This window comes from Coptis chinensis, chromosome 2 (assembly GCF_015680905.1).
Source record: "Coptis chinensis isolate HL-2020 chromosome 2, ASM1568090v1, whole genome shotgun sequence".
Classification (NCBI taxonomy): domain Eukaryota; kingdom Viridiplantae; phylum Streptophyta; class Magnoliopsida; order Ranunculales; family Ranunculaceae; genus Coptis; species Coptis chinensis.
In genome coordinates this window covers 68,059,488-68,131,576 of record NC_141457.1, presented here as the reverse complement: position 1 = coordinate 68,131,576, position 72,089 = coordinate 68,059,488, and the positions used below count along the sequence as shown (strand labels likewise).

Sequence of the window (72,089 nt, the reverse complement as noted above, 5' to 3'; positions counted from 1 at the left end):
GTCTTAGCATTTTCTTCCAAGTGTATGCGATGGGCACACATTATGTTCAATGCCTTTAATGTCATCGAGGGACCATCCAATAGCAAAACGATGTTGTTGAATGACATTAATTAAACGAGCTTCCTGATCGTCAGTCAATTGTGAAGAAATAATAACTGGGTGACGACCATCGGCATCAAGCTGTACGTATTTTAATTCAAAAGGAAGAGGTTTTAATTTAGGGGTGGGCTGAGTGGGTATTAAAGATTCTTGAGGAAGGTCATCATCCATGTAGTAAACAGATTGATGATCATCCAAGTTACTTGACATCACTGTTGTAGGGTCAAATAATGGTACTAACTCTAATAACTCATTTACTTCTTGTGTATAATCATCGTCCTCAAACTCAGATTCGCTAAAGGAAAGAAATTGGTACACTTTATCTTCGTGAAAGAGTTTGTGAAATACTTCATGAATGTCGCCAACCCCGCTGACCTCACCATCAATGTCGCTCGAAGTTGTTTCATCAACTTGAACACATTCACCTCGACCGAAAGATTTCAAGGACATGGTCATGGAACCATCTCTACAGTTAATAAGAGCATTAGCAAAGTATGGCAGGAACGGACGTCCTAAGATGATAGGAATGGAATCACATGCAACTTTCAGATCCAAAATAACAAAGTCTACGGGATAGAAGAAATCTTGACTTTACAAGGACGTTTTCCACAATTCCTTTTGGATACTTTATGGAACGATCGGCTAACCGTAGAGTCATGGTGGTAGGTTTGAGCTCATGAAGACCTAGTTGTTTAAATAAATAATATGGAAGTAAGTTCACACTAGCTCCTATGTCTAGTAGTGCAAGATAGCCCGTGTATTTGTCACCTAAAGTGCATGGAACCGTTGGTCTACCGTGGTCCTTGTATTTTACTATACCATTGTGTTCGGTGATGGAGTGGAAACCCGTTCAGTTGAGGAACGCTTTGTTGAGGAACATTAGTTCTCCTTTTTGTGGTGCACATATCTTTCGAAATTTTGAATGTTTTGGTAATAGTTTTAAGGCATCGAGAAAAGGTAAGTTGATTGTTAAATTTTGAAAAGTCTCGAATTTCAAAGCAAAATTCTCATCGGGTTTATTCTTTGCCGCAGGTGAAAATGGTGCCTTAGGGCGGAATTTGGCAAACGGGTCTACTTGCTTGTTTCCTACATTCGTAGGTGTTGACTGTATTGAATCTGGGGAATCTTCCATAGGTTCATTATTAGAAATAGATTCCTTGGAACCCTCATTTTCCTTTGGTTGATCATCTGGCATACGTATTTGATTGTCTACAGTTTTTCCAGATCGTAGAGTAGTGATTGCATGCACCTCACCTTGGGGGGTGCTTGTACCAGGGCATTGGTGAGTTCAAAGGCGTGGGGTTTGGTTTAGGGTTTGAACCGCTTGGCAGAAACACGCCTTCGACTCTTTTCTTGCGCTATTCTTTGAAGTGATTGTTGGATAGGCGTTAAAATTTGAGGCTTGTTGGTTCATGTAAGCTAAGAAAGTCTCGTTTGTCCTATCTAAAACGGGTTCTTGGTTCAGGCAAAAACGGTAGTAGTTCACGATTATCGCTTTGAGAAGTTGTTGATTATAGTTGGGATATGGATTCATTTGGAACAAAGGCTGCGGTTGGTTTGATAGTTTGCATTGGAATTATTTTGAAATTGACCTTGTTGGTATTGTTGATTATTTCCTTGGCGGTATGGAATAAAATTGTTGGTAGGCCGAACAGGTGGATTAGCGAAACCTGGAGGAGCCCCCATTTGTTGGTTATTTTGGCGAGCGAAATTCGGATGTTGCCTCCATGGTGCATTGGGAATGTTGAATGCACATGCCTCCTCCGATTGTTGAGTAGGGGAAGCATATAACAAGGGACAATATGCATCAGGATGGTCAGGACTAAGACAAAGGACACAAGGAGCGGTGTCAACGTTCATGACTGGTTTTGGTAGTTGATCGTTTACTTGAACTGCAAGGGCATCTACTTTTTTCGTTAGGGATTCTATCAAATTTTTTATTTCGGGATCGGGTTTTACCTCAAAAATAGATGTGGCTTTTGTAACAGTATCCTTTGATGATCTAGACGACTCAGTGTTACCCCAGTGTGTACCTTTTTTCGCTTGTTTTTCAAGAAAAGTATAAGCTTCAGTGGCTCCTTTGTCCATGAAGCAACCTCCGTTCATTATATCAAGAGTTTCTTTTTGATGATCGAAAAACCATTAAAGAATGAACGAACAAGGGCCGACTTTGTCTAGTTGGTGGTGAGGACATTCTAACAGTAAGATCAAAAAACGACTCCATGCTTCCGTGAAAAAGGATTCATGAGGATTTTGACTAAAAAGAATTGAATTTTACGAAGCATTTAAGTTGTTTTTCTTGAGTGTAAAATTGAAGCATGAAAGCTTGAACTAGTTTATTCCATGTGTCTATGGACCGTGGCTGTTGTCCCCGCTAGCTGATTGACACTTTTTCCGCTAAAGTGAATGGAAACAGTCGAAGCAAGAGTTGTTCCTTAGAGACTGCTGGATGGTGAAATGTTGTTGCCACTTGTTGAAGCCTACGAAGATGATTGTAAAGTTTTTCGTGCTCCAAACCATGATATATAGGTAACAAACTGAAAACATTTGGTGGGATACGAAAATCACCGACAATGTCCTCTAGTTTGATGTAGGAAGAAGGTCCTTCCTGTAATGCAGTATAGAAGTCCGAGAGGGGCTTCCCTGCTGGTGGAGGATCGTCGGCCATAATGGCAAAAGTTGATGGCGACGAAGGATTGTGATGAAGGTAATTAGCAGAAGAAGAACAATTTTTAGGTGAGAGCTTACGCAATTGCTTATCGTATTTTTCGGCGATAGGTATGTTCAATTTCTTTAGTGGAACCGGACCTTAATCTCATGCAAGCATAAAATTAGATCTAACTTACGAAGGAATTTAGTAGGACTCGAATTTTATTATTATCTTAAGCATTAGGGTTTGAACAACATATGCCAAAGGCTGGCCGCTAACGTAGCGATGAAGCTAGGGAATACGTGTGCATAAACCAAGAGCCAGGTCACAAGAAAGATATGAGGGAGGCTTTCCGTGCAAGCACGGTTCTAATTAAGTAACCTCAATCTTTCAAGTTTCCTAGACACCATCGGAATATGATTAAGATTTATGGAATTAAAATTTATGCAAAATTTTAATTTTATTAATTTTAATTTAATTTAATTAATTTTTTTTTATTTTTTTATTTTTATTTATTTTTTATTTTTAAGATTTATGCAAGGGTGAAAATACAAACATGCAAATCTGATCTACTCATACAATACTAGGTGCAGTAGCATGTGAAGATACTCTACTCATATGTATAGCTATACCTAATAGGCAAGCTTGTGTCATCGATAAATATTTCCATAATGCATCGCACAAGCAAATATATAAGAATCGATATATATCGCTTAATTTGTAAATCGATATTACGTGGCGTATATCAACAAAGAATGGCAAATTTGAATCACTCATAACGATCTAAATACATAAGCATGCGGATATAGTATACATACGTGAGATAAAATCGACAAAACTAAACATGCAAAGTATTATACATAAAACTAAAATAATGACTCTTGTATTGCATAATAATTCGATTTCGACAATACTCATTGAGATTGCGAATGTCATATAGAGAACAACTTTACCCCGTAGGTTTAGAAACAACTTACCCAACTCAGATTTTAACCCCGTTGGAATGTTCTCCTCTTTCTTGACAAAATTGACTTATTAGACAATACCGCGGTAACGATGAGAGAAATATTAAACATGTAACAAGAAACATTTATACGTAGAAAGACATATACCCATGCAAAATAGTACCATTAATATGTAAATATACATTAATATGCAATTCATGTCCGTGTAATCGTATATAAATATTTACTGGTGTACGAACTTGATTCATGCATAATTCTAGGCTAAAACTTAAATAATAATCCATAAATTTTTCCTAATACTATATACATGGCATACATGCAGAAAAAACATAAAAAAAATTACAATAATCATGAAAATTTGGAACCTGTAGCTTCCCGCTTTTCCGCCCGTGAACTGAAACAAACGTTTCAATTCGTCGACGCGATTAATCCAAAAGGATTATCGAATTTTTTCGTCAAGAGGCCAGATATTTTAGCCCGGAAATGGATCAAGGTAGATCGAGGGAGATCCGGTGGTTGAACAGGACAACAAACAAGCAATTTGACTGTGAACGCGGTCACACTCGCAAGACGCCGGCGCACACCCACACACGCTTCCGTCGCGTGTCAAGTAATCCATGGTGAGTTCAAATTTTTATGGAAGTCTTATAATCTCCTGAATTTATGCGTTCCAGTCCTAACTTTTTGGTACCGAAGTGGAACGAAAAATTTCCGTGATTTTAACAGTTCATCTATTTAGAAGGCAAAAATCCGAAAATTTAACAAAAACGTAAGAACGAAAGAAAAGGAAAAAAAAAGAGAATGGGGTTCCCCCTTTTGCAACTTCGATTCGTAGGAACACGCTCTATGGCTTTAGAACAAATGGCGCCATTTGATATATACTTCTTTACTACTACTTAGAGGTTTGAACTCTCTAAATTGATGCAAAAAGCAACTCAAGGTCCTTACTCCGATCTTGATTTTCAGAAAGTTCGAATAAAGTTTCAAAACAACCTAAAGTCTAGGACAACTACAAATTGGTTGTTACAATAAAAGGGAACTAAGGAGTAAAGGTTATATCTTTAATGCTAGGTTTTCTTTCCTACACAACATTAAGAAAAACATTAAAGGTTGAATCATGCACTTAATACAAAAGACAATTTACTAAAGAAAGAAAAGTGGAGAGCTAATCCTCCTCATGTGATACTAACATTTAGTTGTTGATTTGAAAAGTTTATTTATTCTTCCTAGACTCATAGACAAGCCCCTAATGGAAGAAAACTTGATCCCTAGCATGTATGGCTCACTTAAGAGCTCATACATGCTAGCAAGTGGAACCAAGCAATGACTTATCTCTAAGCTCATTGCTTTGATTCCTAACTAGAATTTACACCAACTATCATTTTGGGATAGGATGTAGAGTTAGTTGTTCCCTAAAACCTACAAAACCAACAATAATTGTTTTTCCCTCACACGAGTTGGATTAGCTCCCCAAAAGGGAAGTTAGCTCCATGATCCTCGGGGACAAGGAAGTTAAACTAGAGAAACAAAGAAAGAGAGAGAAAAAGGAAGAAGATAAACAATCAAACTCACTTATTTTATTTTCTAGAAGAAAACAAGTATTTCCTCCATTAAAACTATTACAAGCTTTCTAAGAAAAACTAAAACTCCTTTTATGAATTTTTTAAGGAACTAAAATAATGCCATGTAAGGAAAATAAGTCAAGGGAGTAAAATAGTGTCCCCACCCTTGTCTAATTTTTTCTCCATTTGAGAGAAATCTCATTTCCTCTCACGTGAATCATCAAACCATATTAATTCATTTTTATCCACCACATTAAAACAAAGTGACACCTTGCCTTTTTTTTTTTTCACTATTAACACCTAATCTAATTTATTACATGCAAGGTGTTAACTTTGCACCAATAATTTGTTATTTTGTCTTGACATGCTCCATGATTGATGACTCATCCAATCTTGTGGCCCCGATAGTAGGTCCATGTCGCGGTCAAATGGGCGGTCCGGTATTTTGAAGGCGGTTTACAAGCTTCCTCGCCTATCGCGATAGAGTTCATACGTTCTAATCGAGCGAGCAACTCTCGTATTCTGAAATTCCTCCAGTTTGAGGAGGTAGTGAACTTTGGAAGTTTGATGCTTCCATGCGTTTGGGAGAATTCATATATCGCCCGTTCCTAAATTCTTTTATAGCAGGTTTAACCAATATTTCCATGTTTCTGCCGATACGCAAAAGTATGAAAACATATTTATTTCATGATTATTAAACACATAATTAACCAAATTTACTTAGCCATCTCAATGAGGTTTCAACTATATAACCACGGGACAAATGAGATAGCTCCTCCTGCCCTCGACTTCCTCAGCCATTTGTTAGCGAAAGGCTCTTCCCCTCCCGTTGTCTCCACTTGCCGGGCTTTCATGCCCCACGTGTGATTTGCTCCCCGGGAGGGCTCATCATCACACCGGGTTCCGTACTCTCATCCGTCTCTTGGGGCACTCCTCTTCCCCCTAGCTCCTCTTGAGCCAGACGTCAAGTGGCTCATCCCCTCATTTGTCTCTCTCCCTCTTTAGGCTCTATGCCCCACGTATGTCTCGGCCTACCTCTGATAAGCACCCAAAACTGTAATATTAAAACCCGAGGGAGACATAGCATTTTGGTCGATTATGTGTTTAATAATCATGTAATAATTATATTTTAATACTTTTGCAGGTTTACGCAATTAAAATGAATATAATGATAAAACACGATCAAGTATGGAAATCTTTGGAATATTTGAAGTTTCCGCTCAACCCAGGTGAAGCCCAACAAAGCGACTAGAGCGAAGTTTCCAAAATAACAAAACCGATTTAAGCGGGTCCACATATAAAAGAAGCGACAAACTTCAAGCTCAAATCGGATAAATCTAGATGCCGACGCGTTGGCTAGTGAAGCTCCCCGCAAATGACCGGGTGACGAACTTCTGCGCGAGGGTAAAGTCGTAAAAAATGCCAAAATCGGTGCGACCCACTTGGACACACTAAGTGGACCCACTCTGCGGGCCCAAAGGCATGACGAGTCAGCATATGCAGGTGGCAAGTGATGGGTTCAATTTGGTGCCACCTTGCAAGAGGAAAGACACGTACCAATTCAATGTTTGAATTGAATTGGGCTAAAAGACAAAAACAAAACATAAAAGGACGAAAACTTAATAAGTAAAAGACAAAAGTTATAACAGATGAAAACAAAACTTTGATTCTCAAAGTTTTGAACAATTCAATTAGCTAACGAACAAAACTCAATTAAGGCTTCACAAGACATCCGCCTATATATATGAGGGGGTCACCTTCATTATTTCCCCTTCAACATTTTCATGCTTTTAGCATCCGGCTTAGCTTTAGTTCGTTTTCTTTTCAAGACTTACATTCTGTCATTTTCATTCCAAAGAAACTTAAATAATGTAAGTTATTTTATCCTTAATAACAGTCATTTCTTTTCTAGTTTAATTCTGGCCCGGTGCATTTATTTACTTAATGTATACAACAAAGTTTTATTATTCCTTCTATGACCATGAGCTAATCCTCGGGGAGGGTTATGTTGCTCGCGTGTGAAAATCCGATTGACTCTTTAATATTCTAGAATCACTACTTAGGATTTAGGCATAGATTAGACATCCGGGTCCCAAAATGACGGAGACGTACCAATTTGGAGTGATGATGCTCCATAACGGTCGTGTGCGACCCAAAATATCCCGTCTGACATTCTCTCGGTGTCGGACCGGCTCTCCAATTTGTCCAAATTGATGTGAAATTGCCCGGGGAGCTGAAAATAATATACTAGAGATGAGATATTAGTTAAACTCCTTATGCTAGTGCAATGCGCCTAGAGATGTGGGCATACGCCTGTGGATCAATATCGACGCCGCGCTCCCAACACGCGACTAATTAGAGATGTAGTGATGTGGTAGTAAACTATTGAAAAACGATTCTTGCATAAGCATGATTAACTCTCTCCCGTTTCTCCATCTTTGTTTACCTACATCAAAATCACCGTAGTAATTTACATTAATTGCATTCTTGTAAAATTAATTAAACCAACTAAAAAAACCAAAAAATCCTATTCACCAAAAAGTTGTAATTCGGTTGTGAACCTTTCGAGCCCTAAGGTTTGGACGATCCCTTACTCGACCTATCCTACCAAATCACGTGAGTAAAGGTAACTTAACTAAAACGCATTTACTATAGACTTTTGACTTGGAACTTTGGTCTTTGGACTTCGGACGTGGACCTCGGACTTAATTAATCAAGAAAAACCAATAAACGGAAATAAAATGCATGTTAGCCAAATGATGCTGCATTTGCCGGGAAGGACTCTCTGGACTTAACATAATAACCGGAATACATCTATAAAAACCCCTCCCTACCTCCTCATCTTTTAATTTTCATTTCTGTTACAATACTAACGAAGTTACGTAACTCTTTTACCCTAACTTTTTCTACTAACAAATATATCGTGGAACCAAGTTTTGTTTATTTTCATTTAGCACAGTCTAAGTACTCCGTAGGAATTTGAAGTCTTGAGCAGGACAAAAGAGTCTCGGACAAGACTGAATTAGTAGCACGCGAGACTAACTCGGAGTATCAACACTCGGGTTTTCAGGTACAAGCCACTTTCCTTTCAATTACTCTTTTGGACTCTCGTCCTGTTTTTCTAGTAAGCATAAGCTCGAGTTAGTCGATCGCTATATCGAGGAATCGCTGGACGCCTGTGTTTCAAACTCTTAAACTCCTCAAACTTTGTCGAGGATATTATTTGCTATAACCTATTTTACCTGTGATATTTGTATGTTGGCATGAGAACTCCTTGCATGTAAAGGTGGTTCATCATTACATATTCACGTTAACACAATTAATATGATTCAATATATTTGGATATATGCGTAGTTTCAAACCACCTGCTTAGAATATTTTTGTATGTGTATGTTACATCAATTCACGTACGCAGTATTCAATTGCATGAGTTCGTTCTCGACATTCCCCTAGCTCACATATAACTTACATATAGTTGCACGTATAAGTAATATAGATTTGCATGTGTAGACTTTCTGCGTAAACTAGTATATGTTAGTTAGTTTCTATTTTGGCATCTATCATTTTTAATTGCATATTTCATAATCACGTCTCCATAATACATTAATTACGTAAACAAAAAAAAAAAAAATAGATATATATATATATATATATATATATATACATAGTAATTAAAATTTTCATCTTAATAATCTTAATAATACCCGCGATAAGACACCATCATAAATCATCATCCTATTTCATCGGTGTCTAGGAAACTTCGAAAGATCGAGGTTGTCTAATTAAGGAACGTGCTGAAGTACGGACAACCTCCCTCAATCCTCTCCTTAGTGTGACGGCTGCTGGAATATTCACACGCTATCCTAGCTTACCGCTTTCGAAGTTAGCAATATTTCGTGAAGACGTGCTTCACCTCCCCTCCTTCCTAAATTCTAAAACCTCCGGTCATTATTCGTTCCTTATGAGCCTTAAATTAAAATTTATATTTGTATGAGACTATGGTCCGTAAACATAAAGAATTAGAACTTACATATATCGTCATCGAAAATACAAGAAACAATTGTTTATGTTATCTCCTAGACATAGTTCCTCCTCAGTAAATCAACCTCGTCAAACATCTCCGTTGCCATTATCTCCCTTTAATTATGGCGAGGAAAATCTCAAAGATGAAGCCCTTTCGGATTTCTATACTACCTTACGGGGAAGGACCGCGCCTCGCATTAAACTCGATGCGATTGTAGGTGATTTTCGTGATTCCGCCAAATATTTTCGGGTTTGTTACCTGTTTACCATGGTTTAGACCATGAAAACCGTATAATCATCTTCGCCGGATGCAACAAGTAGTCACCACTTTCGCCATCCGACCGTTACCAACAAACAAGTCTTGCTTAGGTTGTTTCCTTCACCTTAGCCGATAAAGCTTCAGGTTTGGCTTTCGCCGGACAAGCGCCGCAATCCATTGACACATGGGTTAAACTCGTATAAGCATTCATGATAAAGTTCTATACTCAGAAGAAAACTACATAAATGCTTCAAAAGATTCAATTCTTTTGCCAAGACCCCGTGAATCCTTTTCGGAGAAGGGGGAGCAGATTTCATCGACCGCTTCTCGAATGTCCCCATCATCAACTCGACACCGCTATATTAGTCCGTTCATTCTTTAATGGTCTCTCTGACCATCAGAAGGAAACATTAGATATCATGAACGGCGGTTGTTTTATGGACAAGGGCGCTACTGAAGCATACATTTTTCTTGAGAAACAGGGCTTCCGTAGCACCCGGGGGGAAACACCGATTCTTCTAGATCTTCTAAAGACACTCCTACCAAAGTTACGTCTATGTTCGAGGTCAAAACCGATCTGAAATAAAAACTCTAATCGAGTCCTTAAAACAAAAAGGTCGATGCTCTTTTGGTACAAGTAAATGAACAAAAACCCAAACAGGTCATGGCCAACGCTTCCCCATGCCCTCTTTGCTTAAGTCCCGAAAGCACGCCGATTCTTATTGTCCTTTGGTATACGAAAGTGCCCTCCCCAATCTTTCAAGAGGCTTGTGCTTTCAACATCCCTAATGCACCTTGGCGACAACATCCAATTTAGCTTGGGCACCCCTTGTCCAACAACAAGCTCCTCCAGGTGTCAACAACGTTCCTGTACGACCACCCGCGAATTGCAATTCCTATCGTCAAGGAAATCCTCCGCAATTCCAGCAAGGGCAAAGTACTTTTCCCAACAACGCAAATATAGGGTACCAAAATAACCGCAACCTTGTTCCTGCTAATCAAGGATATGGCTACCAAAATCAACCCGTGAATAATAACCGTGAACTAGTTCCTGCTGCTCCTCTGGTACAATCCATAGCCGATAAAACGGCTGAAACTTTCCTGACATGCATGAATCAACAGAATCAAATCCTAGCTTCTATCCAGCAGTCTTTTTTTGTTAGCTCTCGGGGATAAAAGTCAAAGGGTGTGTTCCCCCGCCAAAGCGGTTCTAAACCCTAAGCCTACAAACACCGCCTTTGAACTCAACAATGCACCAAGATCTAGTAATCCAAGCCGTAGGAGGTAAATGCCATTACCACTCTCCGCTCCGCCGGAACCATCGACAATAATATAATATGCGGATGAGAAATCGACGAAAGCCACGACCGACGCCCTTCCAACTCCTACCTCGCGAACCTATAACGGGAAGTTGAACCTTCCAAATCTACACCCACGCCCTTAGGAAAAGATACCACTTATCCTTATATGCGATTCCCCAAAAGCTCGTTCCTGCCGTTTGGTAAAGAACAAACATGATTAACATTTTGATGAGATCCGTGGAACCTTCAAAAATTTGACCATAAACTTACCTTTCCTAGACGCTAAAGTATTTGCCCAAGCATGCCAAGTTTTTGAAGGACATGTGCACCACCAAACGACGAATGCTAATGTACCTCAACAAGCGTTCCTTACTAGCGGCGTTTTCGATTACCACTACCAATGGTGTGGTAAAGTATAAGGACCCAGTGCTCCACTAACTGTACCATGCGTTGGTTGACAAGTATACCGCCATTGCACTTTTAGACCTAGGTGCGGTGTTAACCTACTTCCCTACTACTTATTTAAGCGGTTAGGTCTTCATGAATTAAAACCTACCAATATGACTCTACAACTAGCGATCGCTCCATCAAGTACCCAGAGGGCATAGTAGAGAACGTTATAGTAAAGGTCCAAGATTTTTATTACCCAGTTGATTTTGTCATTCTAGATACTGAAGTAGCCTGTGACTCCATCCCTATCATCTTGGGACGTCCTTTTCTTGCAACTGCCAACACTATCATAAATTGTCGGGACGGTTTAATGACATTGTCTTTCGGGAACCTTTCTGTCAAACTCAACGTGTTCAAATTAATGAAACAGTTTCCCGATCCAATAATGGAGGGCGAGATTAGCTTGGTTGATAGTCTGGAACATGATTATTTCACAAACTATTTTCCCCAGGGAGATACACCAATTTTTTTTTTTTGATAATCCGGAGTTTGACAATGACTTCGTACATAAAGGATGTCCATGCATTATTAGAGTCAGCACCCACTATTTGACCCTAATCTTTGCATTGCAAACCGATTCGGAAGAACCGGATTCGGCTCTTTTCCATTGAAGAGATAATCCTCACGAATCCTTGATCCCCAATCCTCCAACTCCGGATTTAAAACCTCTACCCTCTGATTTGAAGTGCGTGCATCTCGATCTCGATGGTAGTCACCCTATAATAATTTCTGCCACTTGACTACCCGGCGAAGAGGCACGTTTGATTCATGTCATTCGCGGAACAACGCTCCGCTATCGGATGGTCCTTAGATGATATCAAGGGAATAGACCCTAGCATATGCACGCATCGCATACATCTTGATGACGGCACAAAGACATCATGAGAACCACAACGCCTTTTTAGTCCCCATGAAGGAAGTAGTGAGAGAGGAAGTTTTGTGTTTACTTGATGCTGGTATCATATACCCTATCTCTCGATAGTGACCGGGTTAGTCCCATCCACGCGTTGTTCCCAAAAAGTCCGGCATTCAAGTTGTACAAAATGAAAATGGTGAGTGCATCTCTTTCGCATTCCTTTGAAATGGAGAATTTGCATTGACTATCGCAAACTTAATGCCGAACCCGTAAAGATCACTTTCCTCTCCCATTCATTGACCCGGATGCTAGAACGTTTAGCGGTCATGCTTACTCTTGTTTTTCTTGATGGCTATGCGGATACTTCCAAATTGTGTCATCGATTTAGCGATCAAGAAAAGACAACTTTCACATGTTCCTTTGGAACCTTTGCATACAAACGAATGCCTTTTGATCTTTGTAATGCCCCAGGCACTTTCCAACGTTGCATACTTCACATTTTTAGTGATATGGTGAAACGTTATATGGAAGTCTTCATGGACGACTTTTCCATTTACGGAAATTCCATTGACGACTGCTTATCCAACCTTTCTAAAGTATTAACGCGTTGTGAAGAGAAAAATCTGGTACTCAATTGGGAGAAGTGTCATTTCATGGTTACCAAGGGACTTGTTCTAGGTCATATTGTTTCGAAAGACGGGATAGAGGTCGATAAAGCTAAAATTGTTAAAATTGCTTTGCTACCTTTCCCACGTACAGTTCGTGATATCCGTGCCTTTTTAGGCCACGCTGGATTTTACAAGAGATTCATTCAAGATTTTTCTAAAGTTACTTTCGAATTTTTAACCAATCTCCTGCTTAAGGATGCAGTATTCGACTTCAATTTCAATTGCAAATAAGCTTTTGATACTCTAAAAACCGCTCTGACTACCGCTCCTATAATTCAACCCCCTGATTGGTCTTAACCATTCGAACTGATGTGTGACGCTAGCGACTTTGCTATTGGCGCCGTACTAGGCCAACAACGTGACGACAAACCCATTGTCATTTACTACGCTAGTAAAACTCTTAACGACGCTCAACGTAATTATACCACAATTGAGAAAGAGTTCCTAGCTATTGTCTATTCTTTGGATAAGTTTTGCCCCTACCTAGTTGGAACATCGACCATCGTATATACTGACCATGCCGTAATTCGGTACTTACTTGCGAAAAAGGACGCAAAACAACGATTGTTCCGCTGGATCCTTCTCTTACAAGAATTCACCCTGGAAATCAAATACAAGAAAGGAATCGAAAATGTCGTAGCCGACCATTTATCAAGGCTGGTTGGTGATATCGATAGTGATTCTAAAGCTATCGGTGATTCCTTCCCAGACGAATACTTGTACTATATTTTCTCATCTCCATGGTACGCGGATATCGTTAACTACCTAGTTACTGAGGAAGTCCCCTCCTTTTGGTCAAGTCCTGATCATAAAAAGTTCTTATCCACTGTAAAATATTATTTACGGGATAAACCCTACCTCTTTTAAGTATTGTTCTCGACCAACTCATTCGTCGCTGCATTCCCAACTGGGAACACACCGACGTATTATCCTTTTGCCATGAACAATCTTGCAGAGGTCATTTCAGTGGAAAGAAAACTGCGGCCAAGGTGTTACAATATGGTTTTTACTAGCCTACCCTTTTTCGCGATGCACACAAACATTGTATAGCTTGCATTCGTTGTCAGCACCTAGGTCGAATTACCAAACAAAATATGATGCCCCTAAATCCTATCTTGATTGTGGAAATTTTTGATGTTTGGGGCATTGATTTTATGGGACCCTTCCCTATTTCTCAAGGTTTTCTATACATTTTAGTCGCTGTAGACTATGTGTCTAAATGGATTGAGGCACTCGCGATGTCTTCAAATGACCATAAGACTGCCGTGAGATTTGTAAAGAAAACATTTTTCTCGTTTTTGGTGTTCCCAAAGCTATCATCGATGATGGGGTACACATTTTGTAACAAAATTTTGGGTTTTAATGAAGAAATATGGAGTTACTCACAAGGTTGCTACTCCATACCACCCACAAACGAGTGGCCAAGTGGAAGTCTCCAACGAGAGATAAAGTCTATTCGAGAAAACTGTCAACCCATCAAGAAAGGACTGGTCTCTCCGCTTTATCGGATGCCTTGTGGGCATACCGAACAACATTTCGGACACCTATAGGGATGTCTCCTTACCGCATTGTTTTTGGAAAATCTTGTCATCCGCCGGTTGAACTTGAGCATCGTGCCTTTTTGGGCCATCAAAAGCCTCAATTACAATATCATCAAGGCAGCGGAAGTTTAAAACTGCAATTAAATGGTGGAGGAGATTCGAGTGATGCTTATGATCTCTCGAAATCCTACAAAGCTAATATGAAAAGAGTGCACAACAAGCACATTTTGCGTAAGGATTTCAAAATTGGCCAAAAGTTTTTCATCACAACTCCATATTACACATCTTTCCCGGTAAATTGAAAACACGATGGTCGGTCCTTTCATTAAATCCGGTTGTGAAACATTTTGGGGCAATCTCTTTGCTTAATCCAAAAGGTAACGGTAATTTCAAGTCAATGGACAACGCTTTATATACATTACCACTAAATACGCCACGGATGTTGAACGGATTCTTCCGGGATCCGGTATACACAAACTAGATGTTTCATTTGGCGTGCTCAATCTTGTTTCTATAGAGGGTACCATTTTGGTAGCCGGCCAGGGCCATCTTCTATCTTATGATCTCCAAAGTTCTTTGAAGTGTGTGGTTGCAAGCCCGGAACCTTAGTCCACGAAAACTCTTTTTAGAACCGAAGTATAAATGTCTTACGTAACATGAGAAAACGCGTGCTTTTGGGTAAACGATGGGTACCTAAAATTTCACCTCCTTCCTTCTCTTTCCTTTTTCGCTCTCGCCTCGCTGAACTTCAGCTAATCATTTGGTGTAAGTCTCACTCATCGCGAATAGGAAATGGTCGTAGTTCTTTTGCTTTCGTAAAAGCGACGGCGCTGGAAGGATGGGCTGGTGTATGCATTGCCAAACACCCTTCGTCAGGTCTTGACTTCCTATCCGATACTAGCCCGGTTTAAGGTATACTTTTATCTAACACCAGCCACGCGGGATAATCTTCGCCGCGGCCGCCGTTTCTCCCACAGGTTGGGATTCATCTTGAGAATCGGACGTTAAATGACTTCGATTCGTCTTGAGGATCGACATTAAAAGACTTCGATTCATCTTGAGGATCGGCGTTAAAAGACTCATCTTGTAGATATGTTTATATTGTTGCCTTTTCCTTTGCATTAAGTTTTGCACATGAGATTCGTGGTCCAACCTCCGATGTCGCATACTTGGAACATAAACGGGCAATGGATTCCACCAGACCAACCCTAGAATTGGTTACTTGGAGTTCCCTTGGGGCGGTTTGAGGATAGCCGTATGTAATAAGGGCAATTTTATTAGACCGTAGAGCGTACGGTCCAGGATGGTACCGTCCTGCCCCTAACCCCATAATACATAAAGGTAAAAACCGGCTGGATTGGGTTCGCTCCAGAGCCGACATGACAGTTGTCTATGATTATAGATGGTGACTCTTTTGGACATCCAGTGTTCTTCACGTTTATCTCCTTTGTATATAAATAAAATCTTGGTTTATAAATAAAACACCCTCCTTTTTAAAAACTCTTGTGACCTTTGAGGATGACTCATACAATTGGATAGCATTTTTCATGCCGATCATTTCAATATCTCATTCGTCCAATTCGGAGTCCAAACGAGTCGTGGGTAAGCATTTAGATTTTTTTAGGCTTAAATCGGGATTTAGGCTTGATTTGGGCTTGGGGAAATTTTTTGGCCCAACCAAAATATTGAATTCTCGATCCATTTAAACACAAAAAACCGGAACACACACGTCACATTTACATCATTCTTCTCCCTAAAAAACCGGATCTTGCCCTCTCTCAATTTAGTCTCGCACGAGACAGGCCCACACTAAAACCAGGTCTCGCGCGAGACCCTCACATCTCCGACCAAGATTTCCTTCCGCTAGAACATCCCATTTCTCCCCCTCATCAGTAATCAATAGCCATCCTCTCCCTAAGACCAGTAATGGCGGAAGCGGTGGATTTGTGTGGAATTTTTTGGAAATTTGTTTGAAAGCGGGATGTTTGCTCCATTCTTTGATCATGAAATTCACTCTAGAGGATGGGAGAGTTTGTTATATGCCAATGGAGGGCTTTATTCCAAGGATTTGATGATGAAATTCTACAACAATGGGAGCTTTAATGGCGACCATTTTTGGGTCACCGTCGAGGGTGTACGCCACAAAGTCACACCTATGTTGCTCTCCGGGATCACGGGCATTCCTCTGGTCTACCACGTACTGACTTAGCAGCAGTCCGTGTACCCACGGACTTACGACCTAATGCTCGACATGCTAATCGAGGGAGAGTACAACATCGACGAGAAATGCGCGTATCAGCACACGGTGCGACGGAACCAGCTGGCTGTGACTCAATGGTTGGGACTGAACGTCATTGGCACCTCAAAGCCTTCAGACATCAACAAGACCTTCCTCCACCTTCTCTGGATCCTCCAGGAGCGAAAGGGTAACTTCTGCATCGTTACCTTTCTTTTTGATATTATCACACATGCCACTCTTAGGTCAGCCCCTCTTGCCATTCTAGTAACGCAAGTTATGATTAATCTGGGTTTTCTGTCCGCCACCCCACTACTCCCCATACCACAATATGAGAATATGCTTGTCTTCAAGAAATGCATCTTGGACCCTTGGGAACCCATAAGCACCTAGGGCTGCCGAAACGCTTAGCGTAGGCTCATCTCACCCACCCTACTTTGATGAGACTGCTATGAGTAAGATGACCCATCCCATAGAGGCCTTACATGCTGTGTGAACAGTGCTTTGAGAGACATGTACACTCGCCAGGTATCGATGAGACGTACCTTGGGCGAATTGGGACGATATATGACCACTTTCGCCACCCGATCGATGGCCAGGGCGGCATGGGTGAATTCCAAAGAGGAAATGAGAGATTCAATGACTACATTTCAGGACCATATGCTTTTCGCGAGAACCAGTTCAGCGAATGTTCATGGCGAGCCGGCATCGATTTAATTTTCGGTGATGGATACCGGGTGATATCCGGGAGCGGTTAGTCTCTACGGGGAGCTCGTCTTGCCGCGATGTCGCGGGGACTCTGGTTCTTCTTCGCGCCCCGAGGATTACGCTTCTGACTTTTTGAGGATCATCGATAGCTAGATTTATTTTTCCGGTCTTGTATAATATTTATATCATATATTTTATTTACGTGTTTGCATTTTCCAGCTTAGTAGTAGATTGTTTCCTAAAAATTTCTATCTTGATATATTAGCTATATCTAATATTATAGTATATAGGTAGGAACATATATTGGTAATAATAAATTATATACATATATATAAATATATATTTTAAATGTCATACTTAAACAACAAATTTTAATGTAAACTAACGTTTTATAAAACGTTCAGAAAACGCATAAAAAACGGTCATGAACCACATCTAAAAAACGGTCAGAAAACGGCAATTTTCTTTCTATAAATAAGTTCAACTCTTCCTCCATATTCACTCATTTCATATTCTTCCCTCTACACTTCTTATTCTAAAAAACCTTTTTAGATCACTCCAAGTTTCAAGATTCATGGATGCACTAGAAAAGTTTGAGCAGTAGCAGATTGAATATGCTACTCAAGTCTTCATGCTCGGTTGTTTTATTATAGTCATGTTGTTAATATGGCATATAGTTCTATCTAATATTTAGGTTTGTATTTAATTCCTCGTATCATTATGTTGTGTTTCCATACCGTTGTACGTTCTTACATCTTATTGTGATAGTATATCTACATTTTCCTTGTCCTTCTACTTACACTAAAAAAAAAAAAAAAAACATTCCTTGTCACATGCCCCATTCTTCTCATCCACACTACATCCACTTTTGCTCATATCTTAGAAGATACACGTGGTCTAACTACCCTGTGACACCTCGAAACGTATCTTTTACATTTTTGGATGGGTGCCTATTTATAACAAGGATAGACACCTCAAAAATCTAACTTCCCTTTGTCCAAAATAATCTTTTTCTTCACCACTCCATCTTTAATGGCCCTCACTCGAAGTTTTGTGCCCAAGCAAAATTTTATGGAAAATTTCCAAAATGGTCTTTTTCATCCTTTTTTTTACACTGAAATATTATGTCGAGGATGGTACCCTCTTTTACACCATAAGCAAGCATTTTATTCCAGAGAATTGGTCTTGTTATTTTATAAAAGTGGTTATTTCCAAAACAGACAATTCTTTGTCTGTGCTAATGGATGCGAGCATGAATTGACTACGGAAATCATCTCTGAGGTACTTCAAATTCCTATTACAAACCAAGGAGTACACCTTCAGGATTCACCTTTCGATAATATCCGGCATCTGATGTTTGCAACTATCCTTCACGGCGAATACAACCGGAAAAACCATATTGTTTATCAACGATCATTGCAAAAGAACCAATTTATCGTGATCCAATGGGTAGCTCATAATGTCCTCGACGCGTCTAAGACTTCGAAATAACCAAACCCTCCTCCATTTACTCGGGTCTTGCGAGTAACTGCAATGATTTTGCATTATTAAATTTCTTTGGAATCGCGATCGCTTCGTGCTTTAGGAAAAAGGCGACTCCTTTACCAACCATTGTGACACTTATCATGATACGTTGGGGTTTTTCTAGTACTTCTCCTCATACACCTCTTGAACGACTAACATTCTTACCATTCACTTTCGGAGATGTCACCTAGAACCCGGCGTTGCAAAGAACCATGTCGGTCGCGAAAACCGGCGAAGATTGTTCGCCCGACAACATCTTCAACGAAAATACATTATGCAACGTATTTAATCCCATGGAAGGGCTTCGCTTAATTCAACAAGGATCGATGACATTATCAAGCGTCGAACATTATCATCACCGCCTTTTGAATTTCGGGACCTGCGGACAACAAAAGCGAAGAGGAACAAGCACAATTCTTGCACGCCCACAACCAATTCTTGGCAAATCACACTCTCATAATGGAGAACCACACGAGGATTTACCGCATTGAGAAAGCAAAATGTTGCAAACAACGGTACATTTGCGGATTGACGGCATAGAAAATCTTATAAACGGATCCTTCCCACAAAAGGATCCTCGCCATTACTTGGGCCAATGAAACCATTTAAATTTTACAATTTTATATTATTTATCATTTTCTTTTTAGTTTTTAATTTTCGTATGGTAATTTGTTTTTACTTAATTATTCTCATCATACTCTAATATTTGTTTATCCTTGTCTAAACAGGTCACATTTTTTTCACACATCTTCTACAATGGAAGCTCCAAAGATAATTCCAGAACAATCTTTCCATTCGTTGCTGAATTCTCCGGCATATGGACATCTTTTCAGAGACTACATCACTCAAGTTGGTTGGAACTCTCTTATTCTACACCCGGTGCAGACATACTCCCCAGGTTTGGCAACTTATTTTTATGATCACATGGAAGATCTTCCAGCTGTCCAGGGTTTCCCTTTGAATGGTTTTACACTACGTATTGGTAACACCCGACACGCTTTTTATGAGCCAACAGTGGCTATGGCTCTAGACCTTCCTCCTCTTCAGCCAGATCTCCCCATTCAATACATGATAGAGAATGACCTTAATGACTATTCTAGGGAAGATTTTGTTGCCCAGTATGGCGATGGCCTTGCCCACGTCAAAGAACGTGCCGAAGCTGGCCGATGGCCGGACTTCACTATTCCACTAGCCAGTATGACCATGAATGTTGGAACTGCCATGTTATTTATTCTTCTGAACATCATGGGAGATTGGCATTTTTCCACTGCATCAAAGTCAGCGTGTAAGACATTCCATGCATTGGCCCAGCAACATACCGCCTTCGACATTACAGACCTAGTAATTGAGAATCTTAAGAAGGCTCGGTCTTTTTGGCAACACTATATCACCCTGCCAGTTACAGCATGCAGGATAGTGAGGATGTACTTCCCTCAGTTTGTGGCCACCTTCATTTGGGTAAAGGTCGACTCTATGTGTCCAACAAACAAGATAATTCGTTCTTTTGCGATTTCCCGGACATGGCGGCGCCCGCAAGGTATCTTAAGAAAGTTCGTTCTTTCCATAATGATGATAAAATGATAGCTCATCTAGACAATGCAAAGAAGAGGAAGTGGAGTGATGTCCGGAAAGCTATGATAGATTGGCGGGATGCAAAGGAATGACATTTCTACAGGGACGAGGCAAGGATGGACTATCCCCCAGTTCAAGGTTGGGGCAATGTGAGTTGATGCATGTACATATTTGTTTTACGTTTTGATGTGAAATAAATAAATAACCTAACAGTGTGCTACTCTAACAGTGTGCTTCTACTTTTATGATATATATAGTGTGTTACAATAAATTTCTGTGGAAGATGTCAGCTATATTTTTGCTCAAAGCCTCTCAGATATACTCTTTCTTCCTCTTAACACTTTGAGGACACAACATCCGACTGTTTAGGGGTGGTGAGAACCTTTCGCAAAAATTAGGTATGCATAGTTGTATATAGTTTACTTGATATCTAAATAAACGTATTTAGTGACAAATTCTAGTTTCCCTTTCTATGATGAAAAATATTTAGAAATCTCACCCTAGCATCAGAATTAGGACTTATTCTTAGAAACTTAATTTAATACGTATGCAATAGTTTTTACATCTTTTCATGAGCATTCATGCACTGACTATCATTTAATGTACACATCAGTAAGTTTTTGGGACCCACGGTTAGACAACTTAGTTTCCATATCCTGTAAGAATCTAACCAAAAGCCTCAAAATGTGTGATATATGAGTAATGACACAGAAGAGTAGTTCTTCCGAATAGAGAAGTTTATACGTCTACTTACTTGATCACTACCCAAATCCTAGGCGAGAATTTAGGCCTTCTTTAGATTGATATAGCCAAAAATTCACACCTGTAAAAAAAATTTACCGCTAGTAATTTAGCTGAACCTTTCATTAATCCTTTCTACTTCACCAAAAAAATCATTACCCATCTAGTAACCACAAATAAATAAGCCTACCTAGATGATGAGTATGAGAAATAGGATGAAGTGCAGAAAAATGAAGAGAAAAACCTTGTCACAAATCAAAATCAGTTACCTGTTTCAGATGAAAAGAAAAAGAAAATATAAAATAGAAATATATTTCCAAAAATCAAAAGAAATATCAAGGTTAGAATTCCCCCCAAAAATCAAATCAAAAGGGAATACAAAAGCTTGAAAAATCCAAGTATGGAAACCCATGTTAGAAGCAGGAAAGAAAATAAGGATTCTCTAGTATAAATATCTCGAAGACCTTATTCTCTCATACTTATCATTTTTGAATTTTCCATTCCAGTTTCTTTTACACTACCACCTAAGCCCCATAACACCTAATAAAGACCTCTAGCTCAATTAAGAATAGGATAGTGTGATAATAAGTAGTAGTTGTGACTTCTCGACCTCGGTTCCTCTGACTGTCATTGAGTATGTGAGGAAACGTGTGCCCACTGACAATTTGGATAGCAAAGCTTGAGTGGAAAAATAAGAGAGAAATTGTGTTTCGACACATACCTGTGAGAACCTACTTAAGGACGCTATCCAAAGGATCCAGAAACGGCCCTGCTCGTATATTTCATTATAAGATCACTACATGCATGCTCATACGTAGATGTTTTGATTATTGTCTGTATATTAACTTGAAATTTGAAAGAATTAAATCCTTGTTTCCCCCGCTAGTGAGATGTCTAGATACCTGAGATTAATTAAGGAAACAAGCCTTTGTTACTAAGCCGTTGTAGTATAAATGAAGTTTGTGAGTATCTTCTCTGGAAAACTCTCACGAGGCTATAACTCGTCCACTAGGGAATTCCAAGTGGTTGAAGGCCTTGCTGCATACGGTCAATGCAACCGCACTCTGTGAAATGAGATTTAGCTTAGGACAACAAATTTTTGACCACTTATCATTTTAATGTCTCTTCTTTGCTTGAGGACAAGCAAAGTGCTATTTGGGGGTGGTGTGATAAGCACCCAAAAATGTAATATTAAACCCCGAGAGACATAGCATTTTGGTCGATTATGTGTCTAATAATCATATAATAATTATATTTTCGTACTTTTGCAGGTTTTCGCAATTAAAATGAATATAATGATAAAACATGCATCGAAGTACTGAAATACTGGAATATTTGAAGTTTCCCACTCAACTCCCGTGAAGCCCAACAAAGCCTGACTAGAGCTGAAGTTTCCAAAATAACAAAACCAGTGCAGAACGGGTCCACATATAAAGAAGCAGCAAACTTCCGAAGCTCAAATTGGATAAATCTAGATGCCGACGTTAGCTAGTGAAGCTGCCATAACGACCCGGGCGACGAACTCTGCGCAAGGACAGAAAGTCGTAAAAACGCCAAAATCGGCGCCGCCACTGGACACACTAAGTGGACCCACTCTGCGGGCCCAAAGGCATGACGAGTCAGCATAGGCAGGTGGCAAGTGATGGGTTCAAATTGTTGCCACCTTGCAAGAGGAAAGACACGTACCAATTCAATGTTTGAATTGAATTGGGCTAAAAGACGAAAACAAAACATAAAAGGACGAAAACTTAATAAGTAAAAGACAAAAGTTATAACAGATGAAAACAAAACTTTGATTCTCAAAGTTTTGAACAATTCAATTAGCTAACGAACAAAACTTAATTAAGGCTTCACAAGACATCCGCCTATATATATGAGGGGGTCGCTTCATTATTTCCCTTTCAAAGATTTTCATGCTTTAGCATCCTTTTAGCTTTAGTTCGTTTTCTTTCAATACTTACATTCGTCATTTTCATTCCAAAGAACTTAAATCTTGTAAGTTATTTTACCCTTAATATGATCATTTCTTTTCTAGTTTAATTCGTCCCCGCATTTATTTACTTAATGTATCTGACAAGTTTTATTATTCCTTCTATGACCATGAGCTAATCCCCCCTCAGGGGGAGGGTTATGCTGCTCGTGTGAAAATTCAGATTGACTCTTTAATATTCTAGAATCACTACTTAGGATTTAGGCATAGATTAGACATCCGGTCCCAAAATGACTGAGACTATACCAATTTGGAGTGATGATGCTCGTATCATCGTCGTCGCGACCAAAATGTCTTTTGCGGCGACTTCTGCGGTGTCGGGCAGCTCTCCAATTTGTCCAGCTGATGTGAAATCGAGCCAGGAGCTGAAATAATATACCAGAGATGAGATATTAGTTAAACTCCTTATGCTAGTGCAATGCGGCCTAGAGATGTGGGAATGCGCTAGGGATCAATACTCGACGTCGTCTCTGAACACGAGACGAATTAGAGATGTAGTGATGTGATAGTAAACTATTGAACAATGATTCTTGCATGAGCATGATTAACTCTCTCCCTGTTTCTCCATCTTTGTTTACCTACATCAAAATCACCGTAGTAATTTACATTAATTGCATTACCGTAAAATTAATTAAACCAACTAAAAAAAAAACCTAAAAATCCTACTCACCAAAAGTTGTAATTCCAGTTGTGAACCTTTTCCGAGCCCTAAGGTTTGGACGATCCCTTACTCGACCTATCCTACCAAACCCATGTGAGTAAGGTAACTTGACGAAAACGTACGACTATACGGACTTTGGACTTGGAACTTTGGTCTTTGGACTTTGGACTTCGGACTATGGACCTCGGACTTAATTAATCAAGAAAACCAATAAACGTGAAATAAAATGCGTGTTTAATCACCCGCTCCGCGGGATTCATAGCTTTCGGAAGGCGTTGGGTCCAAATTTGGTCTTGTACCAACGCCACTGATGCCTCGCTGGCATCCTCGTTTCATGTTTTATTTAGGTGTCTTACTTTCACAAACGGTGATTTCATCTCAAAAGTGCTGTTGTATTATATATTTTCATACAGCCACCGATTACTTTTCCCTTACAGTCAAGCGTGAAATTTCTTTAACATTCTCACGTTCCACGGTTTCTCTATCAGCTTGCCTCCTTGTGTCCGTAGTTTGTTGGTGCCCGCCCCTCCGATGTCCACCACCATATATGGTCCTTCTCAGTTTGGGCCCAGCTTTCCATCCTTCTCTTTTCTGGTACTAGGTATCACTTGGCGGAGCACCAGGTCACCCAACCGGAACTGCCTTGGCTTGACCCTATGGTTGTACTGTCTTTGTAATCTCTGGTGATACTCCTCCAGTTTTATGTAAGCAATATCTCTTCTCTCCTCTGCTAAATTCAGGTCCGCTGCCAAAATTCTCCAGTTTGACCCTTCTTCCATGGCCCTCGTTCGTGTCGTAGCTGCCACCATCTCCGAGGGGATCACGGCCTCTACCCCGTAGGCCAAGGAAAATGGAGTCTTTCGGGTAGATGACCGAGGTGTGGCCCGGTAGGCCAATAGCACATGATTCAGCTCGTCGGCCCATGCCCCTTTCTTGTCTTCCAATTTTCTCTTAAGATTGTTCATAATGATCTTGTTGGATGGATGTGCCTGTCCGTTGCCCTCGGGATTGTAAGGGGCCGAGAATCCCTGTTTCACTTTGTAGGCTTGTAAAAACTTGGCCACCTTTGCTCCCGTAAACTGAGTACCATTGTCCGCGATGATTGTGTATGGCAACCCAAACTTGCAGATGATATTCTTCCATAGAAACTTGATGATTTGTGCTTCCTTCACCTGTTGCAGGGGCACTACTTCAATCCATTTTGCGAAATAATCCGTTGCCGCGAGCATGAATCTCCTTTTGCCACTGGCCATGGGCAGCGGCCCCACTATATCCATTCCCCACATAGCAAAAGGCCATAGACTTGAGACATTATGAAGTGGTTCTGTGGGGGCGAATATCAACTGGGAAAATCATTGGCATTTGTCACATCTCTTAGCAAATTCTACAGAATCCCTCTTCATGTGGGGCAAGAAATACCCCTGTGTCAGTAGGCGATGGGCCATCGTTCTCCCCACTGAGTAGCTCCCACAATCCCCCTCATGTAATTTTGCCAACACTTCACGCGATAGCCGCGGACCCAAACATTTTAACAGCGGCCCATTGAAGTTTTTCCGATATAGCTCTCCTTCAAGTAAAACGTATCTCCGAGAAGTTTGCTCCCATCTCCTTCTTTCTTTTTTATCTGTCACTTCTTTCCCTACCAAAAAGTCCTTTATTGGATCCATCCAACTCTCTTTCTCCTCCGTGATCTGACAAATCTCTAACACCTCCTCGGTGCTCGGTTTTTCCAGTCTTCCCATGCGTATTGTTCTTTCCTCCGACCTAGGGATGGCGGCCACTACATAAGCTAGGGCATCAGCATGTCTGTTCTCTCCCAGGCCCAAATGTGGGAAACGGAGTTTTGTGAACTTCGCCGACTTTTTACGCACCACCTCCAAATATCTGGCCATCCTGGGGCATCTAGCTGCGAACCCTTCGTTCGCTTGGCACACCACTAAGTTTGAATCAGAATATACTATCAGCTCCTGCACTCCCAAATCTTTGGCCATTCTTAATCCTGCAATCACTACTTCGTACTCTGCTTCATTACTAGATGTCGCGAACCCTAGTTTCATGGTTTGCTCTATTCTGCTATTGTCGGGTGTAACCAATACCACCTCTATGCCACTACATGTATATGTCGCCGATCCGTCCGTGAATACCCTCCACCCATTCCTCTTATCCCACGGGTCTAGGATATATGGCTCACCCTCTCGTTCTGGTTCCATAACTTTTTCCTCTCCCCAGGTGGGATCCTCTGCAGGAAACTCCGCCAGAAATTCAACCATGGCCTGCACCTTTTCCACGGTCCTTATCTGATATTGTATCTCATAGGAACTCAGTATCACTGCCCACTTCAACATTCTACCCGAATTTTCTGTCCTCAGTGCTTGTCTCAGAGGCAGATTTGTTACTACCACTACCACATGTGCTTCAAAGTAGGGTTTCAGTTTGAGGGTTGAGAAAACTAGTGCCAAGGCATACTTCTTAATCCTATTGTATCGCGTCTCTACATCTAACAAAGTTTTGCTCTGAAAATACACTGGCTTCTCTATTTTGTCTACCACACGCACTAGAACTGAACTAATCGCATACTCTGTGGCCCATAAGTACAAATACCACTTTTCCCTGACCTCGGGCCGTGACAGCAAAGGCGCTTTGCCCAAATATTTTTTCAAGTCCTGGAATGCCTCCTCACACTCCGCGATCCACACGAAGTCCGGTGTACTCTTCAACAATCGATACAGCGGTCTGCATTTATCGGATGACTTGGAGATGAATCTATTCAGTGCCGCAACCCTTCCTACTAACCGCTGCACTTCCTTCATATTCTGTGGTGATGCCATCGCTATCAGGGACCTTATCTGCTCGGGATTGGCCTCGATTCTCCTATGAGTAACAATATAACCCCAAAAATTTCCTGTAGTCACCCCGAAAGTACACTTCTCCGGATTCAGTTTCAAATTGTATTTACATAGTATCCCGAAAGTTTCTCGTAACCCCTCTATATGTTCTTCTTCTGACATGCTTTTCTCCACCATGTTGTCTATATAAATCTTGATTCCCCTCCAGATCTTGCTTGCGAACATTCTTTCTCCCAACTGCTGGAATGTTGCCCCTGTATTTTTCAAACCAAACGGCATCCTCGTATAGCAGTATGTATCGCCCTCCACCACAAATGATGTCTTCTCTTGATCTGGCCCATACATTGCGACCTGATTATACCCCATCGAGGCGTCCATGAAAGAAAAGATTTTGAACCCGGCCGTCCTGTCCACCAACTCATCTACTCGCGGCATGGGATAGCTGTCCTTCGGGCACTCCAGGTTGACATCAGTAAAGTCCACGCACATACGTACTTTCCCATTCTTTTTCGGTACCGCGACTATGTTTGATAACCAGTTTGTGAACTCCACCTCTCTGATTATCCATGCCCCTTTCAATCTGGCAATCTCTTCCCGAATCCCCTCAGCGTATTTCGGCCTGATACTTCACATCTTTTGTCTCACTGGTTTGGCGTCCTCTCTCATATGTAGGTGGTGACATGTGAACTCTGGGTCCAACCCCGTAACATCCTCTATCATCCACGCGAAGACATCTCTATTATTTGACAAGAACTGTACCAACTTAGCCCTCCACTCCTTGGGCAAACTTGACCCTACCGACGTGAGCTTCTCCTCTTCCCCTACCCCAATATTCACTACCTCTATCTCGTCGAGGGTCTTGGGATCCGCCGACGCCTCATCACCCCCTTCCACAGAGGTGCACTGTAGTTGTTATGCCAACCTCTTCCTAGGGTTGGAAGTTTCTCCTTCTGACCCGCCGATTAACCGTGTCACGGTTCCTCTGTGACTATTCTTGGCTGTTACCTGAGCCCCATAGCCTCATACATGCCGGTAGGTGTGGGGAACCGTATCACCTGATAATACGTAGATGGGACCACCTTCATCTCGTGAATCCACCGCCTTCCCAAGATTGCATTGTATTGCGAAGCTGAATCTACTACCATAAAACAGACGAAGACGGTCACCGGCCCCGCCGTCACGGGTAATAAGAGTTCCCCCATGGGCTCTGTCATATTCCCGTTAAATCCGTACAAATTAGTGCACGAAGGGCACAGCTGTTTCGGATCAACTCCCATTTCCTCCAAAGCTCCTCTGAACAATAGATCTACCGCACTTCCACAATCGATCAACACCCTTTTCACCATGTAGTTTCCCATTGCCACTGTAATGACTAGCACGTCCTCATGTGGCGAGTCCACTGCCCGTAGGTCCGCACTGCTAAAGATGATTTTATCCTTCTCTGCCGTCGAGACCTCTCTTTGTTGTGGCCTATCCGTTCTCTCATTAATTTGCTGGATGCTCGCGGTCCGTTGTATCTTGTCTCTATGGGCATTATGATTCATAACTTCCCCACTGTAAATCACATTGATGGTTCCCAGTATTCTTCCCTGCTGTGGCACTCGCTCTTCATTACGGCCTTCTCTCACAAATTCTCCTATCCTCCCTTTCTCCACCATCCTTTGTACCAACCACTTCAGAGCGTAACAGTCATTCGTCTCATGATTTCTTATATGATGGTATGCACAGAGTGGCTTCTCCGGTATCTCCACTGGCATACTTCGCGGTCCTTCATACCCTGGCAGACCCTTTATTAAGGGCAAGATCTTACTGAGCGGTTTGTTCAACGGAGTTTGTTGCATTTCGCGGTACGGCTTCCTCTCTCTATACTCCCTTCGGACCCCTTCCCAGCTTCCCTCCATTCGTGCTCCGTATTCGCGGTATCTACCACTTTCTTTTTCCGCCGTCCCAGATTTCCGCTATTCCCGTTCCTTCTCCAAAGATAACACGGTCTTCCCTGACCTCTTAGAATCTTTTTGTATAGAGTCTTCATATCTTATATACTTTTCTACTCGTGGATGCAGCTCATGCAAAGTCGTTATCTCATTCTTTGCTACGGACTAGTGAACTCCAGTTCCCGGACGCAAGCCCCTCTCAAATGCAATCACCGCTGTCCTCTCATCCAGAATCTCTACCTTCAGTGTCTCTACCTTGAATCGACACAGGAACTCCCTAACTGATTCTGTGGACCTTTGTCGCACATTGAACAGAGCCGCGATGTCCACCACCCTCTTTTTCTGGTGTATAAAGTGATCTATGAACGCCTGCTCTAACTCCTGAAAATTCTTAATGCTCCCAGACAGCAATCTGTAGTACCAATCCGACGCCCCCCCTTTAAGACTAGCCGGGAACATCATACACCGCAGACCATCATACCGAGCCTCCTGTCATAGCGGCATCTGCTGTCTAAAATGATGAATGTGGTCCACCGGGTCTCCTTTACCGTCGTACCTCTCGAACCTCGGCTAGGCGAACAGCTTGGGAACCTCTGATGCCCATATGTCATCTGCTAGCGGATTGCGGTTCAACCCAGCCCCTGGCTGGCCGCTCCCCCACGCTCCTTCGTCTGCCGCCGATTGGCCTCCCTATCATTATCTATCATTTCTTGGACTTGCTCCATTGTTAACCCCGCCACCGGGTTTTCCACTAGGTTCGGTCCGGGCTCCTCCTCCTGTCCAGATTCCTCACTTCGTTCTTCCCCTGCCTCCTCCTCCATCTTCTCTCTCTCTTTCTCCGCAACTTATCGTTTTCCTCTCTCAGCCTTTCGATCTCTTCACGCATCAGACGTGCCTCTTCCACTGCTCGCCCTTCTTCCCGTTCCTCCCCCTCCTTAATCACAGCTTTCGGAGTCGGCTCCTAGACCCTAACCTTCTTTGGCCTACCCATTGCTCTCTTCGGTGCCATTTTTGAGTTGCTCTTCTCTCGGTCTCCACAGACGGCGCCAAATGTATAGACCACTAACTCACTATCATTAAAATGTACAGTCCCCTCTCCACTATTACATGCACCCTCTCTTTTTCTCTGTTTCTTCTCTCTCTTTACTGTTTCCTCTCCCCTCTTTTCTCTAGCGGCCTCTCCCTTTTTCCTCCACATCTTCTCCTTTTTATATCCCCCCTCCTTTCCCCTGGACCGTCCATCTGTCTTGTCATCCTACGACCCCCATGTCGACCGTACACCTGCCACCGTGGACTAGGGTTCTGCGGTCTTGATCCGCTGCTCCTCCTTGTCCTTATGTATGTTGCTTCCTATCTGCTACACCGCGGACTTGGTCCAATATGTACACATCACACTACTACAATCATACTCAACTACATGATGTGTATGCTTATCTTATAAAAGAATGCACCCATTTACGTGACGCTAAAACTGGTGAACAAGTTCACACTCACATGACCAAAAGTGGTCATGGGCTTACTTTACTATTAGCCAACATGTTATTATTCATGTATGTTTCTTGTAGTAGTCTGGATTCAGCACGAGAACTCTTTGATAAAATGATTGTTAAGGATTCTATCTCGTGGGCGATTATGATTGCGGGCTGTGTTGAGAATGAGGACTATTTAGAAGAGTTTATAATTATTTAGTACTACGAACTTTCATTTTTTTTCCTAAATGGTACCCGAACTTTGGAACTTGCCTTTTCGTACCACGAACTTTCAATTTAGTACATCAGTTAATTTTCCGTCCAATTTCACTAACGGCGTTAGTACTATTCACGATTAGCACTATTCACACAGTACTATTCACGTTTTTACTGGTCACACATTACTATTCACGTGAACAGTGTTTTCACTATTCACGTAAACAGTGTTTTTTAAAAAAAATACAAATTTTACAAAAAACCAAAAAAACTATTCACGTGGACATTGTTTATCACTATTCACGTGAATAGTGATTTTTTTTTTTCAATCTTAAAACTTAAAAATTATTTTTAAGATTGGTTAAAGTTTTTTTTTTTTTAATGAGGAGTTTTTTTTAATGTGGATACAAATTATTTTTTTTGAATGTGGATATATAGCAAACTCTACAAAAAATAATATTCTATTTAAACTAATCAATAATGTGGGGTAAGTTCATCCCTGCATAAAACATTAGGGAGTTTTTCATTATCATGCACAAAAGAAAATTAGTGTCCTAATACACTTAAAACAAAATATCACTCATGTCATTGAAACTATAATAAAAAAATCTCAAACATATTAATTAAGCGTACTCCCATATCATATGAGTCAAATCGAAAGGGAAACATCTAATTAAAAATACAAAAAATAATATTAATCAATAACGTTCACAACTCTAAACACCAATGTATCATCATCAATAACGCATAAATATTCTACAACATGACATATTTTTTTCATTTGTGTTCATACTATCAACAAAACGCATTAAAATAATCTTATCCAATTTTACATCAATTTCTTCTCATAAATATATCAAAATTTATTTTCTTAATTTTACTAGTAAACTATTTTTTTTTCTTACTAAACAAACAAATCAAGTTTCTCTTATTATCATGAATGACAATATAACCAACGGACATACTACGTATTTCATTAGAAAATTTAAACAACAAAACACATATAATTTATAGTTTCATCCATGACAACTAATTATAATAAACCATGAGACTAAATGTGGTGAAAGAAAATATCAGCACACCAACTCACTTTAAGTAAACAATAATAAAATTAATTAGTTGGCAAAAGTAATAGAGAACGGATGAATTACACTAATTATTATGCATTTGAAATCTATTGAAATGTCACAGGATAATAACAACCTCAAACAATAAAACTTTATATATATATATATATATATATATATATATATATATATATATATATATATATATATATTTTAAATAGTTATGAGGTTAGGCAGACCTCTACATGCATTGATTTAAAATCTATCATAGATACAACCATTAGCATCCTCCTCCACAATAGAAGATAGTTTTGCATCTAAAGGAGGCATGAAATACATTGCTACATCATCTGACATAGATAAAGTCCTAGCTAATAGGCCAGCTGCCATATTTGTCTCTCTGAAGCCATGTTGAACCGACCATGTTTGAAAAGCTTGCAATATAATAAAACTTTATATTTACTTTATTTAGTCATGCTCTAAGAAACCATTTTATTTCATTATTTTATTGTATCTACAAATGTTATTTCTTTGCATTCGCAAACAAAATATTAAGGAACTCCAACTCAACTTCATGCAACTATAATTCATCAACATGAGAAGAAGATAAACAATCAAACATATAATACTCTCATTTAATCAAGCAAAAATGAATAATTTAAAACTATATAAATCATAAACATTAAAACAACCATCAAATCTTAATTCATGAATGCAACTGGATCAAATATAACACGTATTCTAAAAATAATTATTCATACCCATCTATCAAAATTACATAGACTGAAACTAAACAATTAAGAAGAAATATTTGACATTCATTGTTATTATTATTATTACTAATTATTTTAAACAATGAAAAGGTTCAAAAAATTAATCTTCATATACAATGACAATTAAAATAAGACTTGCTACCGTATAACACGAATTTTAAAAAAAAAATAGGATAATATAAACTCACTTCTAATATATCACCAACAACAAGTTATATTGGCATGAATAAAGTTCAATATATTAATTAAGAACAATAAATCCAAGACATATGTTTAAAAATACTTGAAGATACAAAAATCAATGTGAAACTAATGTACCAATATTAATCAATCATGTCATAATTTATAGGCACGAAACACACTTATAAGACAAAATAAAAAATTTATTTGTTGTTTAAGTAAGATCATCATTATATAATTAAGACATCCTCTACATAAATTCCAATATGGTTTACGACTACCAATTATCACAACTATTTTAATTAATCAATAATAGCGCGGCATTAAGAAAACAACCTACACATGCATGGCTTATTGGTGAAACAATATTATCTTCATATACACACGGTAATAGTTCATCTATATATAATAATATAAGAAAGCGTGTATACGCAAGTATACACATCTCAAAAGGAATACATATATATTTTATTTATTTTTCTTTCTATTTCTAACTAATCACATCTAACAAATTAATCTCTTATACTTTACAACATTATTCATTTATTAAAAGTGTATGAGTGAGACTAGATAGTTCCTCCAACACATAGGCAATTAGTTCCTCACTCAATACGTCATAATGTCATCAATTAATGCAGCACATTCAATATAGATTAAAATATCTCTTTGTTTCTTGAATAATAATGTAACACTCAAATAAAAAGTTCACAAACATGTTGTCGTACTTAATCCATAATCCATGTGAAAATGAACACCAACAATAAAACAACATTATAGCAGCACATATTGCTTTGGTAAAAATTGTTAATAATTGACATATAACCACTATAACCACTCCTCCTATGGAAAGGAAAATAAAATAAAATAAAACATTTCATATATACTTCACAAGAGTAACTAATATAAATATACACATTACACATACAAACAACCTAAAACAAATCAAGAAAAATATTGAGTCGTTTTATTTTTCATTTCTTTTTCTTTTTCTTTTCTTTGTAAAAATAAAATAACTAACGGAAATAATTTTGAAAATAAAATTTACTAAACACTACCCATAAACCACGATCCGAGGATCATTTAGACTTACCTAAGTTTAAACTAGCACTACACCATAACAGGCTATATGCAACGGCAAAAAACTGTTGCTAATAATTTTCGCAACGCTTTTTAAGCATTGCAAATATGGCGTGGGTAAAGTGTTGGAAATATTTGCAACTGTTAATAAGCGTTGCAAATAGAAATTTCCAACGGTTATTAACCGTTGCAAACAGAAATTTCCAACGCTTTTTATAACTATTTCGTTCACAATTTAAAACCTTTGCAATGGTTGTTTGATTTCACAAATGCTTTTAAAGCATTGGTAATTTGTTAAAAATATTACCAACGGTTCTTAACCGTTGCAAAGTTGTTAGTGAATTTTAAAAAAAATAATTTAAAAGTTGTTTGTAACGGTTATAAAACCGTTCTTTGATAGGTTCGATAAAAAAAAAAAAAAAATATATATATATATATATATATATATATATATATATATATATATATATATATATATATATATATATATATATATATATATATATATATCTCATATATTTTGTAGCGAGACCCATTTAAACCTACAATAAACAGATATTTATAGCCACGCTCACACGCATACACAATAGTGAAAACCTTCCTGGATACTATATTGCAGTAAAGTTTTATCATAACTCTGAATTTTGAGGATGAAACTATATCAACCTAACCTGATTTCGAAATCATATCAAACTAAAGAAATTACTAAACTGATCAAGAATTTTCAGTAATCTTCAAGGAACAAAAGCTGATCCCAGAGAGACCATTACTCTAGATAGATTCCCATATTATGTGAAGATATAATACAATTTCTTCATATACAAGAAGTGTTAAATTACCAAAATCAGCAAGAGATTTCAGTCGCTCAGGAGTACATACAAAAGGAATAAAGAATTACTTCCCATGAAAAACACCAAGAAAATAAAATAAAAACACATTAAAAACAGAGACACATACGAAACCACGTTAGTTAAGGCATATAAGTTTTAGTTGATACCACTTCTACTGTAATGAGTTTTATTCAACTAACAAAACGTGTTCCCTTGTAGAAACTGATACCAGAAATATAGCAGACAAGAACAACGAAATTCAATCATAAAGATGAAGCGAAAACTACATTGGAAAAGAAACACGCTTTCCAAGATGCAAGCACATTGGAAAAAAAACACCTTAAAAGCATTCATCAAATTAGAACACAAAGTTACATAACAAAAACAAATTATGGTAAATCTACAAAATGTAGGCAGCATAGATGGGACACAAACAGTATCTTTCACTATTGTTAAACGATTTGAATACACAATACAAAATATCCTCTTGGACAACCCACTGAAAAGAAACCACATCTTAAAAACATCTAAACACTAACCGAGTACTTACTTTATGGGGATCAATTGAAGGCGACAATTAATGACTTACATCTCCATGCAACCCTCACCTTTAAGGTCTACATTTTAGGAAAGCTCCAAATGTGTCACAGCAATATCTTTCTCTCAAAATCTAGACACTCAAAAAAATCAAGAGCAAAAAAATAATGCCATCTAATGATTCACGGACTATTAACACCTACATCCTAGCAATACTCCATGAGAGGATTCTCATCTATATAGCAATGATCCTCTTGCTGTGCCTTTTCAGCTAACACCAATATCTTTCTTTGCGGGATCTTTGGACTTCGAAGTTCACTCACTATTGTACCAGCATCATAACTTTCAGTTCTGGTCGCATCATAACTTTTAGAGAGAGAACTAGAGCAAGAAAAGTAACCAAAGAAGACTTACAAAATTTACAAGCTTTGAAGCCATAACTTGAGCTGATTTTAATGAAACAAGCCCATCTTCAGCACCTGCAATGACCAAAATCGGAAGCTCTTTCATCGACTTCAATAAAGCTTCTGCAGTTTGTGACAAGAGGATAGTTTCATATGACAGCCTGCCTATATAATATTATATATGCATAATAAGATTGTTTCTTATTATCCTTAGAGCGCTAGACATAGAAAATTCCTACCCAAGAGCAGGAAAGGTCATAATAGGCAGCCCCTCAATCCCCATTTGAAGACTTTAAAAGTTTAAAGACCCACTCTTAAAAGTAGAAACAAAACAAAGACATTTGCCTTACCAACCAACTCTACATTCATTTCATACTAGATGAAGAAGAAGGTGATGAACAACAAGCATCATCACAGTAGAACACTCACCATGTCCTTGTTCTTCTTCCTCCTCTTGCAGGTGCTCCCTTACGCAACTGCCCAAGGGAGTCATTTATCCTTAACACCACCTAACCAAAGCTTCAAGACATCCATGACAATCACCATAGTGGTTCTTGTTGTTTCCTGTGTTATCATCGCTTTCTTCTCCTTCTACATCCGCCGGTGTGTGCGTGATATTCACATGGACGGTATGGGAAGTGTCCGCTTAACTAGAACCAGAACTAGGCCAGCGCCTCGTGGCCTTGATCCTACACTCATTGAAACTTTTCCAACATTTCTATACTCAGTTGTGAAAGGGCTGAAGATTGGGAAAGAAGTGCTAGAATGTGTTATGTGCTTAAATGAATTTGAAGAAGACAAGACTCTTAGATTGCTCCCTCAGTTCAATCACGTCTTCAATTCCATCCAGAGTGTATCGACACCCGGTTGACTTCTCACACTACCTGCCCCATCTGTAGAGCTAACCTAGAGGTCCATAGTCCATCTGAAGCAACGCAGGTGCCTGGATTATTGGGGGAGGAATACCTGGCGACCCCAGAAGTCAGCGAATCACAGACTCAAGTTTTAATTCAAGTGGCCGATGGTGAGCAAAACAGCGATTCGAAGCCAGACGTTATAAACCCAGCTGTCTTGAATTCATTTCAATGAAAAGTTGATCAAATCAAACAATAACCCATATGCATATATAATCTTTATAAATCAAAGACATAGTAACCCTTAAACAACAAAACATACCCCTTCGATTCTCTTTCCAGTAAGAGGGCACTTAGGTCCACTAGCCCTCTTCTTAGTCGTCTGGTAAACAAGTTTTCCACCTAATCAAAGTCAGTTCACACTTTTAAACATATGGGTACTCATAAAAATCAAAATAACATCTAAATATCATTTAAAATTAGAATATGAACTAATGAACACCAAGTGTTCATTAACCAAGAAAACAAGTCCTCAAAACTAATCATCACAACAATACATTTTTTTTGTCGACCAATTTCTAAACCGAACCAAAACCACCACCCCAACTCTCAAACAACGACTCAACTCCATTACCAACACCCCTCAACTTCAAAATTACAATGCCAATGATAGATATATTTAAACAAACTACAATATCCTATTAATTTCATTATACCAAAATGAATGGCAGTAGGCCACAAGCCAGAAGTCCCCACAAGTCCACCACGCACCACAACCATAGTTTCATGACTTCCAGTACAACGTTTACTTTTCTAAGGAAAACGGAAAGCCCATTTGGTTCTCGAAGAACACACGCACGAAGACATCTCACTTTCCAGAGTTGACAACTTTACTAAACAACAGTATCACAAGGGAACAAACTTTATTATTTTCAATGTGTTACACACGTACACTGCTGAGATTCCCTAGTCTTTCTATTTTATTGTGCTTTTGATATAGATATATACACATAGAATATGGTCATATATAGAGGATGGGGGGTATCTATTTTAGTAGATGATAACATTGTCTAGTAAGCATGTTGCTTTGTTAGGAATTCTATTTGTCGTCCTCATTCCCTTATCTGAATTGCATTTCTTTTTAAATATATATCACTTGATAAACTAAAGATTTCTGTCTTTGTAAAGATTGCATGGTCTGGTTGTCATCTTTCTTTGCAGTGTACACTCTCACTTCATTTAATGGAGATCTCCCTTGGAGCTGTAAATGCTACACCACTACAACAGCTAGTAATGGTGTAGCATCCCCAAAAAAAATATAAAAATAAAATACCCAATTCTATAAATTGAAACCAATTCAATTAAACTAACGTTGGCAATTTAACATACAATAAATTGAAACAAATAAATACCCAATTCTATAAATTGAAACCAATTACACATAAATTTAAAATCCTTTAAAATTTTAATAGAACTAATAAGTGAATATTGACAAAATTAAAGGAACCCTAAAGTTTTGAAGAAAGAAAAATCTTACTTTAATGAGAAAAACAAACCTGGTTAATCCACCGAAAATTAGTTTTGAGGAGTGCGAGATCTATTTTTCATAACTATTGCCATAGCTTTTAGATCGAGATGATAATATAAAACTAGATTTGACCGGGATGATGATTTTAGGGATCTTGAAATGCGGCGGTTGATAAGAGCCCAAAACTGTAGTTTTAACCCTGTAACAGTCATACTTTTAGACCAATTATGTGAGTAATAATTAAGAGTTAATACTGATTACGTGTTTTTATGTATTTCAGGCTTCAAAGTCCATTATGTGCAGAAATGTTCCACTTTAGCGAGATAAAGGAGCAAAGGTCGGTTGCTAAGGAGTTCTGTGATTAAAGACCAAGATTCAATAAGACAAAGCCTTTCTAAAGCCCAGTCAAAAGCTAAAAAGTCGACGCGGGCAGAAACAGCATTCAAAGTCAGCAGAACTTTCGAATGCTGTATCTTTGGACTCAGACCTCGGAATTGGGCCTACCTTATGTAAAAACGACCGGCTCGGAAAGAGCTTTCCAATGGTCTAAGCCTTGACCCAATCAGAGAAGCAGAAGTGGATGAAAAGTCTATTGAAGCCAATTGCAGCTGAAGAGGCCTTTTGATGAAGAAGATTGGGTTTGGGCCTGATTCTCTGGCCCAAAACATGGCTCCAAGCCCATGCACGATTTTTGGATCTGAAAGTATAAAAACAAGAGCTTGACTCTTTGTTAATGGTAGATAGTTAGACCTAGATTAGTTAGCCTATATTAATTAGTTTTAGAATTTCAATTAGTTAATTAATTAGTTTTTCATATCTTGTTTTAGATCTAGTTTCATGTTTAATTAATTACTTTAGAACAAAGTAGATTATTAATTTAGTATTTGAATCATTGTTTTATTATTCATTAGATTAATAAAATAGTGTTCTTGGTAATCTAGTTTCATTTTCCATTTACGTATTTAGTTCAATTCTTAGATTCAATTATTTGTCATTATTAGTTTAATTCAATTATTGCATGAGTAGTTTTGAATTGAGTTTAAACAGGTAAAGTTCAAATCTTTATATCATGTCTTGTTCGAATTTGATTGGGAATGATAGCGTGATGATTCTCGGCTAAACCTCCATTAGAGGGGTTGAGGACTTGATGATGAAAGCTTGATTCCGATTATCGTAGAATCGTTGTAATTTCCTTTCCACTCTAGAAATTATTAGTTCACCATGAGAATGGGTGTAATCGTTCACATGCTAGTTATGAATTGGTAGAAATGCCATGTGTAATTAGAGATTAGGAGTAACCAGATTATTGTCATGGCGAAGCGATTCAATTCGGATTACGACGATTCTTTGTTAGTAGGATTAAGTCGAGTTAAGGTGGAATCAATCCCCCTCTAACTCCTTATCATAGAATCGACGTAGCATTCCCATAGTTGTTCAAATAGTCGACTAGTTGCATCTTGAGGGTAGTTGCATTGTAGTCTAGTTATCATTTCGTAATTCTCTCATTAGACTTTAAGTTAAGATTACTTATACGTAGAGAACATTACCATGCGAAAGGACTAGGAGTGGAACAAATCATCTACTCCACTATATCTCAATAGGATTGAGAGTAGAAATCTTTGATAAAATTAAGCACGTATTAAGTTTTAGTTTACTTACGTTTTGAGTTTTATCGTTCATTTCGTAGGTAAACTATCATTTTTATATTTATCAGCGGTGTGAGAGAGAGAGAGGAGAGAAAGAAAGTTATGTTTTATATTTCAATTTTTTTCGCTTCCCTCTTTAGCGAAATTTCAAGTTTTTAATTTGTAACACTTCTTGAACGCTTTTTAAGCGTTAGGAATTAATTCCGGAAATTCCCCCAAATAAAGCAACGCTTTACAACATTGCCAACGCTTATTTAACGTTGGAAACTTAGTAACGGTAAATAACTGTTGCAAAGCAAAAAAAAATGCATGTTGCAAATATCCTATTATGGTGTAGTGTAACCAAGTGATCTGATACCAAATTGTCACACCCTGAATTTCGACAAAATTAAAAAAACAATATTTGTTCCCGACCCTTCGATTTTAGAGGTGTGATACACTTTCAACTTCCAAAAACCCATAATCTGTTTAATTATTCCAATAATTTGAAACTAATAAAAAATTTTAAATAAACAAAAGTCCTCTTCATTACAAAAATTCACAAATATGATTCAGTTATAAATTTTCTTTCAATAACTCTTTAATTATAATTACAACTGAAAATACATAAATATTGTCTCAACTGAAAATCTATTGCACCTCAAGGGAAAACAAAACATATTCTGTAATGAGACAGTAACACAAACCACAAGCAACAATCAACCTTCTTCAACACTAATCCTATCAAGACTTATCGATTATGTTTATTTTATGAACACACCCGATAAGCAAACATGCAAATCGGGTCAGCATTATAAACAATGCTGGTATGAGTAACCCTAAAATACAAATCATACTTATACATATATATACACAATCAATAAGGCAGTTAGTTCCTCCATCAATGTGCCTTAACATCCAATGAATAATACAACATTCTTAAGTACAATAATTAAGGTAGGTAGTTCCTCCACTGAGACGCCTTAGCTTCCAATTTAATAATAATAAGGCATTTAGTTCCTCCACCGAGGCACCTTAGTTTCTAACCATAATATATCAACTACATCTAATAATAAAATAACAAAACTAAAACTTACTCTATACTTACACTGGTGTAGGCCTGATCACAGAGTGGGTCACACCTGCATAAATAATCAATTTAACCGACCCTTCTGCAAAACCATTGTGAATGCAACATAAATTACAATTAAACAAACATATCATATACATATGTATCAGCCCATTTTATGACTAGTAAGGTGGCAGGTTATTTGGCCCAGAGCAGAGTAAGTAAACAGGAGCGCGATGCAGGGAATCGTGTCCGCAGAACCCTAAAGTGACATTAGCAGGGAATGACGTCATGAGGATCCCCAGGTTAGACTGGATGCGAGATAAGAAAAGAAAAAGGGGAAGCACGATAGCAAGGCCGCGAAACCCTAAAGGGACAGGTGGGAAGATAGTGATGGAAGGATGAAAGGGGGGATCAACAGACAGGAGTGAAGGAGAGCATGGTATAAAAAGGAACAACATGGGAAAGAGAAAGGGATGAGAGAGAGAGAGAGAGAGAGAGAGAGAGAGAGAGAGAGAGAGAGAGAGAGGAGGGTAGGGAAATCAATAGGGATTTTTTGGTAAACACATTTTGGCGCCGTCTGTGTGGACGAGATAGTCCATGACCTAGTAAGAAAAAGGAAAGGTTAGAGCATGGCTCCTGTAGCCAAGAGGGGGAGAAGGAAAGGACGAGGAAGAGGAAGGTGAAGACCCAGAAGAGTGAGAGCTGAGGTCAGGGAGGAAGATCCGGTGAATGTTGAGAATGAGGAGATGCCAGAAGAGGAGGTCGAAGATATGGAGGCGGACTCGACCAGGTTTCTCCAAGAGGAGATAGAGAGGCTCAGAGAAGAGAATGATGAGTTGAGGAGAGAAAGGGAATCCACTGAAGGAGGAGCAAAAATAGCAGAGCCTGAGGGTAGGGAGGTGGAGGGACAAGGCGTGGAACTCCCTCATGAGCCCGGAGCGAACAACACAGGAGGCATTACCATGGAAATGGTGCAAGTGATGATCGAAAGGGATAGAGAAGTTAACCGCACAGCGGAGAAGGAAAAACATGGTGTGACAAAGAAGGTGGTGGCCAGCTTAAATCATAACCCATTGGCTGACTCAGTATGGAATTCACAGGTACCCAAGAGGTTCACACAACCCTGGTTCGAGAGGTATGACGGGAAAGGAGACCCGACGGACCATTTACACCACTTCAGGCAGCAGATGCCACTATGGCAAAAGGGGAAGTACGATGGACTCTGTTGTATGATGTTTCCTGCCAGTTTGAAAGGGGGAGCCTCAGACTGGTATTATCGGCTGGAGTTGCAGAGTATAGAAAGGTTTGAGGAGTTGGAGCAGGCCTTCGTAAATCACTTCATCCATCATAAAAAGAAGGTAGTAGATGTCGTGGATCTCTTTAATGTCAAGAAAAAGCCCACCAAAACACTTAGGGATTTTCTGTGCAGGTTCAAGGAAGAGACACTACGAGTAGAGAACACGACGAAGCGCCGCATGATAGCATTCCAAAGATGGGTTGAAACAAGGAACCAGAGTCCATGAGTCAGTATCCAAGATTGAGGTTACTACTTTACACGCTTTGTATCTGACGGTAGAGAGATACATAAGATATGAGGATATTCTACAGAGGAATAGTAAGGAACACAAGAAGCTTGAGAAGTTAGTACATGCCGTGGGAGTGGAGGATAGGAGAGACTGAGAAAGGACAGCGACTCGAGAGGGGGGAGCCTACAAGGGGGAAACACATAAAGCAGAAAGAGGTAGGGAGCAAGCCAGAAGAGAATACAGGGAGAGAAAGTCATACCGCGAAATGGAGCTAACCCTACTGAACAAGCCGTTGGAAGAAATCTTGCCATTAATCAATGGGTAGCAGTATTATGAAGCACCGTAGAGTACACCCAGGGAAATAGAAGGAAAGCCATTTTGTGCATATCACCAGGTCCGGAATCACGCCACCAATGAATGATTTGCATTGCAATAGTTAGTAGAGAGAATGATTGGGAGAGGGAAGTTGAAGGAGTTCATCAAGGACGTACAGCCGGTCGAAAGAGTGCCAGTCGTGGCTAGGATCCTGGGTACGATTAATGTTATTTTCAGTGGAGAAACACTGGGGAGGAATGCTCACAGAGATAAGGTGCGGAGGACAGCTAGTTTGCAACAGATAAACAAGGTGATGAGTAGTCTGAGGCCCGTACCAGGGGCCGGCAAGGGAAATAACAGGATATAGTTCACTCTAAGGGATCTAGAGTCAGTGACCTCTCCTCATGGGGATGCACTGGTGATCACAATCGCGATGGGTAATTACATGGTAAAAAGGGTCCTGATAGACTGCGGAAGCTCAGTAGACCTGTTGTTCAAGGGCGCGATGGAAGAAATGGGCATCGAAAGTAAGCAGATAAAGCCCCCTCAAACAAACTTGTTCGGCTTCAACGACAACAGGACGGAGTCGTTAGGGGAATTGGTGCTACCGGTGACTGCAGGGCCGGTGACAGCTTTTACCCATTTTATGAAAGTAGATACCAACTCAGAATACAACGTGATCTTGGGCAGAAAATAGATTCACGAGATGTAAGCCATCCCATCCACTTATTATCAAGTGATCCGCTTCCCGACTAATGGAGGAACATATGAGATAAGGGGTGATCAGGTTGCGGCTCTGAACATACATACAACAAGTGACAGTGAAAGGTTTGGTCCACGCCCCAGAGAAAGAGGCGTCGGACAAGGATGACAAGTCAGCATAGCAATTACAGACCGTGGCCGACAAGAAAGAGTTGCTCATCGGGGCCAAGAAAATGGATGAGATTGAGGTGGTAAATATAGGGGTCGCGGAGGAGGAGAAGTTTGTGAATTTGGGGACAAGTTTGTCAGAGGATTGGAAAGTGAAGTTGATTGTAGTGTTGACTGAGAATAGTGACGTGTTTGCATGGACGATTGAGGATTTAGCAGGGCTGGATCCAAAGTTCATGTGCCACAGATTGCATATGAGGGAAGGGGCCAGACCAGTCCAGCAGAAAAGGAGAAGCGTGAAACTGCAGTATGCGAAAGGAATCCAGGATGAGGTAAAGAAGCTGAAGAACGCAGGAATCACCCGCGAATGCAAATTCACTGAATGGCTGTCAAATGTAGTAGCGGCCCCCAAAAAGAACGGGAAAGTAAGGATGTGCGTGGACTTCATAAATGTCAACAAGGAGTGCCCGGAGGACTGCTACCCCATGCCACAAATAGATGAGTTGGTAGACCAAACCGCGGAGTTCAAGATTTTTTCGTTCATGGACGCATCGATGGGCTACAATCAGGTGGTGATGTACGGCCCTGACCAACAGAAGACTGCGTTCATAGTGGAGGGGGGAATGTACTGTTATACCAGAAAGCCTTTTGGGTAAAGAATGTTGGGGCAACATTTCAGAGAGTGGGGGAGAAGATGTTCGAAACCAAAATCAGAAAGGGAATGGAAATCTATATATTTGACATGGTAGAGAAGAGTATGACCGAGGAGGAGCACCTGGCAGGGCTAAGTGAAACATTCTTTATACTCCAAAGACACAAACTGATGCTGAACCAAGAAAAGTGTACGTTCGGAGTGACGTCCAAAATTTTTTTGGGGTACATTGTAACCTACCGCGGGATAGAAGCAAACCCAGACCAGATAAGGGCACTGTTGGAAATGCCGTCTCCACAGAATGTGAAAAAGGCATAGAGATTGGCCGGGAGGGTCGCAGCTTTCAATAGGTTCATATCAAAGTCCTCGGATAAATGCTGACCTTTGTACCTACTCTTGGGGAGGACGACCGACTTTCAGTAGGCCGCTGCATGCAAAAGGGCTTTCCAAGAGCTGAAAGAGTATTTGGGAAAGGTTTTGATCTTGTCGCGTCCAGGGCAGGGGGGAGAGGCTATATTTGTACTTGGGGGTATCAGAGTATACAATCAGCTTAGTGTTGATAAGGTTAGTGGACAAGGAAAAAAGGTCGATGTACTTACAAAGAAAGACTATGTTAGACGCCGAAACGAGATACAGTAGGATTGAGAAGTTTGCCTTGGCTTTGGCCTTTTCGGTGCTGAAACTAAAACTGTATTTTGATGCTCACTCGGTGGTAGTGGTGACCAACCTACCACTGAAGCAGGCCCTGAAGGCCGAGAAATTAGGGAGAATGCTGAAATGGGTAGTGATGCTGAGTTCGTATGACATTAAGTATCAAGCTAGGACTGCGGAGAAGGCACAAGTCATGGTTGAATTCCTGGCAGAGTTTCCGGCCAAGGATCCCACCTGGGGGGAGGACATGATTATGGAACAGGAAGTGGACCAAAACCACAACACCCTGGATCCTTGGGACATGCAAAACGGATGGAGAGTCTTTGCAGATGGGTCTACTACCGATACTAGGAATGGAATTGGGGTGGTGTTGGTCACACCCGAGAATACTCACTTGGAGTTATCAATGAAGTTGGGTTTTGCTGTGTCGAACAATGAGTTTAAATATGAAGTGGTGATAGTAGGTTTGGACTTGGCCTAGGATCTGGGGGTGAGAGAGCTGATAGTGTATTCAGATTCAAACTTGGTAGTATGTCAGGTCAACGGAGGGTTCACGGCACGATGTCCAAGAATGGTGAAGTATTTGGAGGTATTACAGAGAAGGGCAGACAAATTCGAAAAGGTCAGATTTGCTCATCTAGGCAGAGGAGAGAATAGAGACGCCGATGCATTGGCATATGTTGTCGCGGTACTTCCTGGAACCGAGGGTAGAGCCATTGAAGTCAGGGTGCTGAGCAAATCGAGTACTGCAGAGGAAGAGAGGTTATGGCTAACTACTGAGTAGGAGCTGGGGTGGATGGAGCCTGTCAAGAGTTTTCTTTCGGGGATAGAGATAGAAGACAAGCGAGAAAGGAGAAGGATAGAACAATTATCACAGAGGTACACATTACTGGATGGGGTTTTGTACTGGCAAAGTGTCAGCGGACCGTTACTGAAATATCTGGGACCGCAGATGGCACAAGAGGTGTTGGGAGAAATTCATGAAGGAGATTGTGGGAGCCATTCGGCAGGGAGGACTACTGTGCACCGACTGCTGACACAGGGGTACTTTTGGCCTCACATGAAGAGAGATGCAATAGAATATGCCAAAAGGTGCAAGAAATGCCAGAGCTTTGCACCATTGATACACGCTCTTACTGAACTCTTGAACCAGGTCTATAGTTCATGGCCGTTTGCTATGTGGGCGTTGGACATTGTCAGACCCCTACCCATGGCAAGCGGCAAAAGAAGGTTCTTGCTAGCCGTGACAGATTATTTTACGAAGTAGGTTGAGGGCGTAGCGCTGCAGCAGGTGAATGAGGAATAGGTAAGGAAGTTCTTATAGGAAAATATCATATGCCGGTTCGGACTCCCACATACCGTCATTGCGGATAACGATACATAGTTTACAGGGGGAAAGGTGAAAGCATTTCTCTAAGCGTTCGGAGTAAAGCAAGGGTTCTCGGCCTCCTAAAATCCGGAAGGGAATGGACAGGAAGAGTCCTCGAATAAGACTATAATGAATAATCTGAAGTAAAAGTTGGAGGAGCGCAAAGGATCCTGGGCAGGGTACTTTGGGCATACCGCACGACTCTGCGAACTTCTACTGGGGAATCACCGTTCGCTATGGCTTATGGAGTGGAGGCGATGATTCCGGTGGAAATAATGGCTGTGACAACTAGAACCAAAGCTGTTGAAGGAGGAGTTAATGAGACAATATTAGCTGGGGAGTTGAATCTCACAGTGGAAAGGAAGGACATTGCGGGCCTCAGATTAGAAGAGTACCACAGGAGGTTGCAGAGACAATATAACAAACGGGTGAAGCCGCAGACATTTAATGTTGGTGACTGTGTGTTGCGGTGGGTGACCCTTGCCACCAAGAAGGAGATAGATAGAAAGTTGGGCCCCAACTGGGAGGGACCATACATCGTGGTAGAAGCTGGAATGTCCAGGACCTATAGGTTGCAGACGCCCCTGGGAGAGACTGTTAAGCGACCATGGAACATCAGGATGTTGAAAAAGTTCCATGAATGACTTTGTGTATAGTTTGTCAGTTAAATGAAAGTTTATTTGCTGCATGATATGTGAACATCGAGCTTTATAATGATAGTTTGAGCCATTTAGTATGTCAATGAAAATGATAGCAAGTGTCATCCATCTGATCTTTGTTTATTCGTTTGTATTTGGATTAGGCCAAAGACATTGAACGAGGAGGTCCGCATTCAACTTGGGGGCTAAACTGATCTACCCCCAACATCTCCATATTCAACTTGGGGGCAAGCTGAGTTGCCCCTAACATTTCCATGGCAGCAGAGGGGGTAAGCCCTCTGCGGACAATGAGGTCCGAATTCAACTTGGGGGCTAAACTTATTTGCCCCCAACATCTCCATAGCCAACTTAGGGGCTAAACTGATCTACCCCCAACATCTCCATATTCAACTTGGGGGCAAGCTGAGTTGCCCCCCAACACCTCCATGGCAGCGGAGGGGGATGGGTCCTTCGCTGACGATGAGAACCGAATTCAACTTGGGGGCAAACTAGGTTGCCCTCAGCGTTTCTGCAGCCACAGGCGTGGATGATGAACTTATGTAATGTTATTAAGTGGAAACACGATAGGCAAAGTAATGCATAGATATGAGAATGTAGTCAGGACTTTTGGTTGACAAAAAAACCATTTCTAGTACGACCTGCTGGGAGTACCCATAAATACAGGCAAAATTGTATGACAAGAAACACAAGATGGCACTGACAAAAGCAAGGCAGCCCATGAAACAAATACAAGCCATTTCACAAGCAATTTTCACTGTGGACCCTCGGACACATCTTCTTGTTGATTTCCCCCGTCCCTTCGGTGGCGGCTCCATCCACATCTATAAGGGAGGTCGCCTCGCCGAGCTGGACAATGACTTCTGTCTCAGGGGCTGTGGATGGGGTCTTAGAGTCTGTAATGACAGGGACTGGAGACTGGACAGGGAAGAGACGTCCTGCTACAGCAAGGGCGTCTAGTTATTGCTTCAACTCCCTGGCTATTTTCTTGGAGGCCAGTGTCTTGAAATGGTCTGCGGCGTCCTTCAAAGATTTGTCTAGAGTTGTCTGAGCAGCGACCCTATCTGCTTCCCGTTGGCTCTCCATCTTTTACGTGATGCCGACCACATAGTCCTAGTAAGCTTGCTCGACGCGTTGGAGTTCCCTATGGTGCTTAAGCGCGGCAAGGTGGGCGTCATCCCGCTCCTTCTCCAGCTGTGCATACTTCGCCCTCCACCCCTCTGGGCCATGGATTTCAGCCTTTACGGACTCCAGAGCATCCAGGGTATTGGTAAGGCCACGGATGATGTACCCGACATCAAGGCTCAGCTGGAAGGGAGGGTAAAGTTAGAGAAAAGTAATAGTAAGAAAAGGAAAAGAAATAGGGGAAGGACGTACCCTTTCCCAGCCGGTTTAGATCACAGCTCGATGGGACGCGAAAGAGCTAGAATCCCCATAAGCCTGATCCCTAGGTAGGTGGGAGCTGAAGAATAGAGACGCGACCACCGCCGGATTGTCCAGAGCAGAGTCACGATTGGTGACGTCCCGATCCCTAGCTTTGAATTGCGGATGCTAGATTTCCATGGGCCCAGCAAGTAGGGGACCAATGGGAATTGCCTCTTTCCCAGAATGGTGTGTTGGAGCCACAGGCCGCGGTGAAGCCGGTCAAGAGTCCCTAGCAGAGGAGGTGGAGGCAGTGACCTTAGCCTTTTTAGTGGGAGGACCTTTGGCAGCGGAATCGGTGGGCTCGTCACCATCAGAATCACTATCCCAAAGCTTGAGCTTAGACACATCCATGGTAGCATAACTAGTTATGGGGTTGGCAAAATCGTCTTCCCAGTCAATGATGGAGGAGTACGACTTTGGGATCTTATCGGGCGCGGTCGTCGAAGTTCTGGCGGCGGCCTTTTGGGCAAGCGCCTTGGAATGAGAGATCTTAGTAGTGAACCCAAAGGACCGATGAGCTTTGCACTTAGTTTTGTGCGGTTTGGGCGGAGAAGGCTTGGGTTTCCTTTCTTTAGGCAGTGGCAATCTGTAAAGGGGGCCCTGGTATTTTCCAATGTCTTCGAGGGAAGGGTCAAGGAGGAGCTGGCTGCCTTTATCCAGATCGATGCCGAGAACGTTGCACTGGCTGCTCCCTAGGTCGCGAAGCTTGGAAAAAAATATCAGAAGAGACACCGGCATAGATTCGAGACAGCGAATCTGAAATCCAACCTGGGACACAAAAAAGAGGATATACATTAGTACAAGCGGGTTCTCAGGGGAGCAAGTAGAACAACTAGTCACACTCAATGCTTCTAAGGAAGTGGAATTGCCTCAGGGATACTTCAGGGGGAAGGTCCGTGGAAAGGAAGCTCCCTGAAATGTACAGTGGGTAGTGGTGCCAAACTTTATCAGAAGTGGTCATGCGGAGAACGACGTACACAGAAGGATTGGTATCCTATACTCCCAAACTTGGTGCTTTTCTTAAGAAAGTATTGGGCTGTGATGTCATGGAGGCGAATCCGCGGAGTGTGCGACTTGTTGTAGTAGTTAACGTCATAAATGATCCGCAAGAAGTTGTCGATGCCCTGGCAGGGCTGGATATTGAAGTGGTTGCAAGCCTCAACATCCAATAGAGATAGGGGGAAGCATAACCCGGTGGCTATCTGCCCCACTGTGGCTACTAGATAACCTGGTTGCGGTGGGACTGGATGAGGAAAATGGGTGACACCAGGCATGTGTTCTAAGACCACGTCTTCAGGAATACCGTATGCCGCTTGGACCGCAGCCAGGTTAGGTCTGTGATAGTAGGACAGTGGGGGAGGAAGTGCAGAGTGTCTCCTAGAAGTAGAGGGGACAGCGGATGGATGAGTGGGCTCAGGAGAAGGGGACTCCGATTGGTCAGCGATGGGGCTGGAAGATCCGGATTTGGGGGAGGAGTCAGCAGATCTGAGGGGCGAGGACACAGATTTGGGAGTCGAGGACACAGATTTGGCAGATCTAGTAGCGGATGAGCCACCAGAATCAGAATCTGACATTGTAAGAGCCAAAAGTGGAAGGAGAAGATGAGCAAGACAGGTGTAGGGCTCCCGGTGAGGAAAAAGGCGAACAAACAGTGAAAACAGAAAAATAAACGTGATCAACTAATGTGTACCAAAATTGAAATGAGAGGGAAAGACGCAAAACTGATCGGGGCAGAGTAGTTTCCCAGCAAGGTATGTCAGAGGAGCGGGAGCGATGCACAGAGATAGCTTCACCGGTGAGAGGATAAAGAAAGTAAGGTTGGAAAAATTGAGAAAATGATAGAAGAAGGTAAGGGAAAATGAGGGGCAGTGCGTGAAAAGAGGAAATGTAGAGTTTGGGAGATGAAAGGGTGCATTAGAAGGTATTTGGCCAGGATTTGATGAGGCAAGGGCAAAACGGGCATGGAAAAACACGTAAGCAGAGAAATGTACCACCCAAATGTGGGCGCATGTCTTTGCGAGAATCGAAAAGACAGAGACAGTTAGGCGTGCGCCATGGGACACGTGCCTAAGGACACGTGGCAAGGGCTCAAAGGTCAAGACATGAGGTAGAACGTGGCTGTCAGAGAGGATAATGCTTCGGATTTGAACAAAGGGTCACGGACAAGACAACTCTGCGAGTAGCCAGCTGTTGAGTCTCGGCCTGCGGACCAATATCTATCTGAGGGCCGAGAGGGGGCATCTGTATTAGCCCATTTTATGACTAGTAAGCTGGTAGGTTATCTGGCCCAGAGCAAAGTAAGCAAACAGGAGCGCGATGCAGGGAATCATGTCAACATAACCCTAAATTGACATCAGCAAGGAATGATGTCATGAGGATCCCCAGGTTAGACCGGACGTGAGATAAGAAAAGAAATGGGGGAAGCATGATAGCAAGGCTGCGGAATCCTAAAGGGACAGGTGGGAATATAGTGGTGGAAGGAAGAAAGGGGGGATCAACAGACAGGAGTGGAGGAGAGGATGGTATAAAAAGGAACAGTAAGGGAATTGAAAGAGAAAGGGATGAGAAACAAAAGAAAAAGAGAGAGGAGAGGGTAGGGAAATCAATAGGGATTTTTTTTGTAAACACAACATAGTTCCAATCATCTCATTGAACCAATAAGAACAATCTCAATGACCAATTTCACAACCACAATCAATCATTTATTATAGATTTAACATACACTTTGATATATCATCACAATTATTGTTTAGAGTTTCTTCAAGTGTCTCTAGAATCACGTCGTCTCTATGTTTTACCTAGTTTCCTGTCTACCACAATCGCTCCCCTCAATTGAGCCGAACATGCACATTCGCATGCCTCTCTCACATAATGGAACCACTCACATGCATAGTTACCCTAAGCGGGATGTCGCATGCCAAGTAACCCCCACACGAACACCAAAACTATGTGAGTAAGCCTTTACTAGGCATAACATATTGCGCGTCTCGTACTGAATTGGCGACGAGATAAATAAAGCCATCATTTGGCTACAAGGGCTCCAAGTTCCCTTGAAACAAAATCACATTCCCTTTACAAGGTAAATCAACATCATATAATCAAATGATTTGTGGTAGCTAAGAACTAGGATTTTCGTTGCGTAACTTATTCAAATATAATTTATTTGTATCTCATAACAATTTCACTCTATCACGTGCATGCCAATTAAATTATTGCACTAAGCCACAATATTTATAAATATCTCCATGCATCTTATAACAACTTTCATTCTTTCACGTGCTAAATAAATCGTTGCTCTAAGACACAAGATTAGAAATATTATTATATCAATACATCTCATAACAATTTTCATTATTTCACGTGCTAAATAAATAATTACACTAAACCACAAATACTTTAAAAATATTACAAATCTCCATAACCAGTAGCATCTCAAAAATATATCTAATCATTTATTTAATTATATAATTATCAAACAACAGTATAACAGAGAATAATATTTAGTACATAAATTCCAACTTACAACGAAATATCGTAATCACTCCATAAAAATATTGCACAATACTTTTATAGCATTTCAACAATGTCATAATATTACACCAAAAATATACTTACATTTTGATTCATGGCTAAATAATTTCTAATCCATTCCAAACACCTTTTAAACACCGAATACATATCTTTACACTTAATACATTTCCCATTACAATGTTTCTACACATATCACGTGCTAACAAAATAAATATCATTTTCCATACGAAAACAACACCTAATGCATATATTGTAATAAATATGAAAGTCTATCATTTATTCATTTCATTGTTAAAACAAATCGGCTAACTACTACGTACACAGTTTTCTTATCTTATCCTCTATTTTATATTATACAACGGTAGTAAGGACTATGGACTATTAATTAACTTCATGTAACTAAATGTAAAACGGGATTAATCTCCACCATTTTATGACAACTACAACTATACACAAACTAATATTTAGCATTCCACATACCAATATAAAATTAAATCATGCATCTTTGTTTCTCAATTTAATTAAATTGAGAATCAACAACCAAATAAATAAATAAATAATTAATTAATTAGTGAGGTCTACTTACTAATACAATTTAATCATTTCATTTTATCTATTTTACGTTATTAAATGTTTAATAAATACTTTGTAATATTAAATTTGATTCATGCAAATAAAATATGAACCCTTATAATTAAAACAACCAAGAAATGGGCCTCAGCCCCCTGGTTTAGATCCGGGTTCATGTAAACCCATCCCCTTCGCCCTGTACCATAAAACCTCCCTATTTCTGACGCCTCGTGACATAAGATCCCTATTTTTGGTGATTATATAAAAATCATGATCTCTTTCTTATCTCTTTCTATTCCTCTTTTACACTTTACACGGACAAGACAACTCTGCGAGTAGCCAGCTGTTGAGTCTCGGCCTGCGGACCAATATCTATCTGAGGGCCGAGAGGGGGCATCTGTATTAGCCCATTTTATGACTAGTAAGCTGGTAGGTTATCCGCCCGAGCAAAGTAAGCAAACAGGAGCTGATGCAGGGAATCATGTCAACATAACCCTAAATTGACATCGCAAGGAATGATGTCATGAGGATCCCCTGTGTTAGACCGGACGTGAGATAAGAAAAAGAAATGGGGAAGCATGATAGCAAGGCTGCGGAATCCTAAAGGGGACGGTGGGAATATAGTGGTGGAAGGAAGAAAGGGGGATCAACAGGGTGGTGGTGGAGGAGAGGATGGTATAAAAAGGAACGATAAGGGAATTGAAAAGAAAGGGATGAGAAACAAAAGAAAAAAGAGAGAGGAGAGGGTAGGGAAATCAATAGGGATTTTTTTTGTAAACACAACATAGTTCCAATCATCTCATTGAACCAATAAGAACAATCTCAATGACCAATTTCACAACCACAATCAATCATTTATTATAGATTTAACATACACTTTGATATATCATCACAATTATTGTTTAGAGTTTCTTCAAGTGTCTCTAGAATCACGTCGTCTCTATGTTTTACCTAGTTTCCTGTCTACCACAATCGCTCCCCTCAATTGAGCCGAACATGCACATTCGCATGCCTCTCTCACATAATGGAACCACTCACATGCATAGTTACCCTAAGCGGGATGTCGCATGCCAAGTAACCCCCACACGAACACCAAAACTATGTGAGTAAGCCTTTACTAGGCATAACATATTGCGCGTCTCGTACTGAATTGGCGACGAGATAAATAAAGCCATCATTTGGCTACAAGGGCTCCAAGTTCCCTTGAAACAAAATCACATTCCCTTTACAAGGTAAATCAACATCATATAATCAAATGATTTGTGGTAGCTAAGAACTAGGATTTTCGTTGCGTAACTTATTCAAATATAATTTATTTGTATCTCATAACAATTTCACTCTATCACGTGCATGCCAATTAAATTATTGCACTAAGCCACAATATTTATAAATATCTCCATGCATCTTATAACAACTTTCATTCTTTTCGTGCTAAATAAATCGTTGCTCTAAGACACAAGATTAGAAATATTATTATATCAATACATCTCATAACAATTTTCATTATTTCACGTGCTAAATAAATAATTACACTAAACCACAAATACTTTAAAAATATTACAAATCTCCATAACCAGTAGCATCTCAAAAATATATCTAATCATTTATTTAATTATATAATTATCAAACAACAGTATAACAGAGAATAATATTTAGTACATAAATTCCAACTTACAACGAAATATCGTAATCACTCCATAAAAATATTGCACAATACTTTTATAGCATTTCAACAATGTCATAATATTACACCAAAAATATACTTACATTTTGATTCATGGCTAAATAATTTCTAATCCATTCCAAACACCTTTTAAACACCGAATACATATCTTTACACTTAATACATTTCCCATTACAATGTTTCTACACATATCACGTGCTAACAAAATAAATATCATTTTCCATACGAAAACAACACCTAATGCATATATTGTAATAAATATGAAAGTCTATCATTTATTCATTTCATTGTTAAAACAAATCGGCTAACTACTACGTACACAGTTTTCTTATCTTATCCTCTATTTTATATTATACAACGGTAGTAAGGACTATGGACTATTAATTAACTTCATGTAACTAAATGTAAAACGGGATTAATCTCCACCATTTTATGACAACTACAACTATACACAAACTAATATTTAGCATTCCACATACCAATATAAAATTAAATCATGCATCTTTGTTTCTCAATTTAATTAAATTGAGAATCAACAACCAAATAAATAAATAAATAAATAATTAATTAGTGAGGTCTACTTACTAATACAATTTAATCATTTCATTTTATCTATTTTACGTTATTAAATGTTTAATAAATACTTTGTAATATTAAATTTGATTCATGCAAATAAAATATGAACCCTTATAATTAAAACAACCAAGAAATGGGCCTCAGCCCCCTGGTTTAGATCCGGGTTCATGTAAACCCATCCCCTTCGCCCTGTACCATAAAACCTCCCTATTTCTGACGCCTCGTGACATAAGATCCCTATTTTTGGTGATTATATAAAAATCATGATCTCTTTCTTATCTCTTTCTATTCCTCTTTTACACTTTGCGAAACAACCCCCGCCTTTCATTCTTTAGTTTCTCTCCTTCAATCAATTTCCATCTTATTCAATCATTTAAACAAAAAAGAACACTAATTCAACTTCGATAACACACAATTCAATATTAAAATTAGAAGAACAAGTTTCGGCGACGAAGAAATTAGGTTTGATGAAAAAGAAATATTTTTCAACAATGAAGAAATCAAGTTTAACAATGAAGAAACACTATTCTACTATGAAGAATCACTCTCTTTCTCATTTCGATTGATTGTTGTGAGTCTTTGTTTTTGTTTTATTGATTTTTCTTTCTTCTTCCTAATTTAAATAAATTGGGTTCCCGTGACTATGTAAATTTGTTTTCGCATAGAAATTTAAGTATGCAAATTTATTTTTACATATTAATTTTTCTCAGCAGATCCCGTGACTGATTATGTAAATATGGTCTTACATAATCGTTTTAGTATGCAAATTTATTTTTACATAATGATTTTTATGTGGGGGAGTCTGTAATTATGTAAATTTGTTTTTACATGGATATTTAAGTATGCAAATTTATGTTTACATAGTGATTTCTCTGCATATCTCATGACTATGCAAATTTAGTTTTACATAATGATTTTTATGTGCGGGTGTGAGTCTATGACTATGTAAATTTGTTTTTACATAGAAATTTCAGTATGCAAATTTATGTTTACATAGTGATTTCTTTGAATATCTCATGACTATGTAAATTTATTTTTACATAGAAATTTTTCTCTAAAAATTTATTTTACATATTGATTTTCAATGAAAATTTAATTTTTACATATTGATTTTATATCAGAGATGTTTGTGTTCCAAAGAATTTTGATTCAACGATATCATTGCTTGACATATCTTGTGTGATATACATTCTCCCATTGCGCCACAAACGAGTGTTGGATCTTGTTTCTTTTGAGTAACAAGTGTTGGATCTACAAATCTACAATCATATTTACTTTTTCTTTTTAATATTCCAATCATTTATTCTTCTTTTTTCCATTTCAAATTTTTTTGAAGATAGAAATTTAATCTTTATGTTTTTTGGGTTGTTTTTTTTTTTCCTCGACGGAAAGAGGATATAGAAATAGAGAACGTCGATCTTTTGGAGGCGGAGGGGTATTTTGGTCAGTTTTCGATTGTGGTTTTGCATGTTAAAAAACAGGGGGTTTTTATCACTTTGTTCGTGTAAAGGGGGTTTTCATGTAGCTAGTTGAAGGTAGAGGGAGATTAAACGCAAAACATGTTAAAACAACCATTTCAAGATACGCAACATATATTTCTTTGTTTTCTAATTAATTGAATGTAATATATAGGGATCAACAACCAAATAATTGAAAATAACTAATTAGTGAGGTCTACTCATATTTTTTTTGTTGTCATCGAAAAAACAATTATATAAAAGAATCCACATCACGTAAAATCTATATCACCAAGTAATAGAAATACTCCCTTTTTTTCATTATCTCTTTTTCCTTATTCCTTATTTCTTTTAATCTTCTTTTAATTTCTTTTTCTCTTTTATATATTTTTTTTCTTTTTGTTTTGTTTTATGTGAAACCATGTTCTTATTTAGATACAAAGAAATAAACTAAGACAATTCCATAATTTTAAATTATCTACACATTAGTTTCCTTAACAACTAAAAACTTTCCATTACTTTCCTTTGAATAAAAATTAACTTTCTATAACAATAAAATTCTCTACCATATTATCTTACCTTAATAAAGAAATTTTCTTTTTTACCAAATATCTCTATTCATAAATATAGAATATTATTCTCTATTAAAAGTACTCTATTTATTATATACCTTATATTAACATTTCTTTTGAAAACTTTCCAAATATTAAAAATCTCTACAAAAGCTTAAAATTCAAAACACTAAATTCCTTTAATACAAATTTCAAAAATATTCTCTTGTTTTCCCTCCTTTCTCTTTTTATAATAAAAGTCAAACCAAATTTTCTATCATATTGACCATGCATTAAATATCTAATCCAAAAATACTAAATATTGTAAAATAATAATGTACAAAAAAATAGGGGCTTTACAGTCTTGGTTCGACAACTCATTCTCAAAATGTTAATATTTTTTCCCACATGAACGAGTCACTAGATGGGGAAGAGAATGGAAGTTATAAATTGAAAAGAATACGTGCGTCGAAACACACTTACCTGGAAATGGGGCGATCAAGAAGGTCCATGGCCTAGGTTTAGCGACCTCCATTGCACTGAAAAGGGGTTCTCGCCTAAGTATCTCCAATGTGGATAGTCTATGTCATAATTTGTTGTAGGGGGCATGCGTTCATGCGGCCCTACCCCCTGCCAATTCAAAGGTCAAATCCCTCTGTGCTATTGTTTTTATCGATCAATACTAAAATCACTAAATTTGAACATGGGAACATTCTTGAAATTAAAATTGTGGCTTTATGTGACGGGACAGGAAGAGGAACTCTGAAGTACGTTCTCCTAAAGCAATATTATATATCAAAATGTGTTCTCATTATTGACCTTTCAATTTCAACCACCACTCCATATGAGATATGTTTAGGTCTATGACTTGTCTTACCTACGAACTGAGATTGAGGTTTAGGTGGAAATGGTTGTGCTCTTCCTTTGGAGAAGAGTTTCCTGTGGATCAGGTTTTCTTAGGTTAACCTGAATCAAGCCTTACATAGTTTATCCCTCTCTATTTATAGGTGGTGAGTTGACTTTCCTTATTTATTCCAGACCATTATGAAGTGTAGATCCATATTGTGCGTTCTCTTGATGATTCACATTTACTTCCATCGTTACAAACTAAATGTCTCCTTATGTGGTGCTTTGACTGATCCTCAGGACCGTTGCAGATCCTTTGTTTCCATATGTGCCTGTATTTGATATTTGGACGTCCTGGTTCTGGGTCGTAACTACGACCTTGTGGCGTAGTATGACTTTGTGATATACGAGCTGTGAAGGTATGACCTGGTGAATTGGACACGTGTGTTGTAGTGACAGGTCTGAGAACGGAGGGTACTAGCACATCCCCTTTTTTAGATCGTTGTTAGGATGACAGCTATGTGAAAAAGAGAAAGTAAAGTTATTTGTATGTGAACATGTGTACAGTTGTAAAACGTTTTGAAAGGAAATAACTCTTCGGGTTTTGTGTGCGAAAATTTTGGATTAGATTTGGGTGGCGGAGATTGGTATTTCACCTTGGAAGGAAGTAACTGTTTTCCTCTTAACATAATAAGCTAGTAGTCGGAGTTTGCGACTAGGTGTGTCTGCTTGTGATTTTTCAAAAAGTTTGGAACACTGGTGTTGTTCGCTTTAGACTTGAGCCATCTCAAATCAAGGTATAAATTTGTCTGAGGGACATATATTTATATTGAATATATTAATGACATGTGTCTTATCATTGATCAATTTAACTAATAACCGACCTATTAGATTATAGCAACCAGACATCTCAAGAGTCATGAGTTACTAAATGGTTACACAAGCGCCAAAGGTTATCAGTGGAATGGAGCACCAAAGGTCATCTCATTCAATTGATATTAATGGAGTACCAAAGAAAGTTATAAAGCACAAGGAGGTTACCAAAGAAAAGGAGGGGAGGGGAGTTCTAGTCATCTTCTCCATTATAGATGAACTATGTCCGACTTGATTCGAGTTCACTAGAGAACTCGATACGAAGGCAACTCGACCTAACCAAGTTCAGTCAACTCTACAATATAATCTCATTCTTCTAAGTTGTAAAGCTAATTAATAAATCTAGCCTTTACAAGTTGAATGACCAAAACATATGTAATGGGTGTGAACCTTGGAACGGATTAGATGTTTGTGTTTGTACGCAGAGGATATGATTGTTTGATCCAAACCTTTTCCTAGATATAACTAGAATTTAAGCATTTGACCTACATTGGCTACTAATCCATTTATGTTCAACTATCAGTATATACCTAGAAGGCTCAATGTGATTTCATCGCATTAGCTGCTTGAAACCCTTGTTAGCAATTTGGGATATGGGAAAAATACAGTACGGGAATAATTCAAGAATTATTCGGTGACTCAAAAAAATGGTACGGTCAAATATTTGGTCAAAACTTCACAATATGGCAATTATACGATGTTTAATTAATATGTGTTTTAAACGTTTGGTTGCAAAAATTTGTGATATTGTGTTAGTAAATATTAATAATAGTTATCATTCTCTACAACATAACAAACATATCCAAGCGATTTAGCTACGAAAACATTGAAACCAATTAAACGGTCCATATAGGTATCTTTATTTATTTGTTTTTGGATTGAAATTACAGTTCAAACATACACACATACCATGGTATTACAATTTAAATATTGCCTAAAAAATATAAAAGTAAAGTTTTTGGATTAATTTATTACTAAGAATGTAAGAGTGAGGACATAAATTACATAAAAAATAACAAAAGTGTGACCAAATTTTCATTCAATTTTTTTTTTTTTTTTTTTTTTTAAATTTTTTTACAACCAACAAATTTTTTAACCGGATTTTTGAAAAATTTGTTAAAAATCGTATTATACTTTTCATCAAGGCAAAAAATCACTAATTATTCCGAATCTTTCAAACATTCGGAAGTATTTAAACGTATGGACCTTCAAAGATTCAATTCATGAATAATTCGGCGAATTGCTAACAAGGCTTAGAACATGCATCCAAGGAAAAATTGAGTACAAAAGCAGGCCTGGGACAATTGACAAATCATATATTTCTCGGCCTTTTGGCTAAGATCTAGTGTAGTCTCATCTTATATGTGGGGCAATGCCTCACTACCGAACGATATTAAATTATGTTTGTGGGAAGAGAGTCCACCACACAAGCTTGTTGTTGGGGCTCTTAAGAGTCACCCACTGCACACGTTACACTACTGCTTAGGATGCCTCATCCCACCAAATCAATGGAAATTTTGATTTAGTTCTCGAAGTTGTGTATATTTGTAGTCAACACTAAGCTTGTCTGCAGCGTAGGCAACCTTTCTTAGAATCTACTTAGCAATAAGATGGGTATATTTTATAGGTTTTCAAAACAGCTCCGTAGATTTTTTCACTATAATGATGTTGTTACATACAATTATTTTACTCCGAGAAACTAAGAATATTGGGGAGTTCTAGTCATCTTCTCCATTATAGATGAACTATGTCTGACTTGATTCGAGTTCACTAGAGAACTCGATACGAAGGCAACTCGACCTAACCAAGTTCAGTCAACTCTACAATATAATCTCATTCTTCTAAGTTGTCAAGCCAATTAATAAATCTAGCCTTTACAAGTTGAATGACCAAAACATATGTAATGGGTGTGAACCTCAGAACGGTTTAGATGTTTGTGTTTGTACGCAGAGGATATGATTGTTTGATCCAAACCTTTTCCTAGATATAACTAGAATTTAAGCATTTGACCTACATTGGCTACTAATCCATTTATGTTCAACTATCAGTATATACCTAGAAGGCTCAATGTGATTTCATCGCATTAGCTGCTTAGAACCCTTGTTAGCAATTTGGGATATGGGAAAAATACAGTACGGGAATAATTCAAGAATTATTCGGTGACTCAAAAAAATGGTACGGTCAAATATTTGGTCAAAACTTCACAATATGGCAATTATACGATGTTTAATTAATATGTGTTTTAAACGTTTGGTTGCAAAAATTCGTGATATTGTGTTAGTAAATATTAATAATAGTTATCATTCTCTACAACATAACAAACATATACAAGCGATTTAGCTACGAAAACATTGAAACCAATTAAACGGTCCATATAGGTATCTTTATTTATTTGTTTTTGGATTGAAATTACAGTTCAAACTTCAAAATACACACATACCATGGTATTACAATTTAAATATTGCCCAAAAAATATAAAAGTAAAGTTTTTGGATTAATTTATTACTAAGAATGTAAGAGTGAGGACATAAATTACATAAAAAATAACAAAAGTGTGACCAAATTTTCATTCAATTTTTTTTTTATTTTTTTATTTTTTTTTAAATTTTTTTACAACCAACGAATTTTTTAACCAAATTTTTGAAAAATTTGTCAAAAATCGTATTATACTTTTCATCAAGGCAAAAAATCACTAATTATTCCGAATCTTTCAAACATTCGGAAGTATTTAAACGTATGGACCTTCAAAGATTCAATTCATGAATAATTCGGCGAATTGCTAACAAGGCTTAGAACATGCATCCAAGGAAAAATTGAGTACAAAAGCAGGCCTGGGACAATTGACAAATCATATATTTCTCGGCCTTTTGGCTAAGATCTAGTGTAGTCTCATCTTATATGTGGTGCAATGCCTCACTACCGAACGATATTAAATTATGTTTGTGGGAAGAGAGTCCACCACACAAGCTTGTTGTTGGGGCTCTTAAGAGTCACCCACTGCACACGTTACACTACTACTTAGGATGCCTCATCCCACCAAATCAATGGAAATTTTGATTTAGTTCTCGAAGTTGTGTATATTTGTAGTCAACACTAAGCTTGTCTACAGCGTAGGCAACCTTTCTTAGAATCTACTTAGCAATAAGATGGGTATATTTTATAGGTCTTCAGGACAGCTTCGTAGATTTTTTCACTATAATGATGTCGTTACATACAGTTATTTTACTCCGAGAAACTAAGAATATTAATCTGCATTGGTCTTTCTAGTCCAGGTAAAGATCTCACCCCAAAATTGTACTTAAATTGTTATGGTAAAGATCTCACCAGAGTACTTAAATTGTATCTAGGCATACATCATATCCCAAAATTATGCTACTTTAAGCTCATTGGACTTAGAGAATAGAGAAGGAAACAATATCGGATTATTGGTTAAGGATGAGTTGGCCGGTTTTGTATCACTAAAAGGGTATCTTTTTCATGGTTTCTATACGTGTATATATAGCAAATTCATACCAACAGTAACCTCCATGGATTAAGCATATGTTACCTTGTATATGGCATGATTCTAGGAAAATATAATCAATGAGTATATTCCTTATATACCCAAGCTCATCATCCATAACCAAAGTTTGCAATAAATCAAGATGGGTTTGACCTTTGACGTTACAATAGTTAGCTAACATGCATTCTAACGTCTTTTTACCACATCTAATTGATGCACCCAAGTCAAGGATCCATGCATCCTGACATGGCAGTATCACACGACGTTTTATCCTATGATGTGAGGTTGAATATACCCATCACTCGTGGATTTTTACCACACACTTGTGCCGATTGGACACACGGTCCAACATTTCCCACTTGGCCAATCAGCCATTACTTTCTGAATGGGCATAAGGTTCAATACCTCCCACTTGGCCATTCAGTTAGTCTTCACCAAGACCCATTGAAACTATATGCTTTTTTAAATCTTCTGTAGCTACAGCCTTTGTCAGTGGGTCCGCAACCATTTCTTTTGTGCACAAATAGCTCACAGTTATCTTGTCTTTATGCAAAACATTAACAATATAAGAATATTGTAATTCAATGTGGTTTGTTCTAGCACTTATTTCACCATTTTTAATGGTGGATATTGTAGCTTGATTATCACAAAATATATTGATTGGCATATCTGGTACTTCTTGAAATTTTAAATCAACAAGAAATTTTTTAATCCATACTGCCTCACTAGCTGCATAGCTATAGGCAATATATTCAGCCTCCATTGTAGACTTTGCAACACAATTTTGTTTTTTTTACTAGACCAAGAAATTGCACCTCCACCTAATGTAAAAACATAACCGCTAGTGGATTTCCTTTCATCTTGGTCCCATGCAAAGTCTGCATCAAAATACCCTTTAATAACTAATAAGTAAGTCAATTTGTACCCTTTTGTTTTTTGAATATAACGCATAATGCATTTTACAGCCATCCAATGTGCTATACCTGGATTACTTTGGTATCTACTTACCAAACCAACAACAAAAGATAAATCTGGTCTAGTACACAACATTGCATACATCAGGCTTCCAACAACCTGTGCATATGGTTTAGCATTCATTTCATTTTTCTCACTATCGTTGACGGGAACCATTTTTTTGGAAAGTTTAGACCCTTTACACATAGGTGTATTTATGGGTCTACATAATCCCATTTTAAAATTTCTTAGTACACTTTCTAAGTATGTCTCTTGAGTGAGACTTATTTTTCTATTACTTCTATCTCTTACAATTTTGGTACAAAGTATATAATTGGCTTCACCCATGTCTTTCATTGCAAAGCGAGATTTTAGCCAATCCTTTACCTCAATCATCATTTTCAAGTCATTACTTAATAACAATATATCATCAACATAAAGTAACATGATGACAAATGAGCTCCCACTATTCCAAATATAAACACAATGGTCATAATCGTTAGAAACAAAGCCATATGCAACAACAACATTATGAAAAGTAATATACCATTGAGGAGATGATTGTTTTAAATCATAAATAGACTTTTTAAGTCTACATACTTTATTTTCATTCCCCTTATCTATATATCCATTTGGTTGCTCCATGTATATATCCTCATTCAACGTTCCATTCAAAAAAGCGGTTTTAACATCCATTTGATGTATTTCTAAATCTAAATGAGCAGCAATAGCAAATAAAATTCTAATAGATGTATATTTAGCTACAAGAGAATATGTCTCATCATAGTCTATTCCTTCTTCTTTTGTAAAACCTTTAGCTACTAATCTAGCTTTATACTTATCTAAAGATCCATCAAATTTTAATTTCTTTCTTAAAATCCATTTATGTTTAACAATGTTTTTATTGAAAGGTAAGTTTACTAATTCCCAAACATCATTAATTCTCATAGAATTCATTTCTTCATACATAGCCTTTTTCTATTCACTAGCATTTGGTGATGTCATAGCTTGTTTGATACTTAATGTTTCATTTTCTAATGGTTCTTCATTTATCAAAGCATGACACAAAACTGAATTTATATGCATATCATCTACAACTACATCTGTCACATAATCCTTCAAATAAGAAGGTGGATGCCTTTCTCTAGCTATTTTTGTTATAGTGTCGTGCACGAGAAGTAGTGATTGTACTACTACTTCATTTTCCACATTAGTGACTTTATTATTAGAAATCTCAAACAAATCAATCATAGCATTTAAAGTAATTAGAGACAAATTATCCTCTATAAAATATGCATCTCTACTTTCAATTACTCCTAAGGATCCATCGCTATGATGCAAAAACAAATCTATAACCTTTAGAATGATCAACATACCCAATAAATGTGCACTTGACCGTTTTAGGGTCCAACTTACTTTTGTTTTTATCCAACACTCTAAAATGTGCATCAATGTTGGACTTAGAGAATAGAGAAGGAAACAATATCGGATTATTGGTTAAGGATGAGCTGGTTTTGTATCACTAAAAGAATATCTTTTGCATGGCTTTGATACATGTATATATAGCCAATTCATACCAACGGTAACCTCCATGGATTAAGCATATGTTACCTTGTATATGGCATGATTCTAGGAAAATATAATCAATGAGTATATTCCTTATATACCCAAGCTCATCCGTAATAACCAAAGTTTGCAATAAATCAAGATGGGTTTGACGTTACAATAGTTGGCTAACATTCTGATGTCTTTTTACCACATCTAATTGATGCACCCAAGTCAAGGATCCATGCATCCTGACATGGCAGCATCACACGACGTTTTATCCTATGATGTGAGGTTGGATATACCCAACACTCGTGGATTTTTACCGCACACTTGTGCCAATTGGACACACGGTCCAACAACTCTTTGATATTGTTTAATGATTTTCAATCTTCAAGATCGATGAAAAACGCACCACATCCACTTACTCTGCAAAAATCTTCCAAATTCTTCACTTGGACCTAGTACTCCACACAGTATAAGGTTCAAAAAAGAGATCTGAATTTTTTGTTTATGAGTCTTCATTCCACATCAGTAACATAAAAGTTTACGGAAGCAAAGTTATGTCTATAAATCATTCATAAGACATCATTAATACTTACTTACCTAGACGGGGTCAATGGGCGATCAAGAAGGTCCATGGCCTACGTTAGTGACATCCATTGCACTTAGGTCGCCTAAGATATCTCCAAGTGGGATAATCTTCATCATAATTTGTTGTAGGGGGGTACGCGTTCGCGCGGCCCCTACCCCCAAACCAATTCAAAGTTCAAATATTAATGTGCTAGGCAATCTCTTTGTGCTATAGTTTTTATTTTCTAATTTCGATCAAATTCTCCTGTTGCTGGAGGACCAATTCAAAGTCCAACTCAGCACCCTTTAAGATTTTGAGAAGAGTTGCTCAGTAGATGAAAGTTATATGTTGTTAAAGCAGATTTCTAGATAGTAAAACGTGGCTTTTTTCTAGCAATTTGCATGAAATTGAAGCTGATTTCTGGTGTGGTGTGAGTGTGAGACGAAACAATTGTTTCCTAGTTGATTAATTTTTACGTGCCAATTTAAAGTTTCTTTAGAGCCATGTTGTACTGGCAACTCTAAGTTATGAGGAATACAAGTTAAGATTATTATATGACCTTATGATTGCATTCAATTGGGTGTAAGTTTGTCACAATGACTTGATTCTCAGGTCTTAATAATGTCATACTACAAAATTGGATATATCCTCTTAGGTTGATACATAGTTATTTGGCTCACTTATTTTGTGTAGATATATTACTTATTGTGTTTCTTCCAATTATCTTCAGGGTCAATAGTAATCCAATATTTTCTTTTTAGAATGTTGTTTAAGCATCTCATCATATTAAAAACGACACCATCAAACTAAAATCAAAATCATCATACATAATTTTCTTGTACTGGGGGCCTGTAGTTACATAAATAAAAAAAAAAAAACAATGAGAAACGTGAAGTATCATTGTAAGTCTGCAATTATTCAGCCAAATGGTCGGTGCGGCGAGCAGTTAAAGACTCTGGGTAAAATTAAATAGAATAAGATATATGTATTAGCGGGACTGTGACTGTAGTAGAAATGTACGTGGTGCCACAAGTTATAAACTAAGATATCAAGCTCTGCTCTCTGTGTTGACCATCAAGCTACACTTCATGAATTTCCAATCCACACACATACACACACACAAAAATGACATACGAAATTGACATACACAATCCAAAAGCGGACTTACACATTGCTCTAATGGCTGATTTTTAGTAGATATTATCTCCCTACCATGGATAGTATCTCCACAAAAAATCAGCTTAATCGGATATGTCTAGTCTTGTCAAAAAAGTGTTCAAATTTTGGATTGTCAGATAAATTTCTAATTTGAACTCAACTTTTGGTAGGGTTAGACATGTTCAAATGAGCTGATTTTTTGTGGAGATGGTCTCCATGTTGTGGAGATCACATTCCCATAAAATCAGCTTTTAGTTCATTGTATAAGTAGGTAGTATTGCGTATGTCAATTCCGTATGTCATTTAGTATATATATATATATGGTAGGTTCCGTTTACAACACTTTTTATACAACGTTTTATACAATACTCCCCATTGGACCTTTCATGATGTTTTAAGGGCTAATTTTTTGTAGATAAGATGTTCTCACCATGGATATGATCTCTACAAAAAATTGGGTCCTTTGAACATTTCTAAGTTTGCCAAAAAAAAAATTACAAAATCGATATTTATGAACCGTTGATAAAAATTCATAGGTTGAGAGCAATTTTTCTCATGGTTAGGAATTTTCAAATGAGCTGATTTTTTTGTGGAGATGATCTCCATGGTGATAACATTATGGAGATCATCTCCACAAAAAAATATATTTACACACACCGTTGATATATATATATATATATATATATATATATATATATATATATATATATATATATATATATTTACACACACACACACACACACACACACACACACACACATATATATGGGCTAGGTTCTGTTTACAACACTACAACACTTTTTATACAATACCTCTTACTCCCTTTAAGATGATTTAAGGGCTAAGTTTTTGTGGATAAGATGTTCTCACCATGGATATGACCTCCACAAAATATCGGGTCCTTTGACAATTTCTAAATTAGTCAAAAAAAAGTTACAAACTTGATATTTATGGACTGTTGATGGAAATTCATAGATTGAGAGCAATTTTTCTTATGGTTAGGAGTTCTCAAATGAACTAAATTTTTATGGAGAAGATCTCCATGGTGTGAAGATCATATCTACAATGAATCAAGGCTTAATTCATATATATATATATATATATATATATATATATATATATATATATATATATATATCGAGCAGGTTCCATTTACCATACTTTTTATACCATAGTTTATGCCACACCCCCTTAAAATATGAATTAAGTGCTAATAATTTGGGGATATGATTTACTAACCATAGATAACATCTCCACAAAAATTCATCTCATTTGGAAATCTCTAACCTAGGTAAAAGTAGTTGTAAACTTTGATTTTTTTTTAACGATTCAGATTTTTCGATTTTGAAATCATTGTTTGACATAGTTAAATATTATCAAATGAGGTGAAATTTTATAGAGGTGATTTTCATGGTTAGTTGAACACATCCACAAAAAACTAGGTTATAATTCATGTTGTAGGTAACGTTGTGGGGTACGGTATAAAAAGTATGGTAAATGGAACCTGCTCATATATATATATATATACACACACACACACACCTGAATATATATATACATCGGACTAGTAGAAATTCGCCTGACATTAAAATCCATTATGAAGACCATGAAACAATGTAACCATAACCATCTTTTACTTGAGTGAAAACATTGGAAACGAAAGAGATGGAACCTTACTAGTTTGTGTCTAGGTGATAGAGCTTTAGACTTGAGAACAAGTTTAAGTTCAGATGTCGAGCTGCTAGAGAGTGATTTTCCAGGGAAAGGTAAAGATAGTTATCTTCAAATTAAATATGATCTGGAAATTGAAAAATGTAGTCTTTTTGCGCAGGGGAAAGGAATATAAACTTTAAACCATGTTCTTTCGAAACATATTATATAAGTTTGCTCTTTGAAAATGTCTACTCAGAATTCTATCACCCAGCAGAGTGGAGAACGAAATTTATCTAACACGATTTATGTGTCACTCTGGTTTTTCGTCTTGAAAGACAGTGTACTGCCTTATTGAGCTAGTAATAGGAGTTTCAGACTACATATTTATGTGTCAGTCTGCTTTGATATTCCAAAGTTTGTTAACATTTTTCATTTGGTGGTCCATAAAAATAATTATGGTGCTGGTGTAAGATGCCTTATGAGACTCAACTCATCTCCTTCTGCATTTCGTGAATGTCTAAACCAATGTAAAACATTAACTTAAAGCAACTCATTTGATCGGACAAAGAACTTGTTAAACGCATGCTCAAGTTTTTTGTCAATGCCAATGTTGCAAAGGATTAGCTATCGTTTATGTGAACCTGATATGTTTGCATCTTAACCTTGGATTCAAATCATTCTCAAGATTTTAACTTGACACCATACTATACGGTTGGCTACCTTCCCCAAGTAGGATAGTCTACGTCATAATTTGTGGTAGGGGGTGTACGTTCGCTCGGCGGCCCCTACCAACTTAAAATTCAAATGTTTAATAACTGTTAATTTTCAGTCTTTCTGATCTAATCTAACATTTTATTTATCAACTTGGAAAGTTTGATGCAGATGACTGGCCAAGGTGTGGCTTTTCGCTGGTAATATGTACAAAATTGAAGCTGGTTTCTGGTTATGAAGCGAATAAGAGTTTCTTAGTTGTAATGCGAATAGTTCTTGATCTAATTGATTGGATTTTACTTGTCAATGTTAGGTTTAAGTTATGAGCAATACTACAAGTGTAAGGTCTTTTGTTTTTAGACCTCTTTTTGAGCATATCAGCGCAACAAAAGATAAAATTGATCAAAACTAAAAACATCACGCTCCCAAAATCTACTCATAAATTAGCATCACCTTCCAATGTCTAATGGATTCAAAGCTCAGTTATTGTGTTTGCTACCATATGTCATTATATGGGGGATATGGAACTCAAGGAACAATGCAATTCTCTACAATGGTGGTGTACTGGTTGATAGAATCATTCAGGCTATCAAAGGTATTATATGGTTCTGGATGGGAGCGTGAAAAGACAGGAGAAACTTCACAGACATGAGGGTGAATTGGGACTCTCACACTACTCCAATTTAAGTGTGAGTTTCCTGGGGTAGAAGGTGCATGCTGGCAACTTCGATGGAGATGGCTACATGTATTCTAATTGGTTTGTAATTGAGGACGTCCCTCAAGTGTCTTCTCTAAAGTATACCCTGTACTTTGTTCTTATTGGTTTTCATAAATATATATCATCTCTTTTACCTGATAAAAAATAACATTACCGTCTTCCCACATACATTGGTGTGGGAAGTTTTGTTTTCCTCGAAGCTTTTTTTCGACCATTTCTTTTATCTGGAGCCTCGTGATAACATTAAAAATCTTTGAAAACGTTGGTTAACAAGAGAGAGATTTTAGCTAGATCGTAGGTGGAGAAAGATCTTACAAAGTTGTAAACCCCTCAAGGGGAGACTGATTGCTGTTAGTATTTACTAGTGCAAATAACTAAAATAAGTAGAAGAACTGTATTATATATACATATTTTTTATTAGCAAGCGAGGTTGTTGAGAGGTCCCCTAACCCTTTTCATTAAGAAAGAGCAAGTTTGTTACATTCTTGCATACATTTTGCCACTGGCATCATCATAAACTATTTTCCTAATATCCTTGAAGAAGTAGGAATTAATTATATGAACTTGGTAGATGGTATGTTTGAGGCTAGAACATCTACTAGCTTGTTCACCTCCCTAAAAACATGCTTAATTAATAGAAAATAAATAAATAAAAGTAAATCGTGATTTCCTATCAACTTTCTAATATTATCCATCAAATGATTGGCCTACCATGGATGTTGTCCCTTGTTCCTTATGAAGGCCACCTTCTTAAGTTGCCTTCGTGCTGCTAGTTGCTAGTTGGAGCCTATGTTCCAGTCTTTGTAGTTCAATGAGTGCAATCTACCTGAAGTTTGCTTTGCCATGTCCCGCTGTTATTACATTGCTTCAGCCTAAGGCTCATCCCAGTAGTATAGCTTAACTCTAGCCAAAATTTTCTTACGTTCGCTTTTTGACAAAATATCAGGAATAATATCAGAAGCTAAAAAATTCACAATGCCGGCATACCAAGGTGCAGAAAAAATGGAATAAAGGTGTTCATCAGAAAAAGAATCAGGTATGGACTCAGAGTCACTGTCACTGTCATTGGTTAATCTAGATAAGTGATCGGCAACTACATTTTCGACCCCTCGTTTATCCTTAATTTCTAAGGTAAACTCTTGCAGGAGAAGGATCCATTGGATCAATCTCTATTTAGCATCCTTCTTGGCGAGAAGGTACCTAAGAGCTGCATGGTCAGTATACACTAAGGTCTTTGAACCAACCAAATAAGGACGGAACTTATCTAAAGCATAAACCACAGCTAAAAATTATTTTTCCGTAGTAGTATAATTTCTTTGAGCATCATTTAAAGTCTTACTAGCATAATAAATAACGGTGGACTTATCATCTAGTTTTTGGCCTAACACAGCACCGACAGCATAATAGCTAGCATCACACATAAGTTCGAAAGGTTTAGACCAATCGGAAGGCTGTATAATCGGTGCAGATGTTAAAGCGGCTTTTAATGTTTCAAAAGCCTGTTTGCAATCATGAAATAAATTAAAGATGACACCTTTTAAAAGCAGATTAGTTAAAGGCTTAGCTAATTTGGAAAAATCCTTGATAAAACGCCTATAGAAACCTAAATGGCCTAAAAAGACTCTAATGTCACGGATAGTCCGTGGTATAGGTAGAGACGCTATTTTATCTAATTTGGCCTTATCTACTTCTATGCCGTCACTAGGTACAATATGACCTAGAACTATCCCTCTTTCAACCATAAAATGATATTTCTCCCAGTTTAAAACCATATTCTTTTCCTCATACCGTGTCAACACCTTGGAAAGGTTAGACAGGCAGTCACTGAAAGAGTTTCCATAAATAGAAAAATCATCCATAAAAACTTCCATAAAGTGCTCCACCATGTTACCAAATATATGAAACATACACCGCTGGAAAGTATCAGGAGCATTACAAAGGTCAAAAGGCATTCGTTTATAGGCATATGTTCCAAAAGGACATGTAAAGGTAGTCTTGTCTTAGTCGTCAGGATCGATAATGATCTAAAAATAGCCAGAGTAGCCATCTAAAAAACAGTAATAAGTATAACCAGCTAGACATTCGGGCATCTGATCTATAAAAGGTAAAGGAAAGTGATCCTTTCGTGTCATGGCATTTAAGTGTCTGTAGTCAATATAGATCCTCCATTTCATAGGAACTCGTGTGGAAATATATTCACCATCAGCATTACGTACAATGATAACACCTGATTTCTTAGGAACTACGTGAATGGGGCTTACCCATTCGCTATCGGAGATGGAATATATGATACCCGCATCGAGTAATCGTAAGACTTCTTCCCTAACCACCTCTTTCATGGCAGGGTTCAAGCGATGCTGAGGTTCGTGTGAAGTCATCGCATTATCCTCCAAATGTAAGTGATGTGTGCATACGCTAGGGTCAATCCCCTTAATGTTGTCTAGGGACCAACCAACCGCGGAACAATGTTCCCTAATCACCCTAATCAAACGTGCCTTTTCATCAGCAGACAATTGAGAAGATATGATCACCGAATGACTACCATCCGGATCAAGATGGATATATTTCAACTCAGCAGGAAGAGGTTTAAGCACAAGCATGGGAGGAATGGGTAGAAAGGCTTCCAGGGATCTTCATCCTGAGTAGTAAAGACTTGTTTAGGTAAGAGGTCTTCAAACTCGGAAGATGGAGCTACAGAAGGATCTAAGATAGGAGTAGACTCGAAAATGGCGTTGACTTCCTCTATGTAGGAGTCATCGTCGAAGTCAGAACTTCCAAAAGAAATGAATTGGTGCATCTGATTCTCTGGAAACGTGTTGTTGAAATAATCTTGAGCTAAACTCTCGATCATGGTAACTTCCAATTCTCCATCGATAGTTGTATCGGGTAACTGTTGCATCATTTTGAAAACATTCACCTCAACAGAAAGGTAGCCAAAGGACATGGACATCGAACCATCACGACAGTTAATGAGCGTATTGGTGGTTGCTGTTTCGACCAAATATGATCAAAACACTAAGTGTTGATAAAAGAGACGAAAAACATAGAAAAGTAATTAGAAAAATGATGGTGATCGGGAGAATGATAAGACTGTACCTTGTAGTTGCCTACGTACCCAAATTATCAATGGGATCAAGTCTCAAGAACGTAGTTCTTTATGAGAAATAGTTTAGTATTTATATAGGAGTAGAGATTTCTTGTAGCTCAAGTAATTGTAATTGAATATAACTCTCAACTGATAATTATCTCTTTGATAAGAAACAAATATGGACATAAATTAATGTATGTAAGTGGCAAGCCATGTGGCTAAGGTTCAGCCTTAGACACATGAGTTAATGGGCCTGTACATTGATCCATAGTATTGCAAATTGGGCTTTAGCCCTGTCGATTAAACGAATAAAGTGGAGACCCCTACTAATGGACGTTTGCCACGTAGGTGGGGGTCGAAACACCGCCCCCTCTTCGACAGGTGAACGGAGTTCATATGGCAAAGAAAAGAAGAA

The 72,089-nt window shown here is 38.6% G+C and overlaps 3 protein-coding genes, 2 non-coding genes and 2 pseudogenes across 5 annotated transcripts; 6 read left to right on the top strand and 1 right to left on the bottom strand.

Annotated features, from left to right (window-relative positions):
* Positions 1-27,653: 27,653 nt before the first annotated feature.
* Positions 27,654-28,553, bottom strand: LOC147517360 (uncharacterized). Its single transcript, XM_086593573.1, has one exon. The coding sequence runs from the start codon at positions 28,551-28,553 to the stop codon at positions 27,654-27,656; it is 900 nt and encodes a 299-aa protein (XP_086449699.1).
* Positions 28,554-44,191: 15,638 nt separating this feature from the next.
* Positions 44,192-45,016, top strand: LOC147517359 (uncharacterized). The gene is made up of 2 exons (XM_086593572.1): positions 44,192-44,686; positions 44,771-45,016. Exons 1-2 carry the CDS (start codon positions 44,192-44,194, stop codon positions 45,014-45,016), a joined length of 741 nt encoding a protein of 246 aa, XP_086449698.1.
* Positions 45,017-45,837: 821 nt separating this feature from the next.
* On the top strand, positions 45,838-46,245 carry LOC147517358 (uncharacterized). The gene has a single exon (XM_086593570.1). It carries the CDS (start codon positions 45,838-45,840, stop codon positions 46,243-46,245), a length of 408 nt encoding a protein of 135 aa, XP_086449696.1.
* Positions 46,246-56,526: 10,281 nt separating this feature from the next.
* On the top strand, positions 56,527-56,677 carry LOC147517357 (U1 spliceosomal RNA; annotated as a pseudogene).
* A 2,407-nt stretch (positions 56,678-59,084) lies between these two features.
* Positions 59,085-59,271, top strand: LOC147517356 (U2 spliceosomal RNA). The gene has a single exon (XR_015214541.1). It is a non-coding gene; the product is annotated as a U2 spliceosomal RNA (small nuclear RNA).
* A 1,349-nt stretch (positions 59,272-60,620) lies between these two features.
* On the top strand, positions 60,621-60,807 carry LOC147517355 (U2 spliceosomal RNA). Its single transcript, XR_015214542.1, has one exon. It is a non-coding gene; the product is annotated as a U2 spliceosomal RNA (small nuclear RNA).
* Positions 60,808-64,369: 3,562 nt separating this feature from the next.
* Positions 64,370-64,520, top strand: LOC147517354 (U1 spliceosomal RNA; annotated as a pseudogene).
* Positions 64,521-72,089: the final 7,569 nt, after the last annotated feature.

Coding starts and splice junctions, on each gene's coding strand:
- LOC147517360 (XM_086593573.1), bottom strand. CDS start 28,553: ATGGAGGGAAGCTGGGAAGGGGTCCGAAGGGAGTATAGAGAGAGGAAG.
- LOC147517359 (XM_086593572.1), top strand. CDS start 44,192: ATGTTAGACGCCGAAACGAGATACAGTAGGATTGAGAAGTTTGCCTTG. Junction 44,687..44,770: donor ATGAGTTTAAATATGAAGTG/GTGATAGTAGGT, acceptor GTAGTATGTCAG/GTCAACGGAGGGTTCACGGC.
- LOC147517358 (XM_086593570.1), top strand. CDS start 45,838: ATGGCTTATGGAGTGGAGGCGATGATTCCGGTGGAAATAATGGCTGTG.